The following is a 72,089-nucleotide window of genomic DNA, read 5'->3' as shown; positions in this document are numbered from 1 at the left end:
ATTATGATAATAATGGGTGTCCTTAAGTCACAATCTCTTGGCAAAGCTACTGTGGTAGTTTATGAGCATTTTATCCATTGTAGCTGCTCGGTTATGTTAGATGTGTCTTCATCTCTTCAGTGCCTAAGCATATGAGGCTATGCAACTGTCATCATTATTGCTGTTACCAGAGTCTCAAGTGAGTAATCATTAGCATTGTACAACTGACTTAGCTTGTTTTGTGCATGTTTCAGTTTCTTTATGGATCTTCCCTACTTCTACTTTGTATTTTCTTAGCCTATGGCAGAGTTATTTTGGGCAAATATGGCTTGATGAGGACAGTACTAATTTAGTGTACATCCATGCTGTTCTGCTAGAGGCTAGACATCCTTAGTTGTTTTGTCTTCTGTTTATGTGGCTATTGCTTTGAATAGTAAAATAAATAGTGAAATAAACAAATCCTACATTTACCATTAGCGAATATAAAGTAATATTCTTTATAAAAAAATGTAATTACTACATAAAATAATATACTTTTTCAATATCCTACTGTAGTATTATTGATTTACATCCAGGTTTACACCAATAATGTGGAAACAGTAATATTTAATATGAAATAATAGATGTTTGAATTGTTCAGTTTGCCCCAATTGTCTCATGTTGAAATCATCATCGATTGAGTGCTTAATTTTTTCAGCACTTAAATTGAATCTTGGTGTAATAATTAAATAGATGGATCATGATGATGTGTTTATGTACCTGATGACATGACTTGGGGTGGTGTGACATAAGCACTTTAAACACTACCACTGTTCAAGGTAGAAAAGCATAGGTTCCATAGTGTCCTCCTGGTGACAGGTTGAAGTGAAGGAGGATGTCACAAGAGAGTGAGTTTTGAAGACCATGCAATTTTTTCTTTGCTTGTCTGCTCTCATGTAACAAGGTTAGAGTGTTCTCCCTTCGCTTCTGTCTGTCCCCACATGAGTGAGTGAACACTCATTTCTAGCAAATGTACTAGCGTTAGACAGACCCCTCCCCCGAACCGCTACAGGTTCTTTTGATCAGAACACAAACCAAGTGAGGTGGCTCCAATAATAAGACAGGCCTCAATGATATGGTCAATGGCACATGCCCTCTTGGGAAGTGAGGGTTGGACCCAGACTCCCCTCTGTGGCATAATTCTGGTTTTTATCTGGTACAATGATGTGGATAAGAACAGGAGTGCATACTATTGGTCAAATATATATAGATGGTCACTTAGGATCATTTGAGCAACTGAAGACCGCCTACCAGTTACCTAGCTCCTGGTTCTTCAGATATCTGCAATTGAGGCATGCCATTAACGCTCAATTTCCTGGAGAGCAGCTGCAGATTCTAGACTCCCGTTTAAAAAATATGATGCTTTCTCTAGGTTCCTGTAAATCAATATCAGTGCTGTATGCCACATTGCTGCCTCAGGTGTCGCCGGGAGGATTGGATCAGTTGAGAAATAGACGGAAGACTGATCTGTCCTTTCAGATGAGGAGTGGAGGTTGGTGATAGGTGGTACAAGAGATGCCATCTCGTGTCTCAAGTTCTAGCAAAATACATTTTTATATGGTGCATAGAGTGTATTTAACCCCCTCTAGCTTGCACATGATGGGATGACGCATCTCCTCTGAGTGTCCTAAGTGCGGAGACCCCGTAGGCACTTTCTGGCATTTATTATGGACATGCCCAGTTGTTCCTTTTGGGGCAATATATTGGATCACATCTACTCTATACTGCCTCTTACCCCCTCTATGTGCCCCAAGATATGTTTGTCTGGTATTACATTAGAGTAGAGTTTAAACAAGCCGCTCTTCAAATATATATTTACATTAGCCTCCCTGGCCATGGTGGTCCTTGCTAGGGGTCAGATGGTGCCGGAGGCTCCCAGTGTTGGCCATTGGACTAATTTAGTCACTGAAGTATGGAGGCATGAACGATTTATGTACGATAGTGGAAAGGCCTTACACAAGTAACATAAAATCTGGCACCACTGGTATGAGTCTTAATTCGTTGTTGGTGAGCCACCAGTTATGATATTAGTAACAGCCCTGCACAGCTTTAGCTTTAGCTTTGGTTTCAGTTTTAGTTTTAACCTCATTTATTTAGGTTTGTTCCAGAGTGTAGTTCCCTGTACATCTATGAGAATGACAATACTCAATCTGAGAAGAATCACTTAATGTGATAATATGATTATGCCGATTTAAGTATATCTTTCACTGATTGCTTTCTCATGTTCTTTGCTCTCCTGGGGCCTGATTCATCAAGGTACGCAAACGCATACGCATCTGCTAGACGGGAATTGAGCTACGTAAAACACCACATACGCAGCGCAAACAGAGCAGATACAGCACTCAAAGTCAACTCAATCTCAAACTCCAACGCCAATATAACGGTTTGTGTCACTCAAAGTATGAAACACAGATGCGTATGCGTTTGCGTACCTTGATGAATCAGGCCCTTGGTTATTAATGGTCGTCTGTATTTTTGTCTGTTGTATGTTAAAGCAACAATAACTAATAGAATAGTGAGCCTGGAAGTTTCTTGTAACTTCCTAATACTCTTATTCTTTTTCTTTTTGGGTATGTATGTTTTGTTATGTAATGTGTTTTGTTGTATGTCCCTTAAAAATCTAATAAAAAAACACTTTATTTAAAAAAGAAAATGCACTAGTGTTTAAAGTACCCTGGTGACACCAGCCTTAGTATATTGTGTCCACTACACTAGAAGAAAAACATGCTGGCGCCTATAGCATATCATTTTTAGGGTAATTTACTCTACTGTTTTATGCATCAATAAGGAAGTAATATAAATTATATTAATAGGGATAGAACAATGGATTTTACACCACATGTGGAACAATATCCATAGAATAGAATCTTCCAGTCTTATATACCACTTTTTAAGGCTTCTCTGGGAAATGTTGTATGTAAATGGCATGGGTATAGTTTCCTCTCACCTCTCTTATTCAGAACAGTGCCTCCATTTAAATCTTGACACGTGGCTTCTCTTTTGGGGAGTGTGCAGGATCACGAACACCAAGGGAAGACTTAGGGGATCACTTGCCAATCACAATAACTCTGACCACAAACACATACAAGGAAACATTATAGTGGGACACAAGAATGGTGTAGAAGCCACCCGGTATGTTTATTAGATGGGGATTGGGCAGTAACTATTTTTCTGTATTTTATAGGAAAAATATATCTTTGACATGAAATAATGACAGGGCATAAAACAAATCAACATACAATAATAAAGGCAACAATTACTTAATTATTAGAAAACGAACAGTTTGCATAGCAACTCCTATAATTTCCTGTGCACTACTACCTTTACCTCACCTAGTGCCTATAGATGAGGTACCACTGACACTCTAATTACTCTAGCTGGTTTGACTGCACAACAGCCTGCAGCAGTACTTCCTTTAGCAGAATAACTCATTATGCAGGTTATGCAATAATATCACAATATTTTACACAGTTCGTATCACACTCAAACCCTTTAAGCATGTAAATGCACAATAATACTTTTTGCTCTCTTGTTTATGCATACTGGTGGCCAGTCACCAAACTCAGTCACTCAAACCTAACCACCCTCTCTCCCTAATCTCTATTGCCCTTGCAAAATATATTTCAGTCCAGCACTAGCAAAAGGGCATTACACAAATCTACATCTTCAGGACTCCCCACACTATCCCTATACTCTTCACTATAAGAGTAATAGATCAGTCCACCAGCAAATAAATAATATAACCAGCTATATTTATCTGTAATTCCTCCACTCCAAAGCTTCATGTTTGAATTCACCTTCAATGACTGCTGTCTTCAATTCTGTCCAAAATGCCAGCATCAAGCTTCTGTTTTTTCTCTCTTCACAGTATCACACTCTTACTGTTTTGTTGCTTTCTCTCTAAGCTTTAGCTCTGTTTTCTCTACTCTCACAAACTTGGTGTTTTCCTCCCTCAACCTCTCTGTCTTCTCAAATTTTTTCCTCAGATTTCTCCTCACACACTTTGACTCCACCTCGGTTTTGAGCCTTTTTCTCTCCCTTTTGTGCAGACATAAACATTGGGCTGGCTTAACTCCTCCACTGGCATCTCCCCAGCAGCAATTGAGCTTGCTGGGAGATGTAGTTTTTCTCCTATCCTGGTGCAGGCGCACAATGGCGTTTGCATCACACTTATGTAAAGCTTAACTTTTGAGTAGCTTTCCCTCATTTGCAAGTTACATTTTTTAAACCATTTATATTTATGTTTTCCTGCAGTGAAGGTCCTGTAAGACAATTTTATGTTTACATATTTAAGTACATACCAGTGAAATAGTATATTGATCTGGAACCTTCACTTTTCCAGGTCGCTCTCCAAGGTGTCATTGTGCATGTCTCAACTTTATTTCTTTTGTCAAATGTAAATCTCATCACAGAAGCAGGCTTGCTTATGGAAAATTACCATGGTAATGTATCAATTATTATCAATAAATAGGACAATGACTTTCTGATGGAAGGTCATGGGTAGAGAAGAGTAAAATCTTATGTGAATCGAATTTTGCAGTGGAACAGATCATTTTACAGAGGTGAGAAGTTCTGTAGTTACATTCCTTGAGTTCGGCTAAATGCCATTTCACTTTGTTTTGTACATTTGCATTTTGAAGAATTCATAGTCTATGGGAGAGATTTAATTCCTCACAGAGCTGTGAGTAAATATCAACGTTGAAAAAACCATAGTAACAGTAATAGTGAACAACCCGCATTGTTCTTTAAAACAATGGGGGGATTTGAATCTGCCCCTATGAACAGAGCTTGAACAACAATGGTTAATTCATTCTGCTCTGTGGTGGGGTTGGGTTACTTCTGATAACGCTTGATGCCAAATTCCGCTGGTGAAATAAATGTGGAAAGAGGCGAATATTTTGTGGATCAGTTTTCAAAATGTCACTAATCTCTAGTCATGGGTTCCTCCACTCTTTATGAGTTTTTATTTATTGTTACTGTCTCTTTCATTTTCGTGGGTTTTTAGTGTGGAGATCCATATTGTGTTATAATCCAGCTCAGAGATGGATAATATTCTGTAGTAGAATATGTTCAATTCAGAATTCATTCTTCCTCAATGATAGCAAAGGTCCAGGTGATGAGGCTGCAGAGCAGCCTCTTTCCATAATACTTCCACTGCCGTTAGGAAAGCGTTCTTTAATTTGAATGCAATATTTTTTTCTCCAAATATTATGTTTCTTATTTATTCCAAAAGGTCCACTTTCATCTAATCTGTCTCCGAGTTATTCTTCTGGATCATGTAGGTGGTATTTCTGGAGATTTTTTTGTCTTCTCATGCACTTCTATCTTGTTCAGTGTTTTCCTTACGACTGACGAACACTGTCCTGTAAAATACAATGTAAAAGATGCCTGCTGATCATAACCACCTTGGGTTTCTCTGTGACCAGACCAAATTCGGTATGCTTTTATCTTACTGCAATATATTGTTGGACAACCACAACCGATAAGTAAAAATGTCATTGAATATTCTCCATTAGTACTCTATACACCAGACCACTGATTCATAACCAAAGTCGTTAGTTTTGGCAACTTCTGTTTCTGAGTTACTCAGAAAGGTCCACTGACCTGATTAAAATTCAGTTCCACAAACCTGCATTGTGACACCAGCCCCTCAAAGTCACTTCTAATTATGTTTTAATAGATACATCTAACCCAGTTTAACAGTTTATCATATAAATAATTATTTGAACGGTCCACGTAATATTTTTCCAAGAAAAGGGTGAATTTGGGATTTTGAAAAGAAAAAGATATTTGTTTTGTTCTTTGTTTTACCAGATTCTCTTTATCTGTTCTTAGGGCACAAAATATCAAGATACTGAACAAGTTACAGATTATTCCACAGGGTTCAAAAATGTTATCTAACCAATGTACATGCCTCCATGTGGCTATATGTAACAATAATTACTTAGGCTCTTCATATAACATTTTGTTGAATGATCCTGGTAGTATAATATCATACAATAGTCTTGCTCTGCATTGATACTTACATTTTAACACAGTATATCGAGGCATTTTTATACTCACACAACATGAATAAAAGCATTTTGAAAATGACCCAATCCATAAAAGGCCACAAAACTGAGAAACGTAAACGAAAAATGTGAATGCATTATGAATTGTACAAACAAAAATAACAATTTCAAGGGTATAGTTCAATACTCATTATGTTATATATATGGAAGAATTAGATTTGCATTGTGTGTTGTGTAACAATCCATTTCTTTTGTTGTTAACCAATAGAATATAAATCCACGTTTGCTTTTGAAATCTGTTGATTATTATTGAGTATAAAAGGTTCACTCTAGGGAGGGAATTCAATTGACCGCAAGCTTTTTTTTTTCACGGCCGAGTTAAAAAAAAAATTCCCTTCGCGGGTTTTTACCTGCTAGAGCGACCGTTTTTAGTTAACGCAGCGTTAAAACTTGTGCAATTCAATTGAAAAACAGGTAACACTGCCCCGCGTGTTAATCATTGGTGCTTTCGAATTTTTAGGGGAGTGAAGGGGAGGGTTTAACGCGGTCATGTATAAACAAAAAAAAAGATTGGCATACATTTGCATACATTACATTGCATTACACAACCTTTCTATTTTATAATATCTACATACGGTACTTTCTTTTAGCACATTTTTTTATTTTACTATTTTTACTATAGAATCACCTATAACATATCAAAACACATTAGTACATACATATTAGTTAAAAAAAAATACATAAATATAACTAATTAGTGATTTTTGTATTTTTTTATTTTTATTTTTTTTCATTCTTTTTTTTCACTAAAATCACATTTTTCATGTTATGCATTACTGATAAACATAGTTTTATCCTTTTTTTCATTAATACATGATTTCAAATAGCTTCTTAGGTTTTTTATTTTAAGCACACTCCAAGGAAATGCGGGATAAAACAGCATATTGGCCAGTTTAACGCACTGCGTTAAAAAACAATTGAATAGCTTTTAATGTGGCTGCCTCTCGCACACCCTACAGTTTCAATAGATCTTTTACTTGAACGCGCTAGGACCGTTTGAGAAAAAAGTGGTGCACTAAAAATTTAATGGAATAGCGGGTAAAGTTAACGCACTCCAAAATGAAGAAAAACAGCGTTAAAATGATTTAACACAATGTTAAAAAATAACTTGCACTCAATTGAATACCCCCCTAGAGGTAAACATACATTTTTATAAATTTTATGTTATTCTGAAACCAGTTCTTTTTGAATCATAATTGGAAATATTTACCAGGGGGGAAAAATGTTGAGATTAGACCTGAAATTCTAAATAAACATCGCCATTTTACCTTAGTCGCATATTTTAATCATTCATTTGATTGATAAACTGATCTGCTTGGAGTTTCTTATGGTGGTAAAAAAAAGTATTGGATTTGTTCACTGTAGACAACATTGCTTGGTTATAACTAATTACATGATAGTTAACTGTCAAGACTGTGGATTTCCAGTGTCCTATATTCTGACCTCCAGCTTTGCTCTCTGTAAATATTTTGCTATATTACAATACTTATTTGTGTCATATTGTGTTCCCTAGGATGTGCATTACCATATCAACCTGTTTTAAGTATTCTTGATTACTCATTTGTATCTATTTTCTATGTTTCATTGAAATGTCTTCCTCTTCCTTATCTACACTGACTCATCCTTCCTCCCACAATCCCAATTAAAATGCAGTGTAACCTTATATGTACATGTACGTCCTAATGATGCAATTAACCCCATAAGCACAGGAATGTTCTTGAAGCACATTGTTCTCCCCCCCCAAACAGAATGTAACAGGTTGAAATAAAGTAAGTGAAATGAACCAGAGATAGATGATCTCAGATGCTGCATTCCTATACACACACTGATGGGAGACCTCCTCCTATATTACCAACGCTGATGGGAATCCTCGCTTTGCTACTGCAGTGGTGATCCCGCCTCTTTAGCAAGATATTTGTGTAGGCGCAGGGATGGCACATCTCTGGCATTAATAACATCTCTGGGCAGCCAGAGAGGTAGACTTCCACCTACGCAAGACGTCCCAAGGGAAACCCACGCTGCAAAGAAAACAGGCTGTATTTCAAAGGCATGGGATTCCAGCCCAATCGAAATTCAGAGAGAAAAGGGAGAAAGATAGGATATTAGTCTGAGTAATTTCCATGTGCCTGTCAGTGGCTCCAGTAAAATGAGGAAAACATAAGCCGTCCGCTCAGCACTGTGAAGACAGGGAGCATACTTCCACTCTTTCAGTACTCGTGAGCTTGGCTAGTGTTTTATAAGCCCACACTCCACCACCAAGATTTTCCTTCAATTTTACATCTGTTTCCGGCAGATGTGCATGCAGGGGTGTGGATCTGCACTCTTTCCTTCTGTCTGCATACAGTACATCGGGCTGTTATACTATTCTAATATTTTAAGCAGTGCTGCAAATGAGCAATGAAAATTAGCAGTGCACAAATATACTCATATATTTCACATACTGGGGTCTATGCATCAAGCAATAACTTATTTAAGCATCTTTTAAGTAAGTTTGCTATGTATTAACTGCCTAACTGAGAGATTTCATAGAAATCTCCTCCAGGCTGACACCGGGCAGTATCGCAGTCCCCGTAGATTACAATGGGGACTGCGATGTTCTGCAATGCATAAAGCTTTGATAAGCTTCACATTGCATGGACAGGTAACGTCATCTCAGGATGGCGTTACCTGTCATTTCCTATGGGATTCTACTGAAGCCTCTCTGGCTTCGCAGAATCCGGTACAGTGGAAGTGCTGTGCGCATGCGCACAGAACTTCCTCCTGTCACCGGCAGCGCTAAGCTGCTGGTAAGCAGGAAAAAAAGATTGCAGGAGAGGGGTCACTTCGCTGGGGCTCTTTAGCGGTACCTAAATATGCATCATTGCGATGTGCAATGTTGCATAGTTAGCTGAACAGCATCTTATTGATGCATAGACCCCACTGTGTAAGTTGCAGCGTTGGTACAAGCAGAAAAGTTGTTTTTTCATGTAGCACACAAATACTTGATAGCTTATTTGTACACTGAAATTTAAAGTTGATATTTGTGTGCTACATGAAAAAACAGTCAGTATTTAACTTTTGTGTAAAACAGAATACTAATTTGCACCCCTTGCATTGTAACATGGTTTTGTCCAGGAGACGGAAATAAGAAGTTGCTTAAGTTAAGATCCTTAATGAATCAGGCCCAAGATGCCTGAGCTAAACAATGAATGTATATAAATAAAATACCATCAAACTTGTCATTTGGCCAACAAAGTCATTGCATAATCAACACTAATGTGCTTGCTTGTGTGTGTTATAGAATTTAGACTATAAGCTCCAATGGGACAGGGACTGATATGGATGACAAATATTCTCTGTACAGCGTTGTGGAATTAGCAGCGCTATATAAATGATGATGGTGATAATAGTACCCTGGGCCAGACTCCCACACACCTTCTCCAGAGTGAACCAACAGTCCCCAATCACCAAAGAGGAGGACACTTAGGGGTAAGCTTTATCATGTTATCACCTATTACAAGCTGGCTACAGCCCTAATCCACTCCCCCATTAGCACCATCACTGGGGGAATAATCAAGGATATATATAACCTGTGCCTTTTGACCATATTGGGTGTTCGTGGATTAGTGACTAGGACCTGCGCATGTCACATGTGTACGTTGCCCTTGTAAGGAATTCATCTGCCTGGTGACTGTATGACTACTGTCAGACGCCGTTCCCGCTGATCCCCTGTCAGACGGGGAACGGACGTCTGACCTCCCGCTGGCTGCTCCGGAGTCCTTCCGGGTTTTCTCTATGCTGTCGGGCGCATGCGCCCTTTCCTCTGTCCCGTTGCTAGGCAACGGGACGCCGCTGCCTCCTCCAATTGCCGCTTCCCTGTGGCTACCAATCAGGTCCTCCTGACCATTATTTAAACCTGACTCTGGCGCCATTAGGGTGCCAGAGTAACAGGTCTACTAGCCTGTGTTCCTGGTTCCTTTGCTCCTGTTTTCCTGTGAGTTCTACTATTCCTGCTTCCCTGTTGTGACCCCGGCTTGGCGACTATCCCACTATCTGAGTGACCCACATTGTACTTTGACTATTCCTTTGGATTTCCCTTGGTACCATATATTCCCGATTGGTGTGACCCGGAACCGTCTGACCCTTCAACACTACACCGGCAACTGGCTAATAGGACCGCGACCTGCGTACCCTGTGCAGCGAAGTCCAAACCTCCTTGTGGGGGTCCCTGGCGAACACCAGGAGTACGTTAGACTCCGCACCTACTAGTTCAGTAGTGCTAATACCGGTTAGTGTTTTGCTCTGTTACATTCCTCAAACGGCCTACGGCCTGACAACTACCCAGAGCACCAAACAGGACCCACCAGACTTCACACAGCATTAGGGAGCATGAGATTAAATTGTCAAGCTTGGTGGTGCCTCCACCTGCTACAGAGCCCTGGGACATCCATGGTATAATGGTTAGTATAACACAGTAAGGAATGTACACACTAGTGCTTGTGAATTGAGTCTCCTCCTATTACTGAATATGTAATTGTTTGTCATGTAGTAATGTAGCAGAACAATACGTTAATACTACTAGAAGATGGGCATACTCTTTCCACCAAGGTTAGCCCACCCCGAGTAAACAGACAGCCCTAACTCCCTTAACTCCTGAAAAAGTCCAAGGTACCTCTATCAGTGTGGCCTACCAATCAAGCAGAAAGCTCATTTTATGGGCTCATGTAAAGAGTACTATTTTTGATATAGCAAGAAATTACAGGTTATGTCTATATAACAATTAGCATTGGCCTATATACATTGTAGGCAAGTATCAGATGAGTGCTTTAGAATGTTGTGTATTTAGACAATAAAGCATAACATTCTGTAACTGTCTTGCACATTATTTTGAAAGGGAAATACTGTGGTCATGTCAGATGAAAGCACTCATGCTGTAAAAGGGTAGCATACCTCCATGAACTGCATCCAAGAAATATACTCTCCTTCTGTATACAGAGACTGTCACAATTCTGGCTCAAACAACCATTTCCTATATATGACAGCTTCAAAGAGAAAGAAAAGGAAAACCTAGATTGTTACTATAGTAACCACTACCAAGAATTGTTTAATATATAAGATTGGGAGTTGAATATCTGGTACATATACATGGCTCAATGTGTATTGTTTTGTCTGTAAAGGGAAAAATGGCATACACTTAAGGCAAGTATGTCAAATTTGTCTTCATCACAAGCGTTTCTGATGAGGCAGCATGAGACTTATTTCTGGAGGGTCTTATTATGTAGCTGTTGGAAACAAGACTTGATGTTACATTACAGATTAAGTGGTTTACACTAAATGGCAACATTTCTAAAGGATGAGGATAAGTCAAGGTGTGAGGTATAAGCATAAAAACCTCTATTGCTAAGCATATTGATTAACAATTTAAAGAAAAGTAATACTGGGCTCAGACAACTTGTTGTTCTCCAGTAGTTGTGAAACTACAGCAATTGGTAAGGTATGCTGTCTCTTGTCGTTGAACAACTAAATAACCACGTTTACTGCCTGAAGCTGTAACAAGAACATATTGGGGGACATTTATGTAAAGTGTTCATCAGGTAATTGTGTAGTAAAGGAGGCGTTGTCCATAGCAACTAGAGGCTATTATTTTTCTAGTTCAGGCTGAAAAATCAAAGCAAATATGTGATTGGATACAATAGGCAACACAACCTTTTCTACATTGTATCTGTGGAACAATTTCCATAAATGTCCTTCATTTTATATCTAAAAGCTGCATGCATGCCAGTATAGTTTAACCACATAGATTACATAAATATAAATAATTAACTCAACATTTAAATCACTCAAGTATGCTATTGTTTGAAGCACAAATCCATTGGTAATTCATTTTACATCAACTGTCAGCTAAAAAAAATATATGGAAAAGTAGCACAGCAAAGGCATGTTTATGTAGGCACCCATAAATGTCAATATCAATATCAATATTAAATGTTGATAATTTTAAATCATGCATCTCTTCTTCAGCCTTCGGAATCTGCCGGAATTAATAATTACTTTATTTAAGCAAAAACTGTATCCAAATAAAAAGGACAAAAATACACATTAGCACATCTCTCTGCATTCATATAATATATATATATATATATATATATATATATATATATATATATATACTTTATGTCAGTGTTTGCAAATGAAGCTATTAATAGGCTTATAATCAAGTGAAGTTTAAAAAAAAAATAGTTAAAAAGAGGTAAACAAATTCAGCAATTAAATGCGATTTGTACTGTGTCTTAATCTTGATATAGTCTGAATCACAGAATATGTGGGCATCAGTTTTCCATCAGCTGAAATAAGGAAAAGCAAGAATAACAACTACATATTGGTGATTGACTAGCTGTGCTGCTTTTGCCATCTAGTGGATGGATATGAGATTGACATTGAAAGACAGAATTCACAAGTGTTCTTACAATTAGGAAGCCATCAGAAAACAATGGTCCTCTTTTAGAGTTGGATTTCCGTACTGCATATATGCACCAAAGAGGCATATACTCATATACAGTATATATTTAGTTTTTTGCTTATTATTGTCTTGCGTCTCGTCTACCTGAAATGTGGAATGGGGGCAACAGCAATGGACAAATACAGTTAAAATAATGTAATTAGATGGACACATCCAAAAATACACATTTTAAGAGGTGTATTTCTTGTGGATGCTGGAGGGCTGCTACAGCAATATACAATGATGATGACTATTAGCAGCACCATCTAGTCACTACCTAGCTGCTTCTAATTGGCTAATTGTATATTGATCCCTCCCGCTGATAATGCGTAATTCAGAAGTGGGGGCTATATTAAATGAATTATATGACGTTGTAGTCATTTATTTGCATTACTTATTTGTCGTTTCCATTTGGTTTACTGAAAGAAGCAAGAATGCTATCGATTTTTGTATTAATTTAATTTGTATTTGCTTTAGTATATAATAATATTTAATTTGGAAAATGCAACACATTTTTAGTAACACTGGAAAGACACTATTCATTAAATTAGATTCCATACAGTTTCTTGTGACCTTAAACACTAAATAAGCAGAGACCAACTCTCAAGATACCAGACAACTTTTCTGGCATCGGTCACAATAAGCACTGAAACAAAAAGGTTTTTTTTTTACCTGACACTCCTCCCACAGCCCAAGCTTAATGGGCAGGTGACACTTCCACCTTCCCTGTAAAAGGGAGTTCTCATCAACTGCTTCTGTTTGATTACAATGCCGATAGGCCCTGTAGCTGTGGGGAAAAAGCACTTCCAAACCATGTAAGTTAAATCAGACTGAATACCATTATTTTGTCACACACATATCCTTTTTTTGTCACACATATGTCCTCCATCTGTTTATGATGAAACTAGTTGCACTGCTGCCCAAATGTGTTACTCTGCTTGCATCCTTTCTCTACAGATTACCAGCTAAATGTCTCCCTTTGTTACATTATATTATGTACAAATAGAATAATACATTTTTAGCATTTACTACTAACATTGTCAAGCCCTATCCACTATTTCTGTGCTTTATACATGCTATCACTATGCTATCGTTAGATGCAAGTATACATATTTGCTAAACCTGACATACACCTGCCACAAATTCTGATGTTTCTGAGCTTGACACATCCACAGATGCATCATTCTCCACAAATTCAAGTAAATATGCACCTTTTCCCTGCATACGTTCTGAGCACTTAAGTGTCAAATTGTAAATAAGCCTTAATTTCAAATGCTGTAATTTATGTCACCAGTTATTAAATAAACCCACAGAACTGAAGTTCTTGTTTGCACCTAGAGCAACACCTATTTCCCATAGACCAACATATTCTCACCTGCACTTATTTGTCCCAGTGCAATAGTATATATAACTATATAAAAAGGGACTCTTGTTGGTTCCATTGGCCAACAATATACCACTATTGAACTACAGATAATCTGGCCTTCTGCTAAGGATTTAATATTCAGGGACTTTGCGTCCATATTCACAAATTATTCCATTGTGTGTATATTTAGTGCAACAGTACATATATATATATATATATATATATATATATATATATATATTCATATATATATTCATATATATATATATACATATATACATATACATATACATGTAAATATATATATATATATATATATATATATATATATATATATATATATGTGTGTACTGTTGCACTAAATATACACACAATGGAATAATTTGTGAATATGGACGCAAAGTCCCTGAATATTAAATCCTTAGCAGAAGGCCAGATTATCTGTAGTTCAATAGTGGTATATTGTTGGCCAATGGAACCAACAAGAGTCCCTTTTTAGGTTAAATAAGAAGTAACAGACCTGGAAAAATGTTCCAACCACTCTTGTAAAATAGATGCCAGACTTCTTGTATTTTACTAAAGTGTTGAAAGATCACTTTTGTTTAGCAAAGTATATCACACTCCAGAAGATTAGATGTGTACTATGCCGGTATGTCAAATGACCTACGCATTTCGCTGCGGTTTCATCAGAAAGGTAGTTGTGACTGGTCTCAATTTATTGCAGCCAATCATTTGAATCATTAATTATCCACCAGGGGAGTTGTTATCACAGCGATGTCAGGCTATGGTTATGTCAGGCGCCATCTCCACACTGACACTTGGTGCAGGAGACGGACGCCTGCACCTTCCAAGCAACCCCGTTCTGTTGCCTAGCAGCGGGACGCTATCTCTGCTCACCTGTCTGCAGCCAGCATGTCTTACCGCCAAAATCTCCCTAACCCTATCAGGAGGCACCTTAGGGTATATAAGGCAGCCTCTGACACATGTCTAGTGCCAGAGTATTAGGTCTTCAGCCTTGCTCCAGCGTTTGTTCCTGTGTTGCTGTTATTTGGATTCTGACCCCGGCTTGTTCCTGACTTCTCCTTGGTTCCTGATTCTGGCTTAGACTGATATTTGGTATTGACCCGGCTTGCTGACCATTCTCCTGCTTCTGATTTGGCTATATCCGTTCCTCTGGTTTTGACCCGGCTTGCTGACTACTCTTCCATCCTGCATCCTGGTGGGCTATAACCGCTGCCTCAATTGTTACCTCGCCAGCTGACTGATACTGAGGGCTGCGACCTGCACGTCCCTTGCAGCGAAGTCCATACCTCCTTGCGGGGGTTCCTGGTGAAAACCAGGGGCGTGTTAGACTCCGCGCCTCAGTACTCAGTAGCGCCAACTGCTGGCAGGTATCATCAATTCCACATAGTGATTCTGACAGGTTATTTCTGGGTATCACTGTGTCTGAACATCACTTCTTTTCTTGCATGCCTCTATGGGGCGCGAAAAAGTGAGCATACCTCATTACAGTGTAGCTTCAAAAAGACATTTCGTGGCACATTACAGGGAATTGAATCCCCCTCCCCCATAGTCTTAATTTAATCTTTAAAAGAAAAACTTTGATCAACTATCAAATCTGCTCTGTAAGACACCAGTGTAACAGATATCACATAAATGTACTTATATTATTTAATTATTTTCGGTTAAGTAAATATTTAGAAGTAACAATTAAAATAGTGTGCACATGGCACTTGTTTGTACACCACCAACATGCTCTTGTAATAAAGCATGTACAATGAGAACATACACACAGCTACATGTATCCAACAGCAGCAGCTCTTACTGCACTGTGGCCTTGGGAAACAATGTATTGTATACTGCACTTACTAGCTGGATTGTTCCCTGTCCATGGTACTAGAAAAGATAAAATGACAATACTAATGTATTTACTAATGTATTTACATTTTCATTCTATTATTCAGTTATCACAAACAGCATATGAATATAATAATACGACCTATAAAAGGGATTAGAAGAGTAATTAGATATTTCATTCTTCTTTTTAAGCCCTTGCTTACTGATTGTAAGGTCATATGGAAGAAATGCTAAGAATAAAATAAAATAATGAAAACATGTCTTTTCACTGTCCTACTGTAGTGTAGAAAGATCCATGATAAAGATCAGTAGCTCAGAAAATATATTATATGTTAAAATATTTAACACTTTAGGGATTATCCACATTGGGAGTCTTCAGTTGTTTAATGTGCCAAATGGAAAGTAGATGTGTAAAGTGAACAGTGATTGCTGCAGGATAAAGGCACATGTTGTACACTCAGCAGCAATTAAATAAATCATGTGAAAATGGTGCACTGTGTATATGATTGTCTTGTGTTTCTGTCTGTGGTAACATTTTCATTTATACCCAGCTGATTAGCAAATGTGTTTGTACATTCTGGAACATTACAAAATGAAATACTTTGAAATAAAAAGAATATGTACGCCAAACTTTTCTACTTAATGGGCTCCAAACCACATTTTTCAGATTGGATGCTATTTATATATTTACATTTTATTTGGTTATTGTTAATGGTTGTTATTTATTTTTCTTAAATAAACCCTTTCACTTTGTTTTCTTTTATCTTTAGGTATCATTGCGTTAAAAAAAAAATGAACCTAAAAAGTCGATAATGTTATCCAACGGTGAAAGCAATATCAATGCACCCAGTCAGTTTTCTTACCTTTTGTTTTTCATCCATCATTGTGTTCAAAAACAGACTGTTGCAATTTTGTTTAACTTTTTTAACATTAGGGGCTAGATTTACTAAACTGCAGATTTGATAAAGTGGGAATGTTGCCTATAGCAACCAATCACATTCTAGCTTTCATTTATTTAGTGCATTCTACAAAATGACAGCTAGAATCTGATTGGTTGCTATAGGCAACATCTCCACTTTTTCAAACCCGCAGTTTAGTAAATATACCCCTAAGTGTATGAGTAGGGATCTAAAAACTCATTAAATGCATTTTCAATCCTTTTTGAAATGATGTTTTTCTATGTCACATGACAGTAATATGAAGCTCATTTATTTGGGTTAGAGAGTTATAAAGAGTACAGAGGTGGAACAACTTTGTGAAGATCATAGTATTGCCAAATTTGTATTGAATAAGCTTGAACAAAAAATGTTTCCTCACTCTTGATCACAATATATACCCTATCTTCAAGAAATGGAATTCTTGGGGGCATATTCAATTAGTGCGCACTATTGCTGGTAATACGGTACCACAATAACGCAGATTTTCCTACGCAACCCTATGGACTGCGAACGAAAATCCACATTATTGCGGCACCGTGGATTAAGTTTGCGGCCCGTTCAGGCGCGATCCCGCGGACCAGAATCGTAATTGAATATGCCCCTTGGAATGTACTGCAAAAGACAGTAGACTGAGCTGCTAAAATAAAGTATACAAATGCAATAATAATAACAGTCATTTTAAACAATACACATGGTAAACTTATCCAAAGAAAATAAAAATGTTTTATAGTAAAAGAAAACATCCTCCTGCACATCATTTTGTAAGGGAAGCCAATGTACTTATAATTAGCATGAGGAAAGTCTTTTGAAGACTAGTATAATACCAAAATACCTCTGGAAATGTCTGTATTATATTGCATTCCACCAGTGCCTGGATAAAGTGTTCATACAACCAAGGCGATGTTGGTAAATGGTGCCATCTTCCTACCTCTCCATTCCCATGCTGATTCTGTCCCCCATTATTTGTAGCAATATATGGTATTGTGCAAGTGTAATATGCACACGCCCATTATTGTATACAGACATACAGAACCTGGAGTCAGGCAATATTAACTTTAACTGTTTTCATGAAATGTTTCTTATTTGTTTACATAAGCTGGGTCTGCTTACGGCAGTACATTAAATTGTTTACTTAAAATAAGAAGAATCTTTTGTGAACTATATAACAACAGAAGTTTCCAGGAAAAACTGTTGACACCGTAAAAGGAATGGAAGAGTAGATGCTTTAAGCAGCGGAGTGAGAAATTTTAAACTGATTGTAATAATTTTGCTGATGTATTTCTTATGATATAAAAATGGGTATAAAACATTGTATCTTTGTCATAGTTGGGTTGACTGCTCAGTTTGAAGCAGTAAATAAAAAGAAACCTGCGTTTATCTAATCCTAGTTCATATTTTTTTGACGCATTTCCAATTCACAATAGCAACACATATAGTTGGCAGGGGAATCTCTAGCAATGCAAAAACTCAATGAACTTACTTGTTGGAAAGGTGGCATCCTATGACAAAGTACAATCTCTTCTACTGCTAACGTTTGACTATGAGATTGCGTGACTGTATTCTTGATTTTATGCCTGTTAGCAATGGTGTGATGTAATGACATGGCCAAACACACTAATTAGAAGGATTGTCCCCATACATTTGATCATGCAGTGTATAACAGAATACACTTTATAAACACATTACTAATATATAAGACACCAAGTAAGTTTGTCAAAGAGCAGAAGCTGGGTTTTGATTATTATCAGCATTGATTAACACAGGTTTCACGTAACATATTTTTACCTATGCTTTCATTGTCGTAATAGTTTGGTTATGTGTTAAGTGTCTGCTGCTACTAATGAAAGATACAGGTTACGTTGCAGGAGGATTCTCACACCACTCCCATTGATTAGGCTAGCGTTCTCCCCAAGAGAAAGGCATCACCATTCCTTATGGATGACATGGTAGACACCTAGGGCTTACCTTGTCTGGTAAGGCGAGCACTGACTATTACCCTGTCCCTCCACCACTTTTTCTTTGTCGTATTGTCTCCTAACCCTCCTAAGTTCCAGCTATCAAGGTGCGAATGTGTGTTATTCTAATCATAATAAAATTATCATAGGGTGGATTGTGATAGTAAATTGAATGAGAGTAAAAAATGGCTGAAGGATAGGCAAGATTGTTGAAAACATGAAAGTTTAGCAACTTTAACTTTAATGGTCTTCATTAAATGCTTTTCACTGGCTTGCATAAACTAAGTCCCCATATGCCAGTACATTTTGTTCTACAGTATATATATTTACTTAGGATAAGACTAATTTACTGTGAACTGAAGGGTCCAATGAAACCTTTTGACGTCCTACGAGTGTGGAAGCATAGATGATTTAATCAGTGGTGTGAATTGTAAACCAATTTCAATCATTTTGCTGATGTATTTCTTATGATATAAAATGGGTATAAAATATTGTGTATTTGTGATAGTGGGGGTAACAGCTCAGTTTGAACCAAGCATCTTAAACTGCACTAAACAGATTAAACATAATAGCTGGCTTGTTGCTATAGTATAGTAATGCAGAATTGCACCTCTCAGCAATGTTAGTAAATATCCTAGTGCTAGAATATGTTGACTTCCTGAAGTCCGCTAATGCACTTCATACATTTTATTTAAAAAAAATAAAATAAAAATAAGAATAAAATAAAACTTGCCTATCATACAGATTATATACAGCATATATATACAGTGTATATATCAATACAAATTAAACTATAAGGAAACTATGTAAAGCTCATCCACTACTGTTAGTTTTTTTTGCTTTTTGCAACAGCTGCATTTTCCTTTAAAAACATTAATTTTGGTGCTTTCTTGAAAAGTTATTTCATTTAATGTTAAATTGGTCACACCATGCCCCCCCCCCCCCCCCCTCTATTCCTCAGAACATTTAAAATGGTGTTAAAAATAATGTATTTCTTAATCATCTTCCTTTAAATAAAAAAGAAAAATTGGTAAGTTGGGAAATATTGCAACACCACTTATGGAAATGTCTTCACTCAGAATAGTATACAGTATGATTAATGTAATAATAATCGTTCACATAAAATGCTGATACTTTAGTTTGTCTGCTTTAACTTGGGTTAACAAATTTTCTTTCTTTTCTCTTCTTGTTTTTCCCCCACCTGAACAAAATGCAGAGCTTCTGGGTGGCTTCTTCTCCTATGTCCGATTTAGTGATCCTCCAGGCCAACTAGTTGTCATAATGGTACTTCTCTAGCTAACTGTGATGTGTCTGAAGGCTATGCTTTTCAGTGGGCACCAGAACCAAATCACTGAACTGCAAAATATGGTGAGAAGCAACATACCACCCTTCAGTTGGGAGTTGGTTCTCTGCTGTGAGTTCAGAATGCCTTGTTTGGCCTGCAAAGGTGCGAGTTATCAATTATATTTTTACCACTGTACACACAACACTGGAGGCGACAATGGGACACTGCAACAGCTTTTTATATTTAAAGGTGAATATATGTACACAGTTGGTAAGCGACTTCCATCCAGAGCTCAGAAGCCTTATGACATAGCAACATGGATTTTTTAAAATTTTATTGATTCTATGGAAACATAACCAAATAGGAAATGGTCTCATTACAGTCAGGTATTCTCATTTTCATACTTTCTCCTCCAAATACCCATGAACAGCAGGAAAGAACATAGTTTTATATAATTTAGAACCTTGCTGTACGTGAATGATCAGCCTTGTTGGATGATGATGATGACTGGTGATATGTCATAAACGTTAGGCAGGTGCTGCAGTGCGAGGGGGAAGTGAGAGGCAGAAATTGTCAGTTCTTTATCTTCCTTAGCACTATGATTTCCATGTCTTACCAGCTGGTGGTAGATGCTGGGGATGACAGGAGGGAACCTACAAGTGCTAAACGTTGGATTTTTCCATTGCGGACAACTGGCCCTGGCCTTGGTTATTGGTTAATGGTTTCGCCACACACAATATTAAAGGCATACAGGGTACAGTCATAAATCATCCCTTGATAACAATTTATAAAAGACACCTTTTTAGAGCAGACAGGGTCCATTTAACAGCGGAGGGAATGAAGTTGTTTATAGAGCGGATATATTCAGAGTTAAAGGGCGTAGTGAGTCCCGTGGGTGGCGGGCCGCAAGACCGGTAAAGGCTCACGGCTGTGGTAGGAGAGCATCGCAGTCAGCTCTCAGGTAGCATACGGTACGTACTCGTCTTTTCACTAGAATCGACAATTGCCACATGGGAGAGGTTCTCATGAAGCTGGAAACTCTAGAAGAAAGCCAACAGTCACCAATGGCTTCTGTCCTTTTTACAATGGATATATCTTGCTTTGAAAACTTATTTTGATGTCATTTTGAAAAATATTCAATGGTAATTGTATAAAACAGAAAAATGTGTGATACTGGGGTGGTGCTACCAATCACTACATCGCTGGAGAAGTGGCTATAAGCACACACAGTAGCACTTCCAACTCTCTCCACATTCCATAATTAAAAACAATGAAATAAAAATATTATCCTCCTCTATTTGAGCAGTACTGTACTATTTGAGGCCCCAGGACCAGTTGCATTGCTCCACTGGTGTTCATCTTTCACATGTATGTGGGGCAGAGCCAACATTGTACAGTAAAAGCACTACATTTGTGAGGGTTAGAATGCGGAATGCAACTGTACTTCAGACACAAGAACTGGTGTGCGTGGCATGGCAGCACATACACAAAGTGGGAAACATAAAGAGAGATGGTGAGGCTGTGAGAAGTGCAAGCAGGGAGGTCAGGGTCTGATGTAATGACGGGAAGAGAGAGGGTGAGCTCAGTCACTGGAATTCTTGACAAGGGTGAAATGTCCATCATTATGCTTTGCTTTAGTACAGAGATTTAGAAGACAACTCTCGTTAACGTAATTGAATATACAGGTTTATCAAATAAAAAGACACAAGACACTAAAGGATTATAGTTCAATGTTTTATTGTTAACATTCTTTTTTTGTATCAGTTATCACTGCTCATAATATATCCTATATGTGCACATTCCTTAATTGTTTTGTTTATACAAAGATATTATTGGAATCACAAAGTAAGTATAACTTTCACAGTAACATCAGTGCATCAAGAAAGCTTAGTGTTCATACCACTTCAGAGACTGCAGTGCAGCCAGTGTTCTCACCTTCTCAATATATGAGCAAATATAGTCTACCGTCTCGATTCCTCTCATTTGCATGATCTCTGCTATAAATGCAATCACAACCAAGAAAAATACTGCAACAGTTTCAATGTCTCTGGAACACAGCATTTAGTTTAAAGAACATTCAATGTAATGATTCTGTGTGTCACATAAAATACTTTAGGTGAAAGCTGGGTGTCAACTCTGTAAAGCCAATGTGAATTTACAATCTAGTCTTGGCACAAGATCCAAAATGACACAGAAACTGCAAAATAATTCCAGTACCTAGCTTGTTGCCCCAAACTAGGCTTTAGAAGAACTCTATGTTTTTTTTTAAATATGTTACATTTGGTTTGTTTAAAGGAAATACTTAGAAATGAATGCATAATATCTCTAAATTCCAAAACGATGACAGAGGTGGCAGACACAAACCCTAAGGGTTTATAGACATAAGTGCCATTGTTTTCTGTTAATTATCTGTTTAGTCACATTTTGCTCATTGGGCAACCTGTTTTATTATCTGTTATCTGATGGTTAATATTCCAAAACTGCACACGTATGCATTCATTTATATGGGGGTTTAATGCACCAGTTTATTAACTAACATAAAAGGATTATAAATGAAGTGCAAAAGTGCTCATGTGCATGAATCCTAATGTTCCTGTCAGCCTGTAAAGAGACATAGCATAAAACTATATCAAACTTAGCAGCTCCCCATTTATGAGCCACATCTAAGTAAAGAAATATTTTGAGGTTAGACTATCTTTGCCCTGTACTAATACTAATTCATTAATATATGAAAATGTCATCATACTTTCTATTTATACCAGAACATGGGAATAACTACTGGTGTAGCAAAGGTGGCAGAAGCTAGGGGGTCCGGTAGATCAGGACCCCTAACTTCCTGGGCCCTGTGTAACTGTCACTCGTGCTGCTCTGGACCATGCTTCCCTAAGTGCTGCACTCAGAGGAAAAGAGTGTAGTGTGCGCGTTCAGTATAGAGGCTAATGAGCACCGCCATAGCAAGGCATTTGAAGCACCAGAATACCGGCTCCAAAATTAAATTCCACTCAGAGGGGAAGGGAACTATGATATGTTCCTTTCTTTTCTGAGCAGGAAATGCAGAGCAGCGTGCAGCATAAAAGAGGCTTCAGGCAGGAGGCTCGGTAAGGTAATTGAGGGGACAGTGTCTCTCCCTAGAAGCCATGGGGCCACTTCAAATTTATAGTAACACCCCTGTTCCATAAATCACTCTTTCAATAAACAGTTTTTGTTAAATATCTCCACCCTAGCATCTCTGCTGGTATTTGCAAGTGTCTATAAGCAAATGAGAAGACACAGAATTGGCAAGCATTTTGCATGTAGTTTAAAAGGAAAAATGGCCCTTGCCACCATCCTCAGGGAGAAAATGATAACTTCTAGTTATTGAATTCAGGATGTGACTGCAGGATATATGTTTCAGAAACATTTTAATTCTCTCCTATTTTCAGAGAACTCCTCTGGCGGAGTTACTAGGAGAAACAGAACTAGAAGCTATAAGCTATAATTATCAATGTCATTTATTAGGTACGATGCAAGCACATCTTGCATAAACTACATGTGCTAGTTATCATTGTGCAAATTTTACACTCTGTTGATCCTAAGATAGTACCTGTTGCGTTTAAGGCCAGGATTTAAAGCAGATACAGAAACAAGAGTTGTGATGTGCAAATTAAGGTACCTTGCCCAGTGCACCTACTGCTTGTGGTACTATGCAAAAGTGTGCTCCATACATAGCAGACATATGCATTGCATATTTAAATAACCTAAATAGGGTAAAAATGTAGGTGTTCCTTTCTGTATACACAGAGTGGTGGCTCATTTTAGAGCTGGAAAAACATATACTTTGCTTATACCATAGGAAATAATACTTATATTAGTTGCAAATATCTTTACAATCAATCAATACCCTAAACAAGTATTGATACCACATCCTGATAGTTATAGCCTTGCTATCAATAAGTGTAGGCCATTATAGGAGACATGGCTCACATTCAGTGTAATAAACTTTTCTCCTAACAGGCTTAAACCTGAAAATGAAAATGTTAGCAGCAATGCAATGAAATTATTTTTATTCAGCAATGTGTAAACAAAATCTAAAACTAAACAAACAAAAAAACAAAACAAAAAACAATCCTCTGAAAAATAAAAAACAAGTGCAAATCTGAGGTCTACTTCCTCTACATCAAATAATATTTATTTGAGTAGAAAATGAGGGCTTTATGCCAGCTGTGAGCGTTGTTACCTAACTAATGGGCTATGTATTTATTATTGAGAGCCCAGTTACAATTAAAACAAACTACACTGTTAATAAAAATATAGAATAAAATAATGCACAGTAATTTAATACAATCAAAAGTGCAAATCCCACTAAATGTCAGCACTGACCTAACATGTCATTATCGCTTCACCTTCCACAGATCAATTCAAATTAAATGTTGTCACATGCCTTCATTATCAATTCAACAAAACGCAATGTCAGCCTCCATACAGAGCAGACACACAACCTGCGGGTTTGGGAAGGAATTTTCTTTGAAAAATCAAAACATAGCAATCAATTGGCTTAAAACTCTTTTACTGATTGATCACTTTATAAATCAAAGTGGTGATTGTTTGTGCAAATGATCTGTTTATGCATTCCGTTTAAACACAATAATATTCACAGTTCAGATTCAGAGATCAGCATCACTGTATTTGTATATATTATAAAAGCCCAATTGTAAAGCATTGCTGGCGCTATATAAATGTTAATAATAATATCCAATCAAGGCCAGTGTTCTCCCCAGAAAATGTTGCCAGCTATTATAACAGGACACTGTTGGACTCCAAGAGCCGGGTGGCAAGTAAAACGACCCGGGTGGAGCACCCGGGAAAAAGATGCACTGAAGACTGCTGTATTACAAGTCAACATTTAAGTATTCCTTATAATCTTAAATTACATTACAAGCATCTTAACCATCTCAGTGTATGTAGTGTATAAGTGTCCTGCAGAAGCACCCTGATATATTAAGGCTTTTCATTTTGAATAAAGCTACACAAATGGTTATTGAGTAATGTTGGTTATAATGACTCATCTCTAACACCATTTGTTGCCATGCCCTTTACCATTTTACTAGTTTTACTTTTAATACACCTATTGCGTAGCTACTGTGCCTTGATTGTACTACCACCAGAATAGACTCAATAGGAGTAATAGCAAAGTATTGCCCTTTAAATGGTTAATGCTGTGCATTTATACATATATTACTAGTAGTTCTGCGCAATGAATCTGTTGGTGGCAGCATTATACCAAGCGGTGCAGAAGTTCATGTGGTGCAGGCTGTGTTATATATAGTATCATATACAGTATCAAAAGAATGTAAACCTTAAATCAACTGAATAATTTACAGTACAGTACTAACAAGTTGTTACAAGTCAGGGAAAGGCTTTACAAATGTAGTCCTTACTACAGCTCCTACTCATTTCCAGAATATACTGCCCAGTCAGTCAACACCCACTAATAGGCCCATTCACATACTGAAAACCACCTTATGTCAGATTGTTATTAAGAGTCTAACCTAAGAACAATATTTACACGTGTTACCTTTTTATTATCCTCCAGCCACAAGTTCCCAACTGCTTCAAACAGGAAATATTTCCAATCACAGCTGGGTGACCATTATTACATGGCACACGGGTGTCAATCTACGTTCTCCCATCCTCTCTGACTGCTGAGCATCTTGGGAAATAAACCTCTAGTTTAGCCACTGTTGGAGCTTGTGGCTAGGAAAAGTACTCCAACAAAAGCTTGGACTCAGACATGTAGCTCAGCAGAACATGGATGGTAACATTGTCCTGCACTGTGATCGTCTGGTCCTTAATCTGTCTGCCACTAGCCAGCACTTATTTACTTTCATTCTGAATTGCCTTAAATCCAATTTCAACCAAATATATTTTACTCTATAATAACTCTTATTTAGGGAGTGAAAAGCCACTTACACTTTGGCATGTAAGAAAACAGTACACCAGTTCATATCAAACTATATGGTAATTATCAGTGTGTACTGCTGTACAGTACGTGATTGCCAAAGTGTTCATCGGCCCTCCATATTGCAGTTATTTAGTCCCATCTATACTATAGTGTGTGTGTGAGTACATTAAAAGCTTTACATTATAATTAAGATAGGTTAGATTAAGAAAACATGGCTGTCATATCTAGATTAAAAAAACAACAAAAATGTAAATACAAATTACTTGCACTAATGTAAACTGATAGCAGAGGACTGAGCACCTTGTCTCATAACAAATCTCATTGACAATTGTCAACACCCTGGGCAGACACATCAGATACAAACGCTTGTCTCCGTTCTTTTTTCATTATTACTAGAATTGCATTTTTTATTTTGAAAACATATGTTTTTGTCCATTGAGAAGTTCAGGGTTTGTTTCTACAAGTCAGTGTGCCTGAAGTGGATTTCGACACAACTTGTACGTCCCATCTCAGTGTGGCATGGTAAAATATATCATTATATCATTTTAATAAACATGTTTTCTTGCAAATACTGACCCTAAAAGTAGTAGTATTTGATGCTATTGAAGCACACAGTCTTCCAAAGAGTTTGAAATGAGCAGCGTGTAAGGGAAATCCCATACAGAAAGGCAGATCTTCATGCTGACTCTCCAGGCACCGTGCTTCCTGTAACTTTCTTCTTGGGACGTACTTTTATATTCTTAGGCTGTGTCTGGTATGAAAATATAGATGTAGTACATATAAGATGTCACTTCAGTCAGAACAGTGCCATGTCCCATCTCTGTTGGTGAACACAGCTTAACCAGCTCTTTAAATGAAGGTTCAGTGAACACTATTGGAATGAGTGCCAGATTAGCTATGTCCACTGCTGAGACTGGACATGCCATGGTCGTATGAGCCTTTATTGTACATACCTTAATATACATCCACAACACACTGTCTTTCCTAATAGTGTTTTCATCTTGCACTTGCAACAGGCGTTATACTCTTGATATGAGGGTCTATGCAAGGATCATTTTTTCTCTTCAATGTTTATTTAAATATCTTTAACTACAGTAGGTTGGCAATGCATCAATGCTTCATCTAGCTAGTGTAGATAGAGAATAAAAAAATAACCCCCTCTCCTCAATCAAATTAGCCCCCTTGTGCAATAAATATATAGGGTCCGCAACAGGATCCCTGTTACTTTTAAAGAGATGGTTCATGCAGAATCATGAAGAATAATTTGGACTATAACAACACATACCTCCACTTTTGTAACTTTTTTGACACTTTTGACACTTCCTGTACGTTTTGGTACTTTTTCAATGGCATCTTCATCTGACTGTTCAGTTTTAACATCTGACTGTTCTCCATCCGATTTCACACTGTTTCTTTGTTCCTCAGCAGCTAAACAGGTGGATGGGGCTGTACACAAAGAATAGAAGTTACAGGTACAGTTGCAGTATGTGTCAACACCAAGAATAGGGCTAGGCCACAGTCACTGTGACAGCCTAAGACCTAAGGAAAATGACAGAACTTGCTACTAGAAATCACCAGTCTCTCAACAAGATTTAGATAGATTTAGAATAATTAGAACTATGCATAGCTGACCATTATGCTGTGAGCAAGAAATATGCCAGATCACTGTGCAGTGTGTGAGACATGATTGTGTAGGATATACAGATTATAAACAGCACAATGCCACAAAAGAAACTATGTAATAGAATAGATTACCTGCTACTAACGAATGAGAATGATAACGATGATCAATTTGTTTACTATAAACAGTGGAGATGAGGTTCTTATGCTAATTTTATACATTAGGGAATATTTAAATAATGAGCAAATATAATTATGGAAAAATACACACTGCCATCATTTTGAAAGTGTGCTTTTTCAGTTAAAGGTGGGTTGTTTGTTTTTTTTTAAATGTTCAGGTTAAACCAGAAAATGTTCATCAAGAAAGGGATCATCTGGACAGTCTTACGATTTACCAAAGCTCGCAATGTTTAAATGGGCTAACTGGGGCTTTGTGTATACGGTAACTGCAGAAAGGAGCAAACATAAATTAGTGATAAAGTAAGGGTTGCAATTGAACGGTTACATACTTTTTTATTAATGATTGTATTAATACTATCATTCACAGTTTACTTTACTTTTATGTTGTAATTGATTTCTCTTTAACATCAATTTATTTAACTAAAGAAATAACAGAAATTGAATATATAACGTCAGGGGCGAACGGAGGATTGTCGGGGCAGGGGGGGGGGTTTTCCCCCCCGACCCCCCAAAAAAAACACCCCCCGCGAGAGCTTCCGTTTCTTCAGCGCTGTCCTATACAGCAGCCGCAGCGCTGTCTAAGTAGCGTCCGCGGCGGTGCTGTATACACTACAGCACCGCCGCGGACGCTTCTTTGACAGCGCTGTGGCTGCTGTATAGGACAGTGCAGCTATAGTGGCCACTTAGTTAGCGCAGGGGGGGGGGTTTCTGGAGACTCAGAAACCCCCCCTGCGTGCGCCACTGAACGTGTATTGTAAACTTACACAGTTTCCATGGAAGCAGAAAAAAAGACAAAATACATTGTATTGTTGAGTCTGCCCAATAAACAGGACCATGATGTAGTCATGGTAAATAATTATAATATACATGAGTACATCATTTTCACAGTGTAAAATTTGCTAACGGCTTGTGCAAAAAAAGCTTCTTACGCTGGCAAAAAACACTTCAATATTCCCTAGCCGGTATCTGATATTGGCCAGATATTGCAGCATGTGGCCCTTAAAATGACAGCTATGCATAGTAATTATCCAACTGAAATCGGATTATTATTAGTTATGTTGGTAAATGCAGTCAGAAGATTACTGCCAATGGCTGCAATTGGCCTGTGTGTGGTAATCTCCGGACTACTACCAGGCCCCCAGTAATGTCAGAAATGATCAAGCAGCTCAATCCAAGGAGCCAAACGGCTTGATGGCGTTCAATTTGGTCACCTTTGTACGTGGCCAAAATGGACAGTGATCCTGTTTCTCAGTTTGGACGCAGAGCTATCTGAATGTGTCCAGATTAAGTTCCGTTACAATGCTTTTCTCACAGAAAGCACTTGTTGGCGGATTGGACAGCAATGCTCCTCGACTCCTCTGCTTGGGTCCTTTGCAAAATCAATTTGACCAGAAAAGAACTAAATTGCTCACTTGGACAAGCTCTGAAAATTAGCAAATAAAGGTTGCACTTAATGCCAGAAACTGGTTCAAACATTAGAATTTTAACAACACCCCTGGTGAATGACAGCACAGCACAAACACAAGTACAAAATCAATAGGGAGCGTGCTGCAAAGTGAAGAGATTGTAACACCACACACAGGTAAAGCATTGGTGTTTCACACACACACACACACACACACACACACACACACACACACACACACACACACACACATTATATATATTATATATATATATATATATATATATATATATATATATATATATATATATAGAGTGTGTGTGTGTGTGTGTGTGTGTGTGTGTGTGTGTGTGTGTGTGTGTGTGTGTGTGTGTGTGTGTGTGAAACACCAATATTTAATGTAGGTTGTCAAACAATCTGTGATTATATTCTTAAATTACATTCATGAATTAATTTCACACATTAATATTAACACTTTTTCAAACATTATTTACACATTTGTTATAGGAAACAGGAGGATATGCAGCCAGGTCATTTGTAAAACTTATAAATTTATCACTTCTAAAAACTATGAATTTAAATTCTCAACATGAGGTGAAAGTTTCCCAATTCACAGTTTTATCAGCTGTAATACAGAGTATGTAATTTATATCTACTTAACTGTAAGTGGAGCCTACAATATGTGGACCACCCCACAAGAAAACTAGGGTGCAGTATTTTGTAACACCACCAATATTATGAAATCAGAACTTGTTGGACATTTCACCTCCCACCATGGGGCAAAAGTGCCAGGACTTGAACACACTGGTGGTCATGTAGAGTTGGCGAATTTGCACCCTGATTGTACACAGAAAAAGACTCATAATAATAAGACTCAATCATATGCATAATAAGTTTATTTAGGTGCATGTTACCTTTTGTTCTACACCACTAGTATTTGTTTCAGGAGTAACAAGTGTGTATACTTATACCCCATTATAGCGTAGAGAAAGCATAGAGATGTGGTTTAATAGTGTTATTAGTAAATGTGACTTTCACATTACCCTATTAGTACACAATATTAAAATTTAATGAAGTGTCATATACACAACAGAGAATAGTGTTGACAGTTATTAATACATGTGAAAGTCACATTTACTATATAAATTGTAATTAACAACACAAAATAAATTCAATTAAATAAAAAAACAAACAAACAATCTGTTGTTTTCTCCTTTAAACATCAAATGGGAAATTTCTTTCCAAATAAAAATATTATTTAAGTAAAATATATAGATGAATAGATGTTAACAGATTCATATTATATAGCAGCAACACTAAGGCTGGAAATTTTTCCTGATGCAATATCATTAATGATTTTACCAACAATTATAAAAAAAAAAAGTCCCAATCTGCATGCCAATTCCTGTGTACACACTAAAAACATTTTACACGATATACCTTCAGATCTGTGCTCTTCATCTGTCATAACCATCGGCTGAAAAGATTGTGATTCTGCACACTCCATAAAGATCTATGGACACTGCCGGTTAGTAGTGCATACACACTGCAGACTTGGAACATCGTTCCATCATTGAACGAGAATTTTACTCCGGTTTAAAAATCAAATGAAATGATAAAATGTGCTTTGGAACGATAACAGCTCAACGTTGCATTGTACATACTAATGCAATATCGGGCCACACGGTCGTTTATTGCTGATTGGTCCAATAATCAGCTGAAAACCCTGCTGTGTTTTCACAAGTGTTATCAGTTAGAGAGGTCAATCTGCAATCAGCCAATCAGAAGCAGCCAGCTAGTGTCCCTCCCGCGTCTCCAGTCGTAAGAAGCCACAAGTGTAATATGCACTAAAATCAGCTCATAGACGTATGCCTACTTTTTTTGCCCAGTAAGAAAATGCATATTTTACGCCAATAAAACAGATGTATGTCCAAATCTACATGAGCACCATTGTGACAACCAGAAGGAGTGATAGGTTTAAACACCTTGGCTTTTTGAATATTACAGTTGGGAACTATGTACTCCAATTGTTTGAATGAGACGATCAACTGGAGTTGAATCTGGACTGGAATTTTACGTCTATCTCTATTATACTGTTCTTTTTTTATTAAGATTGTCTTATATTTCACAGCATTTTTTCATTTGTCATTATAGAAAAATGTGATCGAGATAAGTTAAAAAAAATGTTAGGCAAAACAACTTACATATACTATTGTATATCTATTATTTAATACAAGGAAATAGTACTGCTCTTATGTGGCAGTGTTAATAACTATAATTTTAGTGAGCTAATAGTTGTTATATTGAAACTAGTGGTTGAAGTGGGGGTGTATATGGGAGTATGCCATACAACCTCTACTATTGAAGCATTTATGGATATTTTAACTTAAAACACAGAACTCCCACAATGGAAAAAGGTTTATTAATAGTCAGTTTGTCTGCCCAGGCCTTTTTATCTCAACTGCAATTCTGTGGATCTTACTGGAGTTATTAAAACTGCAACACTTGACTGATTCAGTATAAGCTCTCTCTGTTTTAGAAGTATGGTTAATCAAAGACCCTTTAGATCTGTACCTGGATCCACAACTGTTTCCACCAGTCCACTGGAAGCGCTTCGTATCCGTGGCTCTGGACTCTGCAAGTGCACAGCATCATCATCTTGTATCAGAGTCAAATCCTGCATGCTGAAGCTCCGCAACTTCTCTGATAATACCCCCTGACCCTGAGAAATAAAACATACAGGTTCACCCAATCTATGCCCATGTTTGCATGATACAGCATAAGAATATCAACCTTCTAGAGAAATGTCAAGGGATGGGGATTGAGCATAACTCGAGGTGTTTTCTACGCCAGCACCATAATTGTAATAGGTATACATAAACCATTGTAAATAAAAACACAAAATGTAATGTTTTGACACTTGAAATAATGAGTCTTGATGTCCCCGTACACTAACCTATGGGAAATGTAAATAATAGCCAAACAAGCATTATTTAAATAATAAATGAAGGGTTTTATTTGATTCAGGGGGTGTTACAAATTAGAGGTTTACTTTTGAAAATGTGCATACTTCTGTCATGGACCAAAAAAAAAAGCACAAACGCTCTATACTGTCGGAATGTTGATGTCATCCATTGGAGGTCTGTAGCGGTGACATTTTATTGTTGAAGAAGCAACAGTAGTCAATTTTTGTGGCATGTATATACGCATTTCCATACTGCGCATGCATACCTAAATATGTCAGTATCTAAATTTGTGCATATCTTAGACTTACTCTTGGAGAAGCAGCTCAGTCCACGTAAGTATAGAAATCCCCTGTGTAAAATGGTAAACACGAATGTAGGGGTGTTTGTATTTCATTACATTTCATATGGAAAATGTGACTCACATTTATTAATAACACTACCAAGAGACTATTCTCTCTTGTGTATATGACACTTTGTTGCATTATCTTGTGCACGAATAGGGTAACCTTAACAGTGTGTAAAACTTCTGTCCTATTTATAAATAACACTGTATACAAACTATTTTCCCTTGTGCATCACTACTTTATAATATATTAACACTGTGTACAAATATTATTTCAGCTTAACAATCATGTTTAACAGATAAAACGATAAATGAACAAATAACATTCAAAAGTAAAAAACAAAACAAAACAACCACCACAACAAATAATGCACTTATACAATTTCATAAATTAGTTCAATGAATTCTAGGGTCCTTGCGTAGCTTGTTTCCTATGGGTCCTCCACGTGTGCAGCACTTGGGTATGAGAAAAAGCAAATTATTAGTTAGTTAGTTAATGGCTCCTCCACCCTGGCTTCCACCTCTGTAACATCCTCGGCTGCCCCCACTTTGTGGACGGTTCTCTTGTGTGCCATTCTGTGAAACATAATACATGAATATTTTGTATTTTGGACAACAATACATAAGTACTTCACTTTAAATGCTAAAGAGATACTAATTACAATAAAACTAAATAAATTATGTTATATAGTCATTAAATTATACGGACAATATTTTTTTCTAACACTAACAAGTCCCACTGGAACACTGGATTTTTGCTTAAAATTGTAATGATAACTGAGGATCAGCAAACACCACACAAACAGTTACATAATGTCTTACATACCTCTCCTATACCATTCCTCCAGCTGCCTGTAGTTCAGTTGCCGGTATATTTGGCAGATGAAGCGGTCCAGTGCTAGAGTTTTGCATTTTTTTACGCCACACAACAATATAGGTCCTCGTTTTCATTGCATTACTGTCAGGTACCCAACACAAGGTACCTATCCATGTAGAGCACCACGATCTGGATTTCCTCTTGAGAGACATTGGCTGCTCTCATACTTGACAACTAATTTGAGGATTTAAACAAAAAAAAAAAAAAACACTAACTCAATGATTGGTTGACATGTGAGCAGAGGCAGGCTAGACTGGGGGCAGGGGGTGCATCACCACCCAGGCCAGGCCCATAGTGGGCTACCTTGGGCTGGGTCATTGGGATACCTGCATTGGTTTTGCTTTAAAATGTTCCTAATAGGCTGCTGAGCTGAGTCTCGACCCCTGGGCTAAAATATGCCAGTCTGTCCCTGCATGCGGGGGGTGGAACCAATAATGCCATTATACCACAGAACAACAGTGCTTCAACCAACATGAAAGTTGTGTAGAAATGGAATACAAATCTAGGCAAGACTGGTTCCATCCCAAGAAAATTGTGTGAAAAATGCCTATGTAAGCGCTGCAATCAAGGATCTGAAATCCTTGCCAGATTATTCAGGTGAAGCCTATAATTCAACAGACAGATTACTGCACATGGAGAGAGAGCACGGGGACAACAATAAGGCAGGCCCAGCCTTGGAGACAACAGCCAGGCAGGGCCAAGCCGTCAGCGGCCTCTGAAAAAAAGCAAACATATTTTTCAAGCCAAGAGATGGATGAACATGGTGGCCCACTAGGCAGATGAGTACAGCAGCCAAGCTGACACCCTGCAGAAAATGACTGCGAAGATAAATGCAAATTACCAATGACAAGGTATGTGGAGGAGTGTAAGAAGCGCAGGCTGAATCGCTTCAAGCGGCAGCTGAAGGACAAACTGAAGGAACATCAATGCCACACAAGCAAGACCAGTGGGGGCCAAGACAACATCTGGGGCTGAGCCCATTGGAGCAGGCAACCATGGCCTGCATAAATAAAGACCAGTTGGAGGGTCTAGGTGGTACACGCAACAAGCAGAGATGCAGATAATTTATATTTTTAAATTATATTAAGTCATCACTAGCAGGGCCCATTCTCCTCCTGTCTTCTTGTCCACTCCCACTTGGCTTAAGGGATAAAGGCGAATAATGAATGATCGCTGTTTTCAAATGCCACAAAACCAGCAATCCAACATGCCTATAAGGGTGCATCTGGCCAAGCTGAGCCACAGGGAGCAGATAAAACAACATCTACCTCTGCTCCAGCACCCATCCTTGCTCTGCTTATCAATAGCCAGGTGCATGAATCAGAAGAGCCAGGTGGCAAAAAAATCAAGACAAACAAACTTTGCTATTTTAGTGAATTGTTTAATAAAACAGGTTTTAAAATTAACAAATATCTGCTTACATATTTTATCTGGCAATACATACTGATTCTTCAGAAACGTAGGTTATGGTGTACATTTAGGACATTAAATAGGTAGGACTTTAAAAGACATGTTATGCCGCAGGGGAACAATTTTGTTATTTTGTTATTTAAAAGTTTGAAAGGTAGCATCTAGTAATTAAACATTACAAAAGTACAAAGCAAAAAAGCAAAGTCGACCAGTATCTGTATGCAGCACGCAGTTCATGGTCAGTATCTATTACTTTTTCACATTGCAACATGCAACATATTCTATCTAAGTACAGCCTGAAGATGTATTTGTTATAAACTGTGTACTTACAACTGAAGCATTGTTGTATAACATAATACCTCATTCTCTGACCTTCTTCCATGGGTGCAGGTTCAGGATCATCTTCAAAGTCTTCTGCAACCAAAATTTCCTCCACCTCTACAGGCAATCCATACTATATAGTGATGTTATGAAAAATTGCAGACAGAGCAATTATATCACACACAACTTTCATTGCATACATGTGGCCCCTCCATAACGGTTAAGACATGGAAAGCGATCACTGAGCAAGAAAAAATGTCATTGTATGACCGATGTAGAGGAGGCATGTACAGAAATGTATGCCAATTCTTACTCTGTGGCTGCTATTAATAGAGGAGTGAGATGCCAGGTCACAGAGGGTAAGTACTGTCACCTGCAAGAAGAAGAAATACATTTCTAGACAAATGACCAATATGTGGTTATATCCCATCAGAAGTCAGAAAATAGTCAGTATCTCTAACATGCAGTTTTTGTAGGTATCACAGAGTTAGAAAGATTTTCAGAGAGAATAAGATGTAGCATGAGAATATTTGTATGTGACCGTAAACTGTTGTGCTGAAGGGGGGGAAAATGTTACAGACACAGCTCAGAAATATCTCACATGACGCAGTACAAAGGCTTCGTTGATCATTGTCACCAAAACTGTCTCTGTAAATATAAGAAATACTAGTAAATTCCACAGATGTGCCAGATACACAAGATATACGTATGAGTTTGTTTACAGTGTTGTATAAATGCGAGTCACAGTATACAACTATTACACACTGCTAAGAGCATTACCCTAGTTCGCCACTATTATTATAATGAAAAGAAGTGTCAGATACACAAGATATATGAGTGTGTTTAGTGTTTGTTATTAATGCAAAAGTCACAGTACACAACACATACATACTGTTAATTGTATCACTCTAGTCTGGCACTATTATTGAGAATGCAACCATTGTCATATATACAAGTTATACGGGTATGTTTACAGTATACCTATGCGCAGAACAGATATTCATATATTTGCATGCCACAAATTAACTTACATCCAAGTCTGAATGAGACCCCTATTCGGCAACAAACACATTATAGTAGAAAATAAAATGAGGTTAGAATGCCTTTAAAAGTACTTAAACTATAAGCATAAAAAGATGAACTGTTACTATACTATACCTTAGTAGCCGCAGTTACAGCAGCATTTGCGGCAAGGTTCAAACCCCTTTTACCAACACGCATCATTGTCTCGTAGCTCTTGTCCCTTGCCTGAGCTATGTACTCATCAATTTCCTGCAAAATCAAATTTAAAAAACACATAATATTAAATTTATTTACATGAATTTTAAATGTTCAGCATATTTGCAGTGATGGCTTCTAAATTAAAGAGCAAAATACTGAAGTGTACAAAACTTTGACCTATAAATAGTGATAATAAGTATTTTTGCTATGTCCATTCATTTAATATTAAAAACAAGGTATGGGCAAATGCTAATACAGATTTCTACCCTACAGCCTTTAATGGTGCTTATCATTGCAGGATATGGTTTTCTATTCAGCCCTTGAAACACTATAAGCTGACCAAGCTCAATCAGGTCACTCAGCATGAGACTCATAACTCAAAAATATGAAACTAGAAAGGTTTTATGGGCCTGGTTCATGTTCAGACACAACTTGCATGTAGTTGTGACCATATTCAAGTCAAACTAGATCTCAAGATGCTTTTCGATGTGAATCTGGCTTTAAGTACTCTCTGCTTAAATGGTACTTGCATTACATAGACAGACAGAACAGACTACAGTATACGCACAAGTGTACGTGCAATATAAGGTCACATCAGATTCCATGCAAAAAAAAATTATAAAATAAATGAACAACTATTAACAGCATAAACATTCAAATTATGGCAACTATAATTTTTTTAGACATACCTTTTCCTTACTAGAGAGTGTTGGATGGACAAATTTCCTATATAGTACACTAGATCCTTTAGTGTAGGGAGAAAGGAGCCAAATCACAAATGCAATTTTTAACTCAAAATAAAAAGGAAACCTAAAAGAGAGGGGATAAAATTAGCCACTGTTGCCACTTTTGTCAAGTGCCTACAGCACAACCAGTTACAAGATATAAAATACTGGCACCTGAAGTGTGAACTTATCACAGAAGCTAAGAAAAAAAATAGCTAATTTTAGTTCAGTTGTTAGGTATGTTTTGAGCAAAGTGTCTTCGTGTTTCTGTTCATATAAGCCAATCTATTAAGAGGAACAGACAACGGGAAATTCCACATAGAGAACAGTTGGGGTTAATGTCCAGTTGATGTTCAGGGCATGGCACACGCTACAGACTTTACTGATAATTGCCAGTGGAGGATAAGGTTTTCTGCACATTTAAAGAGGTTTAAGCTGCCCATACACTGTTTGGCAGTTAGGCAGATTTGGCCATATATATTGTATATTAATATTATCATTGTTTATGTAGCACCAATCATATTAAACAGTGCTGTTCAGAGAATATGTAATCATTCCCATCAGTCCCTGCCCCATTGGAGCTTACAATCAAAAATCCCTGCCACATAGACATACACACACAAACAAACACTTTGGGACACATTCAATTGGCCAAGTTACTGTCAAAAGTAACGCGGCCGGCGCACTATTACCGTTAATATAGTCATTTTAACCCGAGTTTCTGGAAATCAGCATTAAACATTACCGCACTAATGATAATAATGCGCACTATTACTGTAGTAATGATAATAATGCGCACTATTACTGTAGTAATGATAATAATGCGCACTATTACTGTAGTAATGGTGCGCTGACCACGTTACTTTTGACAGTAACGCGGCCAATTGAATATACCCCTATGTGTGGAATCATTCTTAACCAACCAGTATGTTTTTGGTCTGTGGGAAGAAACCCACACAAACACGGGTAGAACATACAAATTCCACACAGATGCACGCCCTAGTCGGAATCAAAATCATGATCCCAGCTCTGTGAGGGAACAATGCTAACAACTCTGCCACCATGTTTCCCATATATAAATAATCAGACATGGTCATCGTCCAACCACAATTATTGTATGTTTAGAGGAACATCTGATAGATCACTATCAGATGTTCATCCAGATCGCCAGTCTGTTGATCTATCGTGATTTGCGGCTTACTTGGTTGGTAAAATCACAGTGTGCAGGAGGCAGTATCACTGGAAAGATAAAACAGTTTATGTATAATTTTTAGCTACCCCCTAGGGTGCAAGTATTTTTCAGCCACAATGTAACAAGAAGTACAACTCCACAAAGGTAAGCATTATTTATCTTTATTTATCTAAATATCTAATTGCATGTTACTTATGTTGTTAAAAGAGCAAACATATCAACAGTGTCTTGTACTTACAGCACAATACACAGTCCGGTCAAGCAAAACGCCTCTACCTGCAACCTTTTTCTTTTGCTAATATATCTTGGAAAACATCAAAATATTAATGACAGAAAACTATCCAATATATTGTTTAATTTTTAGGTAATAAAGTATTAAACATGTCAATGTGAATTAAGTGTGACAGAAACATTGGGAAATCCCAGATTTACCTGTCCCAGGCTTTCTGTCTTATGCCCCTGGGAGATTGTTTGTGGTTAGGAAGAACTTCCCAGAGTGTGTGTTCAGATTTAGAAAAAGCTGGTAAGGGTACCTGGGATATAAATGGAGAGAGAAGGATGGGTTCTATTTATAAGGCCCATTTTGGGTTTTCCAACCAGCTAGAAAGTGCTGGTAATCAAGAGTTGCACCTGTATGGTGCTGATATAAAGCTGCTAGGCAGTTTCGTCACTCTCTCAGACCTGGGGAGGAGGTTGGGTGCCTCCTGAGAAACACTGCAAATGGTGACCAGTAAATTCTATATTTTGTATGTTTGTGGGATACAAGGTCCCTCATTTGAGAGAGGGTGTTTCAGTGCGTTAGTAAAAAGTCACACAGGCTAGGAACCTTTGTTTTCTTTGTTCTGAATATGGTGAATAAAAGTAGCTGCGGCTAGTTAAACCCTAACAATTGACTGGTGTGATATCCTTGGCTGATCTGTCTGAAGTGCTGCTGTAACCCCAAAATGTAATACACCCATAAGTTATTACAAATCTAAATACGGCTATAAAAACATGATGTCCACCAAGCTTACATAGCACTGAAGTCACACTTCTTAAATTATCATCATCATTTATTTATTTATATAGCGCCACCAATTATGCTGTACAGACAATATTTTTGACATGAGACCATGCCCCATGGAGCTTACAGTCTAAATTCCGTAACAAACAGACAGACAAAAAAATACTAAGGTTATTTTCTGTCAGCAGCCAATTAACCTACCAGTATGTTTTTTAATATGACTTGAGTAATATAAATGCAGTAACGTATGTGATAGTAACTAGATTGAAAGTAGTCATCAGTGTCCAGATTCCAAATCACGCAGCATACATTTAATCCTGTGTAAAAAGGTAGATGCAGGCATTCTAGGAGAGAGAGAAACCTCCTATAGAATCTGCATGTATCCCTTCTAGCACATGGCTGGAAGGAGCCTCCCGCCACTCCCACACTACCAGCCAATCAGCAGAACCATGGAGAGCTTAAGCTGCCCTGGATCAGCTGTTTTGTGACGCAGACAGCATCTGAAGAAACAGGTGGAACCAGGCTGTCACTGATAGAGGACACAGGGGGCTATAAGGAACACTCCATGATGGCAGAAAGAGAGCGAGAAACATACAGGGAAGTAAAAAAAAAGTAAAAGGGGAAGAGAGTATTGAAGGAAGTGAAAGGGGGAGGCAAGGAGAATAAGAGCAGTCAAAAAATGGCAAGGGATAAAACGGACCAAGAGTGGAAGTGAACAGGGAATATGAATTAAGAGCACCAGGGAGTATAAGGGACACATTTCAAAGTATTGGAGAGTATGAAGGAGAAATATTCAGGAAAGAGAGAAATTGAAAACACATTAAACAAACTCAGAAAAAGGAGAGTAAAAACAAGATAAGAAGGAGAGACTTGAAGAGACAGATTATAACATAAGATAAAACTAAAAATCATATCCAACTAATCAAAGTAGAACAAAAGGAGAGATCCAAAAAGGAGCCACTATAGACAAAATCAAAGAGCCAGTAGAGAAGTACCTGAAAAGAGCACGGCTCCTAGTTAACGCCGCATATAGGAGGAATAATAGAAAATAACAGTTTGAGGGGAATTCAATTCGAATGTCAATGGAGCCTCACATGATGAGACTGTGGCAATGTTCTGGTTGGAATCTGCACTCATTTTTTTTCACCCCTCACAGAGGAGCGACCAAGAATGAGCAGAAATCCCTACACTAAAATGATAAGAAATGAAGTTGATAAGAGAGAGTGTGAACTAAAGAAGAAAAGCTGACCTAAGCTTTGGACAGAGAGGAATTTTAATCAAGAAAAATAAGTGGCTGATATAGGGACAAGAAAAAATTAAAGACAGGGACAACAGAGAAAGGACAGACAGTGGTAGCAGCAAAAGAGACATTGGCAACATAGACTGCTGCACCTAGGACAAAGACTAAAGAGACTTCATCAACCACAACTCAGCACTAAAGAAAAAGTAACCCTGCACTGCCACCCTGTTCCTTTTCACCTGTGGAAACAGACACCTGTTTCAGGAGGCCTAAGACCACCAACGAAGTCTCACTTTATCAGGACTGGACATAAAGCAAATCAGTGTACAGTGCACTAAAGAAAACGTGAATTAAGATCTGGCCAGGAGAACTAACTGGTATAGGCCATTCAAAAACGTTAACCCAAACAGGAGACCAAAAAACTCATTCACATGTCTGGACTTGAAAAAAGGGTGAGAACAGTGTTTATGTATTCTTTATAGAACGTAGGTGTATTTTAGAACTGTGGTAGCCTTTGCTAACTTCTGTTTTACTAACTGTTAGAGAATTGAAAGGTGCAAAGGATAAGAGAAATAAGTGATTTATTGTTCTTTTATAATTAATTCAGTATGGCACAGTGAATTTTATTAATTCACATACTTATCCCTAATCCCTACCAGTCCATACTTTCCTTAAATATTCCAAATAAAAGTAATCCCTTTAAAAGTCTATATATTTAGTGGGTATTGTTTGGATAGAGACTCACCTCTCTCTGGTGCTTATTTAATAAAGGGAAAAGAGACCATTCTCCCAGGATTTGGGAATTCTTCCTATTTACCAAAGCTCCCGGGTCAGTGAAGACTATCACTGGGTATTACCGACTATAGCTTTCATCGGAGGTCTCTGGCAAATGCTTTCCTATGCAAAGCATGGGGGTGTCTAGTTAATAAGGACAACTGCAATATAAGACCTCACTGGAAAAAAATGTTTTACTATTTAAATAAAGCATTTTTTTCTTAAAGACATTAATATAATATTTTCATTCTTGTATTTTTCACTCTATTATTTTTTTTGTAGAAAGTAGAACTGGAAACCGTCCGGCAATGCGAGGTTACTAATGCGCAGGGACTCTCTGGACTGGATGGCTGCCAGCCAGTATGTCGGGTGAAATGAAGTGAAGCATCATGGTAAATAGCAGCTATACAAGATATTTTTGCAGCGATAGAAAATCTATGTTGACTCCACTCCATGGTAAATAGACCCTTCTGTGTTGGGGTTGGCTACATATTCTTTCCAGAAGAATGTAGTCACAATCGCCACTAACAACTACCCAATGAGAGCACTACATTATACATTGCTCCTTCAAAGGAAAACAAATATTTAAATTGTAGACTTTCTTTTCAGGCAGAATGTAGGAACCGGTATTTGTTACTAACAGTGCTGGTTATGCTTGACAAATGCACTGCAGAGTTCTCACGCCCAACACATCAGTGAAAAGGTTGTTCTCACCTTTGTTCTAATATGCAGGTTCATGCCTGGTTTAAGATCATTGCTGATAAATTCAAGGACAATATTCTGTTTCAGTAAATACCTGTCTAATAAAGGAACTATTTTGGCTGCTTATGAGCATACATGAGGTAGGTATATTATTACTGAATGCAGTGAAATCACATGACGTATAACAACACTTCCTCATAATGACCATGTGTATTTGTATTATTCACTGCTGGATCTTCATGTGTACTTCTCATGCGTATACTCAGTATGTCACATTACATTTGCCCAAGGTCAGTATATACTTACGCTATACTTTTAATACACTTACTTAGAAGATTTAGACTATAATCATAAACATTTTTCTCCTCGATATAAACAGTCCAAGTGTAATATATAGACTTATGGATTACAGATACCAAAAAAAAACAACAATTGCTTAATGTATTTAGGAAACTTGTTAATTATATAAGACACTAACTTAACGTGAACCCCCCCCCCCCCCCACACACACACACACACACCACACACACAATCCGCATCTCTCTGTCCCAATGTAACCTGACATGTTAACAAATTAAGTCCTCAAATGGCATTCAAACTTGGAGGGTTGCAATGCAAGCTCACACCTGTTGTAGCCAACCCGCTGGTAGACCCAGAGCAACAAAAAGCTGGGAATGTAGCAGACCATCCGAGTGAACACCATACATTACAAACCAGGTGCCCACAACCATAAAAAATATATACATAATTGTTGGGGAAACTCTTTCATGTTCAACTGTAACTAAAACCGGAACTATTCTTTGAATTATCCACAGTCATCATCATCATTTATTTATATAGCGCCAGCAAATTCCGTAGCACTTTACAATTGGGAACAAACATTAATAAAACAATACTGGGTAATACATACAGACAGAGAGGTAGGATAATAAATACATACATATATACAGTCTACTCATGTTCTTCAAGAGGTCTACTCCCCCATGATTAATTATAGTATTTCCAACAATCTATAGTGTGATAGTATTACACTGTACAAATACCTTCCCTGGAAACATTCATTTCCATGCTCTCCTGGAAAATATAAGCCTGTTACATATACTCATGTAACCAACAATTGCATATTCCTGTCAAGATAATATACCTTATTGATTTGCCTGATTCTCATAACCCAGAAAAAAAAGACCAGAAAAGCAAACAGTAAAAAAAAAAGCTAGTTAACATGACAATTCAGATAGGGCATTTAAGAAACAGAACTTTGATAATTAATACTAAACAGCCTTTATGTGTCTTTACGCTACTTACCATGAGAGGATAATATCAGTTAAGGTTTCTGCAGTTGTGAAAAAGGCAAACACAATCCAGTACATCATCCATTTTACCTGCAAGGAGATATTTATTATTCAACAACTCTCAGGTCTGGCTGAGCAGCATATTTGTAGCTTATATTCATTTTTCAGATGTAAGTGCTTTAAAATCAAGTGTCTGGGTTGTAGAAGTTGTATTCATTTTCTATATCAAGGCTAGGCAACCAAAGGCTCTCCAGCTATAGTAGAACTGTAAGTAATGCTTCACAATTTTCATTTAATTAAATCATTTTTCTCCTAAAACATTATTCTTTAAAGCATCATTTCTGTAGTAATCTCATCATGAGGTGACATCAGAATAGAAATGTGTCTAAAAATGAGCTTTCCTGTATAACATGTATTTAAAGGTGCAAAATACATCCTACTAAAAGTATAAACTAAGGCCCGATCACCCACTAGGATGTGCAAATAACAACTTTTGTAGAGAGAAAACTTATTCACAGCCCACTGTAAATGTCCAAACATGGAATCTTTTCTAAATACCTCGGTTCCACAAACAAAATCTTGTGCTTGGATATGGTGGTAATATGAGGAGCACACTTGCAGCTAACCTGTGCTCTTCAAGGAGGGGATGCCTCTATCCACTCAGCTCCTCCAATCAGAAGATGTAAAACTTACACCACTGCATATGGAGTTACCTCTACACACAGAGCCATACAGCGGTTACTCTAAAAAATAGCTTCTCTCATGCAAAAAACAGGTGGATAAAACTGCCAAATATCATGATTTTCACTATGTTGCCTCAAGTTTGCAGCTTTCTAGATATCTTTCCATAACAGCACTATAAACGTATGTAATACCACTTTTACACTGCTGCCCTGGCAATATCCCGGGTTTATGAACTCGGGATATTGCCGGATGACAGTGCAGGACACCCAGGCAAATTCACGGGTAGACCGTGTTCACAAGAGGTGTTTTGATTGGCTCCCCTTGTGATTTTTTTTTTTGTTTTTTTAAGTCTACAATAGATTTCGGTGAGATCCGGGTTGAAAATACGGGTCTCACCGTTCAGACGGGAGGCTACCCGGGTCAGACCCGGGAACAAGCCGGGTCTAATTCCAGGGTCATCTGGTAGACCAATAACCTGGGTTTTTGAGGCAGTGTGAATGGGGTATAAGAAGTACCTGCAGGAGCCCCAGTCACACAGAGATGTACCAGTATAAACTGCTAGTACAAATAGAGTTGTAATGTTGCCAAATAAAATTTATCTCAGGGGTGTTACCAGACAATTATGATTTTACCCTATGGAAATAAACTCCACTCTACTGTAATGACTGGAATATTTCTTCTATTTATGGAGATGTTGCCTATAACAACCAATCAGAGTCTATCTGTCATTTTGTAAAAAGTACTAAATAAATGGTAACTAGAATGTGATTGGTTGCTATAGGCAACATCTCCCCTTTTTCAAACCTGCAGCTTGATAAATATACCCCTACGCCTGCTACTGAGCCTAAGACGTGGCCTGCTACTGATGACCACAGAGAAATGAAGCAAACGGGAAAACTGTGAGAGGAAACATTTTACAGCTTTAGTGGCTAGGAAACTCACACTTTGGGGTAAAAGTATCAAGCTGAGAGTTTGAAAAGTGGAGATGTTGCCTATAGCAACCAATCAGATTCTAGCTATCATTTTGTAGAATGTACTAAATAAATGATAGCTAGAATCTGATTGGCTTTTCAAACCCGCCGGAAAACTCTCAGCTTGATACATTTACCCCTTTGTGTTTCTTGGTATTTTCCTGTTTTGCTAATATGGTATGTTACATTTTTCTCAATTATTGCAGAGTGCTGCTGCACATGTTTGTTGCTATATAAATAAAGGATCTGGGAACATTTTTAATTGGTGCTAATCTCTTCTCTATTCTCTCACTGTCTATGTCCCCTCTATTATTATTATTGTATTTTTTTTTAAAATAAAATAAAAGGGATCAGTTAAGAAACCAACTTTACCCTCCCAATCTGCCACATTAAAGTGCTGAAGCAACATAAATGTTATTTAGAAGAAGGTAAATGTGAGAGAAAGCATGTTTGTAGATTAGTAGATAACACATAGAATTGGGCAGCCGATTTAGAGTGAGCTCTTATGTTCTCCCAGTCTCTGCTGCAGGTTAATCTGTTACTGGATGGCTACTAGTGAGAAGAAATCACCATCAAATCCTCAAATTATCCTGCAGCACATCCTATGTGGGTGAATAATGTTGGGTCTATGACATCAGAACCACCAGAAAGAGCACCAAGAGTTGAGACATTATTCTGTGTTAGGATGGCCATATATGGCAGCATCCCTACATGTTGCTCATTGTTGTTCTAAAGCGATAACTAACGCAAACACATAAATAGGAATGGAGAGTAAATGTAAAAAAATTGCGGAAATCCATACATCACGATTGCGTTGATTATGCAGACATTGGAAATATAAAACAAACCAGCCTGACTACATGGATATTACCATCTTGTTCTAAACATGAATATACTTGGCTTTCCATATATTTTCCTTTTCTCCATCAACTGCAGAACATGCATTCATTCATTATTTATATAGAATCAGAAGAGCAAACTCCATATTAAAACTTACATATTCTTTGACATTTTTTGTCTTGACAGCTTTGTATGATGAGTATGCTGGATATAAAGTGCCAAACAGCAACCTACAAAATAAAATACAAGAAAGCAAAGTACTATACAATGCTAAAATTCTGTTGAATAAATACAACACACAGCATAATGATTTAACTTGGCAAAGTGCAACTGGTCCAGCAACACTACAAAGTATAATAATACAGTAACACAATACACACTTCAAAATTAAAAGAATAAAAATACATTATGTTTGAACTTGACAAAATGAAATTTATCAGAGTATTACTATGTCTGGAACATACACTGTAAACATTCTTGTTTTCAGATTGAATCAGCAGCAGCTAATGTGACAAAAACAGAAAAGTACCTAATTTGAAAAAAAAAATATATATATATATATATATATATATATATATATATATATATATATGTACCCATATATATATATATATATAACACAGCAAAGTTGAGTTTGTTTTTTTGGAATAAAGAAGGACATTTTTACCTCCCCTTTTATAATATATCTCCCAAAATGTTTACTAAAATAAGTGAACCAAATCAGGTATACCCTCAAAACTACAGATGTAACCTGGCAGCTGATGTTTAGTAAAAAACTATATTGTGCCCTGGACACGGAAGTGTCAGCCTTAATCTTTCTTCTGTTGCTGGAATAATAAATAGATTAGTTCCTGGGATCGAGCACACATTTCTGCTGACTGGACAAACGCATTTCTAGAGAAAAACAGCTATTAACACGTCAGATTAACTCATTTATATGTAATACACGTACAGTGGATTTAAAACACATTCGATTAACATGTCCTAGAGAAAGTAAAAAAATAAAATAAAATACCAACAATGTTTTTGAAATTGTTTCATCTTTTAAACATAATAATTTATATTTGATGATATTATTATTTATTTGGGCTAACAGTATATTTTTGAAGAGATCTCTCTTGAAAAATTAGCTGTTAGTTCACATATTTAAAAAAAACCTCACCAGGTAATACAGTACTCAACTTTTACAAATTGTATTAATCAAATCGTCATTTTACTTACAAGCAGGCGGGAACCCTTAATTCAAGCTTGTCAAAATCAATGCCATTAAATGGATCAATAGAGGGCAAATTAACTCTGTGTTGAGTTTGCTAATAACATAGAACAAATTGTACAGTAACCTTATTACTCAATTATTTAATATGCATATCATATGGGGCTCAATTAGTGTAGTTGGACAATGACCGCACAAGGTCAAAACATAGTCATCATCTGACTGTATTTTCCTCCAGTCCCGACTGACATCTGATCAATCCTGAACTAATAGTAATTGTGATGGCTGTTTTTGACCATATACATTTCTGGGTATTTTGATGCAAACCCACTAAATTGGCTATTAGAATCACTGCATCGGTCTTAAGGCTAAACTAGAAATTTGTGTCATTCATTTGCACATTGGAAGCAGAAGAATGATGGAAAGGAGATCACAAATATCACTTTTTATTGTATATTTATTTCATTAACACTGAAAAACACAGATTTATTTTTTGTGATTTCCTTGGGGGAAAAAAACTCCAAAAAAACCAAAAACCTAATTATAAGTTATAACTTACCTACTTTACATTATTACAGACAACCTCAGCTTTCTGTGACTTCTACAAAAGCACTTCACCTGCATCCTCATGTCTTAATATGTTCCTGTAGCTCCTCAGTGACATCATCAGTATAATTAACAATCCATAATTCATGTGTTGCACATAAAAACAAGAATATTTCTACACATATTGGTTAATTTGCAAATATGCAAAAGCGCAAATCTGCAGGGTAATGCTCTTGTGATATCTACCACCTCCTTTGTGCAAATTAGACAGATTTTATGGATATTTGCATGCAGATTGGGCTGTGCCTGACTAAATTTTGCACTGAAATGGAAACATTTTTTAATTTTTGCAGTGGGAGATTATTTAACTAAACTGGAGAGGGTGTAGAAGGTGCATTTAGGGAGGCATTCCAAGCTGTGTGGATGGGGGCACAGCATTTTTCTGTCTGCTCAGATACAGTGTAGCCCAGGCCTCGTCCTATGGTTCCTTACAGTTGTACTTTTGCATGGAAAGCTTCAACACAAAGTGACACATGACAGCCCCTCACTCTCAGGACTAATTTAAGATATAAATGAATTTACATTGAAGAGGACTTTAAGAGAAAATGAATGACAGTGGTAGCTGTAAAATGTAAGTAGGGTGGACTTGGATGTGACGACTTTACCGTGTACACCAGGCATGTTTTCCAGAGTATCTGCAATCTCCCAAATGTTGGTATATGGGCCCTATTACTGGGATGGTTCCAAAGACTGGAGGCTGTGGATGTGCACCTGAAATGTGCTTGGTGCACAATAGGCATGTGCGCAGATAAAAAGCTGAACAGGACCCTATTTATTTTATTTTCTAAATGATCCTTAAACTAGGAAATCTGTGTTTTATGGCTGCTCCTTAATCAACCCCGCTACCAAGCTGGACCTATCTCCAATGTGATATATAAAACACGGCCTTTCAATTAATCAAAGACCTGATATCTCGCTTGTTTATATAATTTGGCACATGTAAATGCAGTTATTTGAGTAGCAGATTCCTATGCTCATCGTGTACAGATGAGTCTCCTCGCTGCACAGTACATCACCATCATGTGCACACAGACTGTACGAGATGTCATGTACCCACCACTCCCATGCACACACATGTATGTAAATAGCATGACCAGGGGCTGCACGCATCGGGTGCACAGCATCACACATACGGTACTTACACCACCAGCCTGGAGATGATCCAGGACACCATCCTTACTGTCCCCGGAGGGGGTCCCCGGGTCACCGGGCACAGGCCGTGGGCACAGCACTGGGAGGGCGAGTGATGGGGAGAAGCAGCTCCCGGCCAGGCAGGAGATGGGATCACAATCCCGGAGCCGGTTCAATCCGTAAAGGCAACGTCTCTGCAGCAATCCGGGAGGCGTGGCTGAGCCTTAAAGGGTTCTCCGCGATGAGGTACTTGTTCTCGGAGGACAATAAAAGCAGATGCTGCTGGCTCGCTAGGACCAGTCAGTGATAGGAGGAGAGCAGCACCTGTCCCTAGTGGGGATGGGCACCTGTCCTTAGTGGGGATGGGCACCTGTCCTTAGTGGGGATGGGCACCTGTCCTTAGTACCATGGGGATGGGCACCCGTCCTTAGTACCATGGGGATGGGCACCTGTCCTTAGTGGGGATGGGCACCTGTCCTTAGTGGGGATGGGCACCTGTCCTTAGTACCATGGGGATGGGTACCTGTCCTTAGTACCATGGGGATGGGCACCTGTCCTTAGTACCATGGGGATGGGCACCTGTCCTTAGTACCATGGGGATGGGCACCTGTCCTTAGTACCATGGGGATGGGCACCTGTCCTTAGTACCATGGGGATGGGCACCTGTCCTTAGTACCATGGGGATGGGCACCTGTCCTTAGTGGGGATGGGCACCTGTCCTTAGTACCATGGGGATGGGCACCTGTCCTTAGTACCATGGGGATGGGCACCTGTCCTTAGTACCATGGGGATGGGCACCTGTCCTTAGTGGGGATGGGCACCTGTCCTTAGTACCATGGGGATGGGCACCTGTCCTTAGTACCATGGGGATGGGCACCTGTTCTTAGTACCATGGGGATGGGCATCTGTCCTTAGTGGGGATGGGCACCTGTCCTTAGTACCATGGGGATGGGCACCTGTTCTTAGTACCATGGGGATGGGCACCTGTCCTTAGTGGGGATGGGCACCTGTCCTTAGTACCATGGGGATGGGCACCTGTCCTTAGTACCATGGGGATGGGCACCTGTCCTTAGTACCATGGGGATGGGCACCTGTCCTTAGTACCATGGGGATGGGCACCTGTCCTTAGTGGGGATGGGCACCTGTGCTTAGTGGGGATGGGCACCTGTCCTTAGTACCATGGGGATGGGCACCTGTCCTTAGTACCATGGGGATGGGCACCTGTCCTTAGTACCATGGGGATGGCTGCTCTGCTACAAGTTTAGTTAGCATACAAAAGCAATAGCGAGGGAAAGACAGAAATAAAATGTCATATGTTGTGGTGGATATAACTGGGGCATAAAATTAAATTAATTTTTGTTTTATTTAATAAAAAAAAACATTGCTACCAGTTAATTATATCAGTTAAGTAGTCATATTAAATAACAAATAGGGCCTGGTTCATTAAGGCACAAAAAACGAACGCATTGTGTGTTTTTTTTGTGGGTTGTTTTTTTTAAATATGCACATAAATCGGGCATACGCGTGTCTGTATTGAACTAGGAGCAGATGTAAACAAATGTTTATTGTTGAATATGGTCTATGTGCTTTGACGGATACAATACACTGCAGGATACATCCAATACAAATGTGGACTATAAAGTTTTAAAAGAACACCCATAATAAAATATATATGTTCAATTAATGCCACCTGTTAATAAAATAGTCATTAGTGTATAACTAAACATTTTTTTCTTCATAAAATACATTTATTAAGATGTTTCTAATATCTACTGTACATAAAAAGCATTTTGACAGTTACTCCTGATTGAAAGTAACCAGCACTTACACCCAGAGCCGTAACTTAGAATTCTAGTCCCCGGGGCGAGAAAGACAAATGCTGCCCCCCTAGTCCTCAATTTTAACCAAATTAACCTAAAATATTCCTAAATTGCGCCCCCCTTCACCGTTGCGCCCTGGGCGGTCGCCCCTGTGGCACAGCCCTAGTTACGGACCTGCTTACACCAGACCGGTAACTGGTGCAAGTGATATGACAGAAAAACACGTACAAACACGCCCAAAGTTTGAATGAGACACTGCTGCACGCGATTGAGCATAGTATGTCCTTACTGTATGTTGACTACGTACATAAGCATATTCCCCTCCCTGTTTCACCCATTAAATCATAGACTGTAGTAAGGCTCAAAGATGAATTGGATGTTGTTGTGTTCTGTGGCATGAGCAGAGCAATTGTACACAAAATATATATTGACAATTATGTGCCTTAATCAGGCCCATAGTGTTTGAGTTGGTAATTGGCATGGGGAGCCTTTTATTGGGTCAATATCCAGAGATAAGGCTCTCTGACCTATGGCATTGTTGTCCAAATTTTTCGAAGGAAAGGGTCACTTATAGGTAGTAAATGCATCATCACTGTTCAACTCCTGTTAAAACAATGATTCCATTGGGGTCAACCCGCTGGCACATACATAGGACAGCACTGCTCAGAGGGAAATATAGATGTGCTTTTATGTTCATTTTATTTCCCTGTGTTTCTATCCATTTTTGGTGCACAATTATTAATTTAAGGCACACTAACTATACCTATGGTAGCATTAAATCCAAATGTGATTCTGAGTGCCAGTGTCCCAATAATTAATGCTAACGATGCACAAGGGGGAAGCAAAGGAAGGAAAGCTCTTGAGTGGATTTTCCCTTTACAAATGGAAATAGATTGTGATTCTCTTTTAAAGGGGATGTGCACCCAGTGCAAACTTTCAAATAGGTTTCACCTGCATAAATAAAAAGCTATTATTAGGAAATGTCAAACCCTAACTTACTATAATAGAACTGATTGCTCAGTCAAATACCAATGATCTCTAGCCTGTCGCAATACAATAGGGACGGAGGGCACATCAACAGCATTTCAATGCTGCACATTGCTAGGCATGACTGAACTGGAGGAGGGAGCTGCCAGGCCTGTGTAGAACATGTTTAGCACAGGGCAAATATTTGATAATCATCATCATCATCACCATTTATTTATATAGCGCCACTGATTCCGCAGCGCTGTACAGAGAACTCATCCACATCAGTCCCTGTCCCATTGGATCTTACAGTCTAAATTCCCTAACACACACACACACACACACACACACACACACACACACACACACACACACACACACACACACACACACACACATACATACAGACAGACACACAGACTAGATAATATTATTCTGTTTTAATGACTAGTTTACGTAAGATAGATTAGAGCTAAATATAAAATGCCCTTGATCAGTGGTGTTCTCTATAAACATTGTAAAAATAAATATAAAAAATGTCTATTGCTCCGACAGAGGCACCACATATCAGAGGAGAACTGTTTAGAACTGTGCGGTTCATATCTTGAAATAAAAAAATCCCAATGTTCACCACTACATGTGGGATTTCCTTTGCAGGTCCATAGAGGGACTGCAAAAAAAGATTTTCCAGTATATTGTTATGTACTTGCCCTTATCAGTGGTTAGGAATCAGATGTTGAGGTTTGAACAATTAAAAAATATTAAAATATTTTAAAAATTTTTAGCTATTTCATTTTCCTCACCCATTATCTTTCTTTTATTTAAAAATTGCTAAAATGGTTTTACATCTTGCCATGTTCATTTATTATCTTTACAAACATTATTATGTGAATTTATAATACATTTCCAATCATTGTTGGCTGTCAAAGTTTTCATTGTTTACATAGCTTCTGTAAATGTTTTTTGGTTCCCAAAATTCCCTGAGTGGCAATTGTGGCGAGTACCACTATATAATCAGTGATGAAATGTTAAAGCTTCAAGATTACTAATAATGCATAGAGCAGCCTTGGTGTAATGGATGACAGAAATTCTCTAATACTACACCACCGATTGTACACCTATAAATCTGTACACATGTACTAAGTAATGGGTTAATCTCAGCACATTATTCATTAGTGGAAAAGGTAAAGATGGGTCTCGATGTTGAAGATGGATGAGCATGCAGATGTTAATATTTCAGCTATCTGGTTTTTTGTTTTATTTTCCAACTGCATTTGTGTCTCTAGGAACCTAAGCAATGTACCTGAAGTCTATTTCATAGTGTTAAGGTTTTTGTTTCCAGTCATACTTGTATTCATTTCTTTAGACAGTATACTTAGAATGCTTGTCAGTGTCTCATTGTTTACTATAGTACAGTGGAGGCTAGGATTCCTCCCATGCATTATCAGTTTAGTTATAGAAAGTTGCATACAGAGAATATGGTTAAATGGCTATTTAACGCATTGTATGGGAAATGCACACTTTTAAAATACAAAGGTTGCGTCTCCAGGCAAGGTCAGATTTTTTCAAGAATTTTTTCCTTGTGGTTCATCTGGGACAAATTGTGATAACGATTTATACAATTTTTAGAATATAGTGTGGCAATATTAGACTTAGGAATTACAAATAGGCTTAGATTAGATATTTGGTTAATAATAACATCTAAAGCTCTAAAGTTAGTTCAAACTAAGTTCATCTTTAGTTATTGGGTTAATAGCTATATAAGAATACAATATTAATTATTATGTTGAGGATATATTTTTTATTTAAACCAGAATTGTTAAGTCCAAACTTGGTCTACAAGTCGCTTGAAAAAGGAAACGCCCTTCTTTCAAACAAGGAGTCATCCTTCTTCCTAGATTGCCAGTGGGTTATGATGGAAGCTCTTGTAGTGCTACTTATAGCCAGGTTTCTTTTGTATGAAGTCTTTTTGTGGACATGTGGTCCCAGAGAAATGCCCCTTTTCTCATTCATTCCATTTGGGGGGACACTGTACACCTTGGGGTATAGAGGGCGCTGTGCTGGGAGTAAGGCACTAAATAACTAAAAACTACAACTTGTCTAGCTTGCTCCCTCTCCGCTATGCACCCTGTATGGAGGGCCTTCAGTTTTTATTTTAGAGCCCAAGGAGTAGGGCACCATTTGTAGTTTCTTTATTTTATTTATTCTTATAATTTGTAACATGTTACAATAGAGGGTAAAAGTGTTGTTTCAATGCTTATTGTAAAGAAAGTATCCACCGCACCAATCACTCACCCAGTATGTTATATTATAAGGGCACTGTCGTGCCCTTATATTAAGGTTACATCTAAAAAACGACATTCTGCCATTGGAAATCTGTGAGAGGGGACATGGTGCTTGAGGGTCTACATTTTAAAAAGTATTACAGCTATTAAGCTGAAATTTGGCATGCGAATGGAGAACTGTCCACATGTGCCGCATGCCAAAAAAAGAATAAAAAATGACAATTTAGGAATAATCTAAAGTTCAAAATCTCGCTGTTTTTTTTCCACTTCCTGTTTTGCAAAAGTCACCGTTTTTCTGGTTTGTTTTGGGAGAGCGTAACTCAGTGTACAGGAGGTCTAAAGACTTGGGGTTTGTTTTAAAATAAAGCTATTATGACTGAGGAGTGCCTTTGAGGGTTTAAAATTTTGAGTAAGTTATTAGTTTTTTTACAATTTGGTAAAATATGCCTCATTTTAAAGATAGGATTTCATAATGTTGCATATGTCAGTTAGAGGTTTGTGCTGGGTGTACTCAGACTGGCTTCACTTGAGAGCACAAACATGGCTGTGGCTAAAGGATTTTCATCTCTGAGATGTACTGGAGAGAAGCTGCAGATAATCTATATACACCCACTTCTCATTGCCTGCTGTGGGCTGTGTTTTACTAATTGGTTTACTCATGGCTTTACTGTCAGAATCTCTAAAAGTCTGTCTGCTTTCACTGGTGACAGCATCAACAAGGACTCAAGTTTAATGACTGGGGAGGTGATTACAGTGCTGCAGGTGCTGGTGGGAAGCACATAAGCACAATGTGGTACATACTGCACCATATTTCTGACTGCCAGAACATACATACATACATACAGCACACCAACACTGACTGCCAGAACATACATACATACATACATACAGCACACCAACACTGACTGCCAGAACATACATACATACATACAGCACACCAACACTGACTGCCAGAACATACATACATACATACAGCACACCAACACTGACTGCCAGAACATACATACATACATACATACATACAGCACACCAACACTGACTGCCAGAACATACATACATATATACATACAGCACACCAACACTGACTGCCAGAACATGCATGCATACATACAGCACACCAACACTGACTGCCAGAACATACATACATACATACATACAGCACACCAACACTGACTGCCAGAACATACATACATACATACAGCACACCAACACTGACTGCCAGAACATACATACATACATACAGCACACCAACACTGACTGCCAGAACATACATACATACATACAGCACACCAACACTGACTGCCAGAACATACATACATACATACAGCACACCAACACTGACTGCCAGAACATGCATACATACATACATACATACAGCACACCAACACTGACTGCCAGAACATACATACATACATACAGCACACCAACACTGACTGCCAGAACATGCATACATACATACATACAGCACACCAACACTGACTGCCAGAACATACATACATACATACAGCACACCAACACTGACTGCCAGAACATACATACATACATACATACAGCACACCAACACTGACTGCCAGAACATACATACATACATACAGCACACCAACACTGACTGCCAGAACATACATACATACATACAGCACACCAACACTGACTGCCAGAACATGCATGCATACATACAGCTCACCAACACTGACTGCCAGAACATGCATACATACAGCACACCAACACTGACTGCCAGAACATGCATGCATACATACAGCACACCAACACTGACTGCCAGAACATACATACATACATACATACAGCACACCAACACTGACTGCCAGAACATGCATGCATACATACAGCACACCAACACTGACTGCCAGAACATACATACATACATACAGCACACCAACACTAACTGCCAGAACATACATACATACAGCACACCAACACTGACTGCCAGAACATACATACATACACTTCACTTTACTTTACAAAAAGCCATGAAATTCCATAGACATAAAACCTTACGTTTTAACATGTCCAATTAAGGTTCCTTATACACAATCTACAATGTAAGAAAACGATTGAAACCCTTCAACTCAAACTGCAAAAAGCAATGAAATTACGACAATTAAGGCAGAAACCTTAATGGACGTGTTCCTTGAGCAATACAAACATGGTATGTCCTCACATTCTGTGGTTAGCTGCAGATTCAGCACTATCATGGAGTGAGATTGCTGTCACTCACAAAATGGTGGAGCTGTGAATCCACAGATTTGTGTTGTTATGAGCGTTTTGTCGCTATCCAATAATGATTGTCGAATCTCGATTTGTGTTTCCAACGCACAAAGATTTATTTTCCAAAAGTAGCAAAATATATTCAAGCGAAATAATGATAAGTGCAGCCGTTACTTATCGCAGGCGCTCTGGATCCAGTGTCACTCACAAAATGGTGGAGCTGCTAATTCACAGATTTGTGTGTTAACTGGAATACACAGATGATAGTCTGTCACTCACAAAATGGTCATTTACAAAATGGTTTTACATTGTAGATTGTGTATAAGGAACCTTAATTGGACATGTTAAACCGTAAGGTTTTTTGTCTATGGAATATATATATATATATATATATATATATATATATATATATATATATATATATATATATATATATATATATATATATAATAATAAATGCTTAGTGGCGTGTGTTAGTCTGTCCGTGTGTGGAAAAAATAAAACCAATCTGCAGCGCCACCTGCTGGGCGGAGTTATACACTGACCTACTAAATTCTTAGGGGCATATTTAATTAGCTTTCCGGTCCGCGGGATCGCGCCGGAACAGCCGCGAAACTTAATCCACGTTACCGCAATAACGTGGATTTTCTTTAGCAGCCCATAGGGTTGTGTACGAAAATCCGCGTTAATGCGGTACCATAATAGCAGCAAGAACGCGCACTTTTCGCGGTAACGCGTGTTACCGCAAACCGGAAAGCTAATTGAATATGCCCCTTAGTGTGTGTGGAAAAAAAAATTCAGAAAGGGCTGAAATTTGGTATACTAAGATGTTTTTAATTTGTTAATTTAATTTGTTAATTGTTAAAAGTGTTTATAAAGATTTAAAAAAAATATATATATATTTCTTGAAGGAGAAGTGACAGTTGGGAGTGGTTGGTTGTTGCCGGGGGTGACAGTGGGGAGTGGTTGGTGGTTGCCGGGGGTGACAGTTGGGAGTGGTTGGTGGTTGCCGGGGGTGTCAGTGGGGAGTGGTTGGTGGTTGCCGGGGGTGACAGTGGGGAGTGGTTGGTGGTTGCCGGGGGTGACAGTTGGGAGTGGTTGGTGGTTGCCGGGGGTGTCAGTGGGGAGTGGTTGGTGGTTGCCGGGGGTGACAGTGGGGAGTGGTTGGTGGTTGAGGCCTGGGCTATGGCCCAAATGCATGACAAGAACCTTTTTAACACCTTAAGTAGCTTGATTTGACACAGACAGACTAACACACGCCACTAGACATTTATATTATAGATATATATATATATGTAGTAAAGGATCAAGATATCTAAGTGGCGCTTAACCCAGTGTTTGGATCTTCTGAAACTAACAATAGGATTATATTAATAAAACACCTCCACAGATGTGTGTGGCAGCCAATTTTTAAAACGGATGGTTAATCCGGATAAAATAAAAATAAAATACATGAAGGACGGCACCTTCAGGTGTATAACAGGATATAGATAAATGCAATATAATATAAATGCAACCAGTGAAACTGACAATGCAATATAGATACAATCAGTGAGAACAAAACAGCCCAGAGGGTATATTTCTAACCAGTGCCTCTAAGGGACACCACATGTAGTTCATATATCCGATATACAAAAGGGAAATAGTGAAGTCCAAAAGTGACAGTATTAATAAGCGTGTATCCGTATAGAACACCGTGCAGTATAGTGAACTGGAGCTCAAGTGCTCCAAGATAATATGCGTACCAGATGTGGGATAATATATCAGCTTATCTGTATGATGGCTCCTTTGTCTTTCCGAAAGGCCGCTCAGAAATGCCTTCTCCGTCTGCAGAGCTGTGGTGTTAAACTGCTTAAATGCTGAGTATGTTCTTATATTAATAATTATATCTGCATCACCATTCCTTGCAGTATCTCAACTACTCATCTCCTGCTAAGAACGTGTTCTTATATTCACTTTACAACATCTAGATTCATCGGTCGGATGAATGTACCCCTTTATGGGGTACAGACCTATAAGGGGGAAGACATATGTCACATGGAGAACTGTGTGACCCCTGGGCAGAGACTGTGATAAAGATGTTAGTATGTGTTGGTATGTCTCCATAAGAAGGTCACCAAATAATATATGTGAAATCAAATTTTATATTAAAAAAATATCTGATACACAGTATAAGTCTATAACCTCTGGAGCAGACTGCACAGTACACACGAGTCTGTGGCTTTCATTATTGTAGACTATTACCAGCATTACAGTTCTATGATCATTCAGACCATGAAGCAGGCTAGGGCATCCTAGAACTCCCCAGTTGTTGTGGGACGATAAGCTTAAGGGAAGATCTACTGAAGGGAAATTCAGCAAACACCCCTTTTTGTTAATGATTCAAGGGTGGATTTCAAAATCCTGGTTGGTATCAAACATAAATCCCCCTCCAAACCGTGCAATTTTGAATATCAACCCCGCACCAAAAACATAACTGAAAATATCCACTTAAATCTATCTTTTTTCTATGATAAGCATATAAAATGTCTTGTCTATCAAATATTGATTTGAAAAATCGCCATGAAAGTCATTGAAAATGTTTAGAAATGCTTCAGACAGTCACAGTGGCAGCAAAATGAGTGTGATAAGTAAAAAGAAAATAAACTTTATTGGCTTTATTGAGTTGCATTGTAATATTTTATATGTGTCATTTTTCAGTTATTCATTTGTATTAGACTTGTCATTGTTTTTGAGCTTGGCCAAGCTGGGTGCAATGTGTATTTTCTGTTTTATTTAAAAATAAAACTTTATTAGATCTGTGTTTATGACAAGTCAGCTGTAGGTGTACAAGATGGACATGATAGGAAATGATAATAGAGCTAGTTAACCTTATGCTAGTGGTCAGTGGATTTGTCCTGTAGAAGGAGAAGAAGGATAATTTTGGAGCAGGATGAGAAGCAGCAGGAAAAGAGAGAGTACACCGAGTAATTCATAGTTCATCAAGGCGTGTTAGAGAGCGGTGTAACCTTTCTGGGAGACCATTTTGTATGATGACCTTAAAGGTGTTTTGGCACAAATGACAGCTCACAGTCATGCTGTTACTGGGCTTGAGAAATGATTTGCCAGATTGCAATTTTTTTGCAACTGGCTCAGGTCAGCAACATTAATGGGCTTGGCCAAGGCACACATTCCATGCATTGGAGTGTGCTTCTGAAATCACAGTGCAAAAATGCCCAAAATGTACATTTTCCATGTGATGATTGTGAATAGCAAGACATAAAAATAGAGTTTCACAGAAGAGCCTTTTTCCCAATGTAGATAAATAGAGGATACATGTGCACAAGATATAATAAATATAAATCGTTGTGTATGTAAAGCTGCTGCAGTCTCTTTAGACAAACATAGAAAACTGAGATCTTACATAGGATGCATGTATAAATGTATGTAAGATCTGAGTTTTAAATGGATTCATTGATGGTCCTTACTGACTGGCCAATATACTTTTAAATATCCAAGCAGGATTTGGGCTCCATCCTTCTGAAGATATCACACGGGAGAAACGCGTCAAGTTACAGAGTTGTTGGTTGTACACACAAACACTGTGGCAGCTGTCGGGATATCTTCTTATGGTAGACTTATAAGTGCTGTTCTTTGAATGACTGGAAAGCTGAAAACTATCATTGGGAGAGTGGTGACATCTTGCACTTAACTCCTACTTATTGCTTCAGAGCTATTGGAGAATGGAACGATGTTAATGGAAAAGAGGGAGACTTTGCAAATGACTCTGCTTCACTGTTTCAAGTATAGACAGGACAATCTCTGTCTCTTCTCTCATACCTCCAATTTATTGAAATATATTATTCCTCTGGTGTCAGAGAGAATCATACAATAAATGGAAGTAAATGTTCCCTATAGGTTGGATTGATCGATATTGAAATGTGAATATCATCATGTAGTTACATATATATATATATATATATATATATATATATATATATATACAAGTTAACCCGTGCATGATACTCATGCATTCTAGTCAAATCAAGCTACTTAAGGTCTTAAAAAGGTTCTTGTCATGCATTTGGGCCTAGCCCAGGCCTCCTCAGGGGAAGAGCGTTAGTTCCCGACGCAAGCGTCCTTTTTAATGTGTGTTCATGAGGTAAAATTACCTCACGAAAATGAGTTTGACCCCTCAAATCGTAAATTTTGCCTTTACTACCCCTCCCACGGGGGGAAGGGGGGATGATGGAAGTTAACTGACTTGACTATTCTAATTTTTTTGTCAAATAATGTCAGTATACCAAATTTCAGGTCAATTGGATGAGCCCTTTCTGAGAAAATAGTTTTTTCCACACACACACACACACTAACACACGCCGCTGCACATGTGTGTTCATGAGGTAAAATTACCTCACGAAAATGAGTTTGAGCCCTCAACTCGTAAATTTAGCCTTTACTACCCCTCCCACGGGGGGAAGGGGGGATGATGGAAGTTAACTGACTTCACTATTCTAATTTTTTGTCAAATAATGTCAGTATACCATATTTCAGGTCAATTGGATGAGTCCTTTCTGAGAAAATAGTTTTTTCCACACACACACACACACACACACCGCTACACATGTGTGTTCATGAGGTAAAATTACCTCACGAAAATGAGTTTGAGCCCTAACTCGTATATTTACCCTTTACTACCCCTCCCACGGGGGGAAGGGGGGATGATGGAAGTTAACTGACTTCACTATTCTAATTTTTTTGTCAAATAATGTCAGTATACCAAATTTCAGGTCAATTGGATGCGCCCTTTCTGAGAAAATAGTTTTTTCCACACACACACACACACACACACACACTAACACACGCCGCTAGGCTTTTACTTTTATATATTAGATAATGCTAAGAATTTAGTAAGTCAGTGTATAACTCCGCCCAGCAGGTGGCGCTGCAGCTTGGGGTTTTTTTTTTCACACACAGACTAACACACACCGCTAGGCTTTCATATTATAGGTATATATATATATATATATATATATATATATATATATATATATATATATATATATATATATATATATATATATATATTTATCTATCTATTTTATAATATATATATATATATATATATATATATATATATATATATATATATATATATATATATATATATATATATATAACCACTCATGTTTCCTTTCCTTGATTCCCACATGCGTGAATATTGCGCCAGTCTGCTCTGTATGAGCGATTCCAACGGGGCAACATGTCTGAAGAGTTGCTGTTATTAATGTATTATGTTAATATGTTAAGTGCTATTTTTTATCACATTATGTATTGCGTAATGGAATCTATAATTGATCATTTAGAGTAGTATTATCAGTATAACCTATAATTATGACTCACCATAAATTAGGGCATTACCTGGCCTTTCATTCCCATTTTGTGTCTTCCTGCTTCCAGCTGGATCATCATCATCATTTATTTATTGATCATGTTCAGGAGAACTACTAGTGGTAGTTGTGGTAGTTGTTAGTAGAACAGGTACAGGGAATCCGGCCTCTATAACTCTCTTTGTGTGATATTGTTTCCCACTTGCTGTACTGTGTCATTAATTCTCATTAAAGGATCATTTAATTTACATACATGGCATTTTTTAAACTCTTTTTCTGTCTTTTGTCTTGTGCATTATGAATACTTAGCTAGATCTTTCTTAATTGATTAATTTACACATTGCTTTAGTTGAGCCTACCATACTCCCAGCTATACTACTATGTGTCCACCACTTTACCATCTTATTTTCCTTGACTATTCCCTTGTCCACTCTCCTCTTCTTCCCTGGGTACTCTCTGTATACTCCACCATGTCCTCGTACCTTCACCACATTATCTTAGTGTTTTCTGTCTCTCACACCTTCTACTCCAACATCTCACCCCCTTCTACATCTTTTTCTTTAATCTTTATAGTACAAACTGGAGCTTTACATAAGCTCTGAAACCACTTGATTGCCATTTCCCAATATACATAATCATCTTGTCACTTCAGCCCCAGCTGACAGCCTCCATTACTGTCCCAATCAGGAAGGAGTGTAACCCATATTCTGCCACTGACCCACCCAGCGTCCCCATGCACTGTCTGACAATAGATATACACTGAAAGTGATACAAAAAAGCTGATTGTGCCGAGATAGGATTACAGTTACAATCCTCCCATACAAATGTATGTATCTGGTCACTAGTATTTGGATATATTGTTATCATCATTTGGCACATATAAAGACTCTGTGGGTTTGTTTGCTGATGTATATGGATTTCATAATATGGTTCTGAATGAAGAGTCAACGGACTAAATCTCCAGGTTCATAAATATATCCAGGTGGGCTGCATGTTCCTAATTTGGAATACAAATTGTCTGCTGTACTATATCCTGGCCAGTTACCCCCTCCCTCAGTGAGAACAGGAAGTCTGGGGCAGCTGGAGCCCCTTTCACAACATAAATGCATGGAAGGGATTGAAACGGGGAGTTACTATTCATCATCTGGGATTAAGCCCTGCAGTAACCAGTTTGCTACTCTATTGTTCTCCCTAGGACTGTGTCAGACTATTCTGTACTAGACCAGCTGGGGGGAAACCCATGTGGGGATAACTTCTCTCCCCTCTCATATCCAACCCCTGATTTGGGAGCCAATGGCATTCGGTATGGACTTGGGATAACCTGGCAGGATGGGATTTCACCTGTGGAAATTCTGAACTGTTTAAAAAGAGCCTGCAAGGAGACCAAGGGTTGTTTATTGGTTATTCTGAGTTTGGTATTGAAGATCTGTCTCCTATCAGCTCCAACGTGTGTCCTGATCACAATTTTACATCTAGGCACATCTCTGGCTGAACATCATGCAACAGTATAACTCTGCTCCAATGGGAGCTGCTTGTGAGTCTGCATATCTGGTGTGCCTACAGGAGTAAGGTGACTGGGCTCCAGGCTGCTAACATCTCAGTAGAGAGCATAAGACCGAGAAGCCAGGACCAGCAAGCCTAGAAGTGTAGAAATCGGAGGAATCTAGAAGACCCGAGTCCTGAGCTATTATGACAAAAGCATCAGGACCACTAACTTGGGATACAGCTTGGCAGGATAAGATTATACAACTTAGCCCGGCCAAAGAAATATTGTTTAAACTTATGTAACGGTTGCTCATATCCTTATCTGGGAATGTGTTCGGGAGGTTTTTAGATGTTGATGATTCTTCTGGGTGTTGTTAAATTGCACTGTTTATTATAGCTATTGTGTTACAGTTGTGTTTGCAACTTCTGTAATAAAGATACTATTATATCTTCCACTCCTCTTTATCTGCGTGATCCAAAGAACACCAAGGTACCAGGGTTACTCTGTGATACTTGACTCTAATGTCCTGGTATCCTGACACTGATCATCAAAATCTGAGGTGCATGACTGTCCCAATACTATCCCCATTCATTATAGGTTTTCATAAGACGCTGGTCTCGTCACATGAAAAGAAAATTGTCCAGATAGTGGATAACTGACTTGATTCCCATTTCCTCCTTTAGCACCCACTCTTTAAAGGAGGTGAAAGCTTCAGAGAGATGCCTCTGTTACAGAATGGCCGCTTCAAATGAGGTGTATAGCGCAGAACATGTCTCCTTACTGATCCCATTATTCACCGAATCTTTCTTTGGAATTGACAAATGATGAATCAGGCTGAATTTTCTGGGCTCTGTTTTAGTGACCATTTACGGTTGACAGATCCTCATCTCCTGTTCCTGTCCACCTCCAGATAATGCATGGCTGACATCAAATATCTGTACAGTTTGAACTCTTTGGACTCCCTATAAGGAACTTTAAATACATTCTTAAACTCATTCTTCAATAATAATGCTGCCTCCCTGTCTGGATGTCTCCTAAGTCAGGGATGTTTTGCATCTATTTCTAATTTGTCATGTCTTTTTCAAGCAGGTTTCCCATGCCTGCCCTGTCTACCGATCTTGAAAACACTTAGCAAGCGGCTGCCCTCCACCACAGCTGAACATTCATGTCTGAGTCTGCATGGGGTCACATACATTGGCCATCAATAAACTGCCAGCATGTTCCCTTTCTTGCTCCTATCAACACCACAGCAGGCCCAGGAGAAAACCACTGCCAACCCTTTGTAGGAAATCCCATCCTCATTTATAGGCACATGGGACATCCAGACAGCAAGTATTGATTCCAAAAAATTCTCTTTACAGATAATCATTTCCTTGCACCAACCCCCTAAACGCCTTATCCAACCACATGTAGTAATTTTCAGAATTTGTAAACATATCAGCTCTTTAATTTAATATTAAAAGCTTCAACATTACGTAAAACATTTCATACATCCAGAGCAAGAAAATGGTTTCTTTCCTTTGTGAGATCTCAGGTGTATAAAAAGGTAAGAACTTCTAAAACATTCCCATATGCAAAGCGTAAGATATTGTTTCTCCCCTTTATTACTTCTCTGACAATACCATTCTGAATTACTTTGAAACCCTTTCCCACATCAGCACATGAATTTGGGTGTGCCCTGAGTGATTTCTTTGATGTTTAACAATTTGGATTATATGTAAAACATTTCAAACATTGAGGGCAAGAATATGGTCTCTCTCCTGTATGACATGGTGTTTCCCCTGTATGGTGTGCAACAAGAAGTGAATTATGTGCTAAATATTTCCAAAATTCTATAATATGGTTTCTTTACGGTATGACTTCTCTGATATTTAAGAAGTAATATTTTAGGAAAACATTTCCCACATTCTGAGCAGGACCAAGATTTACCTGGGGGAGGGTGGGAGGGTGCCACAACCCCCGAGCTGCTTTAACCTTAGACTTCACCTACCTTCTTTCCTTGAACACTCACAATTTGTGTTGGTCAAATAGGCTGAACCTACTAGGAAAGGTGTTTGGGCTGATCGTGGGGTACTCTTGGCAAACTGAGCATGGTTTGAGTGGATTGGCAATTAGCTTAAATTGTCCTAATTTTGCAATTGGTATTGATGACAGGTATTACACAGGTACTGGTTCTAGTGTACATCTATTTTGCCCAAGAGAAGCTGAATTGTACAGTCAAACAAATAGCTACAATAAAAAGTGTTGCATCCCTCTCTCTCTGTGTAGTGAATAAAGCTCTTTTGAAATATGCCCATAGCAAGGGATTTTCTTATCCACATAAATATCTAGTTATTGCTACAGAAAGAAAAAAAACACAGACACAATTCTTTCATTAGAAAATGTATTGCATGGAAATAGTAAAATAACCACATGCACAGTGTGCACATAACAACATATACAACAAATCATAACTAGTACAATAAAGACATAATGAAGTTTATTCAGAGTTGGACGCATTTGCGCACCAAACGTACTTTGGAAAAAATGCACACAAAAAAGTGGATTTACTCATTGATGTTGAGTTTCAAGACGCCTGCAGCTCAAAAACAGTTTCTTTGTGCCCGGTGTAGGTCTGCGCCCCACGGTACCATAGAGATGATTTCCATATAAAATGTAATTAAAAATGGAGATGTCAATTACGCAATACACAATCAGCGAATTGAAAACAGCTAAATAAGGCTGCTGATAGTCATCATCATCATATAACTGCACCAAAAATCTAATACCTGCAAGAGGTTCGATTCCTAAAAGGAGTATTTGCAGATGTTATGTTACAATTACATGAACCCACCCTTACTGTGCTCAGCCAATGCGTGCTAGTCCCTGGACATCCTTATTCTGCTTCTCCAGACAAAGGTGGAAGGATGCCAGCGATATATAATAACTCTAAATATGGATATATACTTACTGGATTTTGGAATCATTGCAGGGCACCAGCATACACGTGTAAAGCAGCTGTAGCAGACTCTACTGTTATTAGTTTGTAGAGAACATAAGGGCTGGAATATCCGTATCAGTTTAAGACAAAGAATAAGACTCTAAAAACACTGTATCTACTTAATCAGGGAATTTATTTTACATCTAGTTAACATTTAACATGTTTCATTCCTACAGATTACATTTTGTTGTCTCTAAGGTACAAAATGAATAATGAACATCATGGGAATTACTAAACTATTAGTTATTTTAATAAAAGTATAATTATGTGGTAGTACAATGTAGGGAACGTGAAGAATGCAAAATATCATATAAAACACAAGGCATCGGACAGTATAGAAAATGCATATTATATTTGAATTTGGAAGCAATATATATATATATATATATATATATATATATATATATATACATCTCTTCGGAAAATGCGAACTGTCACATACTGTACAACATATTAGGATTATATTAAAGTTTAACACACTGGCAGAGTGATCGCATAGTTCTGATCTTAATAAGATGTAGTTAGTAGAATTTACCATACCCTGTGGCTGGTTCCCCATCCGTTCTCCACGTGTAAATATTAACCCTTCTGATGCTGCAGTGTCAATTGGGTTAACCCCCCAGTGCTATGTGCTGAAGGAGTAATGTATTTTAAAGTGTATTTTAATAAATATATAAATGTAGATATTTCGGTGGCGTTGTGTTCAGTGTGCAGCGCTAAAAGGGTTAGCCCAGGAGTAGGATTGTATAAAGTGATATGTGTGTTTATATAATGTTATTTAAAATGTGGATAAAACTGCTTCTCACTCCACTGGTGATCCAGTGGGGATCCTAGCTCAGCTGGAGCTTTAATTCCTCCACTCCGGTTCCCATTTGTAAGTACGGGATCACTGGAGTGTTAGTGGTGTCTCCAATCCCTGATGGTACAGTTGGGGCTGCCCCTAGATAAAGTAGGAGCCAGGAGCTCTCTGTGTGTAAACCCCGCTGGTAGCTGTAGTTCAGTGGCTTCTGGAGGAGACTTGCGGAGGCGTCTCCTCGATTCACATGAATCCAGGAGTCCCAGTCTGCAAAGCACCATACTGGAGCTTGAAGAGCCTGGGGACAGCTCGTGGCAACACTATTCTCCTACAACTCATGTGCAGTTGGCATTTGTAGACAGTGAATGTCTGCTGGCAGGTGACACCAGTAGAAGTGGTCAGTAACTACCAGATACTGACAGTAAGAAGGAAACCCAACTAAACTGTTTAAGATCTCCCTCTCCAAACACTGGGTAGCAGAGTAAGCCCAGCCAGTCACAGTTTAAAAGTGGTGGCAAGCAATTTGATCATGCTAGGGTTTTTTTTCAGAGACCATTTCGGGAGAGCCGAGTTACTCAGGTGAAGAGCACCTGCCACACAAGGAAATGCACAAGATGGCTAACTACACCATAATGTCCAAGGCAGATCTCGAAATCCTGTGCCAAGCAAGAAACATTGTACATTGAAAAGTCATCATCTGCTGCACCATGATTAAGGTCCTGTCACTTTACCAAGTTTGAGGATGGTGCTGGAGTCAGTGATGTAAACTTGCAGGTGTTTGGGATGACTTCTAAACTCCATGCTTTCTCCAAAAAGGAGTGGCTAAATTATTTGGTCCTTACAATGCAAGGGCATGCAATGGAGGCCTATTGTGTATTGACCCCAGGTGACTGTGCGGACTCTGAAGTTGTAAAGTAATTTCTCTTTAAATGCTACATTATTAGCCCAGGAACCTACTGGCAGAAATGTGAGGATCTGGCAGAAGCCTTCACATCAACCATGAGGAATTTGCCAACCAGCTGTGGTAGTTTGTCATGAGATGTGTGAGTGGATCTGGTGTCAAGACCTGGGTGGACTTAATTGGTTTAATTTCCAGAGAGCAGTTGTCTCGCCGGTGCACACAGAGGGTGAAAAAATTGGTACTGGACCACTACTCAGTAATATTTGAAGTAGTGGCCCAGTTGGCAAATCAAAATGTGTGGTGGTTTGGTCACCCTGCAGAAGTGCTAGTCTAGCTGTCAACACCAAAGAATTTTATGAATTGAGGAACACCCCTCTGCTGTTGATCACTCCACCAAGCAAATAGTTGTTACAATCCTGTTCCACAAACTAGGTCCTTGTAATTAAAGCCAAGGAACCAGAAATATATTGAAAGTATTAAACTGTTTAATGTAGTGGAAAACACAGTCCATGTGATGCAAGTTAAACATAAGGCCAGGTCAGTGAATAAACAATCTTCCAGGTATAAGGCATATATCAGGTTTACATCCAGGTGACAAGATACAGATGAGTGCTAAATGCTTACAGTAAAGCAGGAACTGGCTAAGCAAGAATTTCCACAGAACCATAGAAAAAGCAATGCAGTTAGTCCAAGGGTAAACAAACATTACAGGCAATGAAACATTAATGACCAGCAAAGGAAACTGGGAGAGGCAGGCATATATAGGAGACAATCAGTTGCGAATGAGTAACATAGTGCAGCTAGTAGTTAGAAGAGAAGGCAGAATCTGGTGGTTCACAGGTACTGCAGGGTCAATATTATAATAAATATAGTCCCAGAGGCAGGAGCTGCTGAGATGAAGCCGCATCCTGAAGCAGATCCTAACAGTAGCCACTAACCCGGGTGCTTTTAGCTAGCTGCAACTCCGCCCTGTTCCTGGAAGTCATCAGACTAGACTGGATAGGAAATGTTATGGCTGTGGGAAAACCAGTCACCTGAGGCCAGGCTGTCCCACAACCTGGCTTGCATATCTAACTAAGGGAGGTGAATCCAAAGAGATTGTTCTTGCCCCAGAAAGTCCAGTGGCGTATGTCGCAGAAAAGTGACTCAGTGAAGAGGCCAAAAAAACACCCAAAAGAGGTGGAAGCACCCAAGATGGACCATTGCAGGGAGAAGGCCTAAGAGTCTCAGGGACCTCAATCACTGTGGAAAGCCCCCTTCCTTGTTGAACCTGCTGCAGCATTGCCAGGCTAGACTGCCAAAGTCACAGTTCCAGATGGACTCGAAGTGCTCACTGTGAGGGTACGTCTCGATTGGGCAGCTGGCAAATAAATGTAAAATGTGCTCCTGGGAAATGATCCTGGTCATGGGATGTGGGCAGGTTTTTGTCATCCCCATTACCCTTAGTCAAGCTGTCAGACTACATGCCACAGGAGTGGCAGTCTAGAGGTAAAGACCCAAGCTCCTAGACAACAATCAGCAAGAGCTGCAACAACATCATCCAGACCAAAAGAAAAGGTACAAGCTGCTAGATCATCAGGACAGCCAGCTCTTTACCACTGAAAAGACAACATCCCACAGCAATGCAGAGTATGTTGTTTTCAGCACATCTTCATTTAAATATGGTGGAAAATATTGAGTTATGAACTTGATATTGAGGCTGGATGGGTGAAATAGATTAATTTTTGGGCTGGTTGGGGAGAAATTGGTTTACAAATTAAATGGGAAAGTTATTAATCTAATGTTAGGGAAGGTTAGGGGGAAGGAAGTTTATTTATTAAACATAAACACTAAGAATATACTGTTGGGGTTCTTAGGAGGGAGGAGGCCTAATTATTAAACATGGGAGCTATTAATTTAAGGTTGGGGCTGTTTGGGTAGTAGGAGGCTTATTTATTAAATGTAAGTATTTTAATTAAATGTCAGGCTGGTTGAGGGAAAAAAATCCTAATTATTAAATGTGGGTGCTATTAATTTACTGTTTTGGGCTGGTTGGGGGGGATTTTCTTTTTAACTGTTATTGCTGAGAATGTTATTAATGTAATTCCAGGTCTCGTTGGGGTAAGGAGGCCTATTTATTAAACACATAAACTATTAATGTCAAAGTGTTTGGGGGCCTAGAGTGTCGATTAGTAGCTTGGCAGCATTTACTCTCACCAAGATCAGGGGGGGGGGGGGGGGGGTGATGTGTTCTCTCTGGTCCAAGTCAATAGTTACTGCAGTATTTGTATTAGTTACTGTTCTGTCATGGTGCAACTCTAAGATACTCTATTTTATATTGTTGTAATTTTAAAAGATACATTTGCTCAGCTATAGAGTTCTTTGCATTAGCTGTCGAGTGTCATAAAACAGATTTCTAAGTAATGTGAACAGTATGAATTAACTATAGAACTTATTATAAGACTTAAATATAATTTTTTATTTTTTTTTGCTTTTGGTAACTACCAATTTTTTCAGGTATATTGCATAAACATCTCTATCTGTATATTTATATCTATATGAAACAAATAGATCTATATATTTATATATCTATATATCTATATGAAACATCTGGTGTTAAATCAGCAACAGTGTCCATCTTTCCGTGCTCATGAACAGGGGAAATGTCTTGCACTGAAGGACACATTCACCAGTCCTCTTCTATCAGATACTTTCATGTTTCTAATCAATTTGCAGTATGTGCAGGTTTTATATGAAGAATTAAAGATCTCTGGTAGATTTGGTTAAATCCAGAATTAAGACCACTAATTTATGTAAGCATATTGTATCTTTAGATGGCTGATGGTGAAGGAAAGATTAAAACTAGAAGACTTATGTTACAGCTATATTTCTAAATGTGGAAAATGTATTATATGTAAAATATATTGATGTACAGAATCCTGAATTTGGATTAAAATCTGGACAATTCCTATCAGGTTTAGGAAGATTTGTGTTCAGTTGAATCCTTGGGATTCAGCCAACAGAATCTGATTATGATTTTCTTGATGTACTTATGTGTAGAACATTGTGGATAGTGCATCAGTACAATATAGGTGTTTCCTAGGTTACTATGTGTAGAATCAGACTATGTAACACTTAACCCTTCAGTGCAAGACATGAGCTCACCCTGTATGCCGCATGATGGTATGTCTCAGTTCCCAGCACTCTCATTGTCTTGGTTTCCACTGATGTTGTTCACGGAAACCACCCTTCCACATCTTTTACGAATCCACCTCCACAGGGACTGAAGACGAGATCTTCGGGGGCCAGATGTTTGCTGTAGCCTCCACTGCTGCTGGTCTGCTGGAAGGCAGCACCATGAGCACAAACAAAAGAATGAAAAATTTGTTTGTGCATCATTCTCGATGGTGATCTCTCTTGTGTCCACTTGGGGTGATGTAGTGATGACCACAGGAATGGAAGGAGGGATGTCGTCAATTGAGGCATGCAGTCTTTCTGGTGGGAATGGTGTATAGTCTGAGACCAAGCTGCATAGAGCATGAAGACGTTCTGTTGCTGTCTGTTTCACATGTGTATCCTGTAAGGGAAATAAGTTTGAGTCCAAGCCTGCTAAGAAAACTGATACTGATGTTAGTAAATGTAACAAGGATTAGTTATTGTTGCAGGTGTGGATGTTCTATGGGGGAATTAAATTGGCACCATTACTCGTGAGAATAACGCGGCCCACGCCCTATTATCGGTAGTACGATAATTTTAACGCGGCTCTCTGCTAAAGACTTTCAGAGCTGCAAGCGAAAATCAACGTTGAAATTACCGTACTAACGGTAATAATGTGCACTATTACCATAGCAACATTAATTGTGCACGGAACGCGTTATTCTCACGAGTAACGCTGTCAATTGAATTCCCTCCTCTGAATGTAACTTAATTAAAGAGCACAAATTGTGCGGACATAATGATTTTACCAGCTTCCTTCACCATTATGTGTTCTAATAAAGTCATGTGATGAACTACAGAAGCTCTAAGGCTCATTTACAAACATCAAAACATTCAGTTGCTTCACTAAAAGCAGCTTCTCCTCCCAAACTAGCTCATTTAAATAACAGTGCAAAACTAGACACAGTTGTGCGCCTTATCTGCACTTAGCAAAGCCGCCCCCTGATCTATCTGTTTCCTCCAATCAGACCTTTTGCAGAGGATAATAAAATCCATCTAAATATGAAGTCAAAAAGCCACCATACCTCATTGATGGGAACATCACATCCAGCATCTTCAGTTGTCTTCTCTTCATCATATGCTGAGGGCTGTTGATAAAATGTATGCATATTAAAACAATGTCTACACAATGGGGTAAACCATGTACACAGGTACAATTTCCTAAATTTGTGAAGTAACCATTAATTTTATGTAATTCACTCCTGGGGCTGCATGTGCATTAATTTGTTTTGTTTTTTTAAGGTGAAATAGATATCACAGATGAGCTGTATCTCATAAAATGCACAGTGTGGAAGTTCATAGTGTTTACCATAATACCTTCTAAACCAATAACGACACGGACACCAGAATAACGTTGGAATTAAAATATATTTATTAAATGGATAATATTAAACTAAAGGGGCTGAAAGGCGGACGAGAGCAGGGCAGATAGCAAAAACA

The 72,089-nt window shown here is 38.3% G+C and overlaps 1 protein-coding gene across 1 annotated transcript; it reads right to left on the bottom strand.

The window, feature by feature from the left end:
- Nucleotides 1-21,688: 21,688 nt before the first annotated feature.
- On the bottom strand, nucleotides 21,689-48,852 carry REEP2 (receptor accessory protein 2). Its single transcript, XM_075209227.1, has 8 exons — nucleotides 48,637-48,852; nucleotides 45,833-45,905; nucleotides 43,194-43,270; nucleotides 36,942-37,062; nucleotides 36,190-36,303; nucleotides 31,689-31,836; nucleotides 27,195-27,355; nucleotides 21,689-26,660 (listed from the first exon to the last, which is right to left on the bottom strand). The coding sequence occupies exons 1-8, from the start codon at nucleotides 48,666-48,668 to the stop codon at nucleotides 26,586-26,588; spliced, it is 801 nt and encodes a 266-aa protein (XP_075065328.1). The 5' UTR covers nucleotides 48,669-48,852; the 3' UTR covers nucleotides 21,689-26,585.
- Between the last annotated feature and the right edge of the window lie 23,237 nt (nucleotides 48,853-72,089).

This window comes from Mixophyes fleayi, chromosome 4, assembly GCF_038048845.1.
Source record: "Mixophyes fleayi isolate aMixFle1 chromosome 4, aMixFle1.hap1, whole genome shotgun sequence".
NCBI lineage: Eukaryota > Metazoa > Chordata > Amphibia > Anura > Limnodynastidae > Mixophyes > Mixophyes fleayi.
The sequence above is the reverse complement of the archived record's forward strand: the minus strand, read 5'-3'. Positions and strand labels throughout refer to the sequence as shown.

Bases quoted from the DNA above. Each gene is read 5' to 3' on its own strand.
- REEP2 (XM_075209227.1), bottom strand. From the start codon at position 48,668: ATGGTGTCCTGGATCATCTCCAGGCTGGTGGT. The intron at 45,906-48,636 runs GTAAGTACCGTA...TTTATTTTGTAG, and splicing joins ATCATCTCCAGGCTGGTGGT to GTTGCTGTTTGGCACTTTAT. The intron at 43,271-45,832 runs GTAAGTTTTAAT...ATCTCCTTGCAG, and splicing joins CAAAAAATGTCAAAGAATAT to GTAAAATGGATGATGTACTG.